This window comes from Arachis ipaensis, chromosome B8, assembly GCF_059453495.1.
Source record: "Arachis ipaensis isolate K30076 ecotype BB chromosome B8, ASM5945349v1, whole genome shotgun sequence".
Taxonomy (NCBI): Eukaryota; Viridiplantae; Streptophyta; class Magnoliopsida; order Fabales; family Fabaceae; genus Arachis; species Arachis ipaensis.
In genome coordinates, this window is record NC_142443.1 from 84,280,389 (window position 1) to 84,352,477 (window position 72,089).

At 34.2% G+C, this 72,089-nt stretch overlaps 1 protein-coding gene and 1 non-coding gene across 2 annotated transcripts; both read left to right on the forward strand.

Annotated features, from left to right (window-relative positions):
* Positions 1-3,882: 3,882 nt before the first annotated feature.
* LOC148548657 (small nucleolar RNA R71) lies at positions 3,883-3,990 on the forward strand. The gene has a single exon (XR_015897810.1). It is a non-coding gene; the product is annotated as a small nucleolar RNA R71 (small nucleolar RNA).
* Positions 3,991-39,534: 35,544 nt separating this feature from the next.
* Positions 39,535-41,104, forward strand: LOC107612340 (protein EPIDERMAL PATTERNING FACTOR 2-like). Its single transcript, XM_016314096.3, has 3 exons — positions 39,535-39,783; positions 40,180-40,229; positions 40,433-41,104. Exons 1-3 carry the CDS (start codon positions 39,684-39,686, stop codon positions 40,625-40,627), a joined length of 345 nt encoding a protein of 114 aa, XP_016169582.1. The 5' UTR covers positions 39,535-39,683; the 3' UTR covers positions 40,628-41,104.
* The last annotated feature ends 30,985 nt before the right edge of the window (positions 41,105-72,089 follow it).

Here is a 72,089-nt window from a genome sequence, read left to right on the forward strand (position 1 = left end):
GTGATTAAAAGCATTTTTCATTTAAGAGAGGTGATGGATTCATAGGATATTCATAGCTTTAAGACATAGACACTTAAACACTAATGATCATATAGGAAAAACACAAACATAAATAAAACATAAGGCTCAAAAACCGAAAAACAGGAAAATAAGAACAAGGAGATTAAGGAACGAGTCCACCTTAGTGAGGGTGGTGTCTCCCTCTTCCTGAAGAACCAATGGTGCTCTTGAGCTCCTCTATGTCTCTTCCTTGTCTTTTTTGCTCCTCCCTCATAGCTCTTTGATCTTCTCTAATCTCATGGAGAATGATGGAGTGCTCTTGGTGTTCCATCCTTAGTTGTCCCATGTTGGAACCTAATTCTCCTAGGGAGGTGTTGATTTGCTCCCAATAGTTTTGTGGAGGGAAGTGCATCCCTTGAGGCATCTCAGGGATTTCTTGGTGAGGAATTTCCTCATGCTCTTGTTGACGTCCATGATCTCTTGTTTGCTCCATTCTTTTCTTAGTGATGGGCTTGTCCTCATCAATGAGGATATCTCCCTCTATGTCAATTCCAGCCGAATTGCAGAGGTGGCAAATGAGGTGAAGAAAGGCTAACCTTGCCAAAGTGGAGGACTTGTCAGCCACCTTGTAGAGTTCTTGAGGTATAATCTCATGAACTTTCACTTCCTCCCCAATCATGATACTATGGATCATGATGGCCCGGTCTACAGTAACTTCAAACCGGTTGCTAGTAGGAATAATTGAGCATTGAATGAACTCCAACCATCTTCTAGCTACAGGCTTAAGGTCCGGTCTTCTCAATTGAACCGGCTTGCCTCTTGAGTCAACTTTCCATTGAGCTCCTTCCACACATATGTCCATGAGGACTTGGTCCAACCTTTGATCAAAGTTGACCCTTCTAGTGTAGGGGCGTGCATTTTCTTGCATCATTGGCAAGTTGAACGCCAACCTTACATTTTTCGGACTGAAATCTAAGTATTTCCCCCGAACCATTGTAAGCCAATTCTTTGGATTCGGGTTCCTACTTTGATCATGGTTCCTAGTGATCCATGCGTTTGCATAGAACTCTTGAACCATTAAGATCCCGACTTGTTGGATAGGATTAGAGAGAACTTCCCATCCTCTTCTTCTAATCTCTTGTCGGATCTCCAGATATTCGCTCTTTTTGAGCTTAAAAGGGACCTTAGGGATCACCTTTTTCTTGGCCACAACTTCATAGAAGTGGTCTTGATGGACCTTTGAGATGAATCTCTCCATTTTCCATGACTCAGAGGTGGAAGCAATTGCCTTCCCTTTCCTCTTTCTTGAGGTTTCTTTGGCCTTAGGTGCCATTGATTGTTTTGGAAAAACAAAAAGCAATGCTTTTACCACACCAAACTTAAAATGTTTGCTCGTCCTCGAGCAAAAAAAGAAAGAAAGTAGTAGAAGAAGAAGAAAATGGAGGAAATGGAGGGAGAGAGTGTATTTGGTCAAGGGGGAGAAATGGTGGTTGTAATGTGTGCAAATGGAGTAGTGTTGAGGGGTTTATATAGGGGTGGGTTGGAGGGTAGGTTTCGGCCATTAGGGTTGGGTTTGGGAGGGAAAATAATTTAAATTTTGGAGGTAGGTGGGGTTTATGGGGAAGAGTGGATGGATGTGAGTGGTTAAGTGTATTTAGGGAAGAGGTATGGAGGTGATTGGTGAAGGGTATTTGGGGAAGAGAGTTATGAAAAGGTGTGAAGAGTAGAAAAGAAGAGGTGGGGTAGGTGGGGATCCTGTGGGGTCCACAGATCCAGAGGGGTTAAGGACTTAACATCCCTGCTCTATTTAGGCATGTAAAACGTCCTTAGAATGCATGTCTGGCGTTAAACGCCAGCTTGCTGCTTGTTTTTGGCATTTATCGCCAATTCCATGCTCTGTTCTGGCGTTAAATGCCAGTCTGGTGCTTGTTTCTGGCGTTTAACGCCAGCTTGATGCTTCTTCCTGGCGTTAAATGCCAGTTTGATTCTTCTTACTGGCGTTTAAACGCCAGTAAGTTCTTCCTCCAGGGTGAGCTGTTTTTAATGCTGTTTTTCATTCTGTTTTTGATTTTTCAGTAGTTTTTGTGACTTCACATGATCATCAACCTAAAGAAAACATAAAATAGAAATGGAAAATAATTAAATATAATTAAATAACATTGGGTTGCCTCCCAACAAGCGCTTCTTTAATGTCAATAGCTTGACAGTGAGCTCTCATGGAGCCTCACAGATGTTCAGAGCATTGTTGGGACCTCCCAACACCAAACTTAGAGTTTGAATGTGGGGGTTCAACACCAAACTTAGAGTTTGACTATGGGGGCTTTGGTTGACTCTACAGTGAGAGAAGCTTTTCATGCTTCCTCTCCATGGTTACAGAAGGAGAACCTTGAGTCTTAAATACAAGGTAGTCCTCATTCAGTTGAAGGACCAACTCTTCTCTGTCTACATCAATCACAACTTTTGCTGTGGCTAGGAAGGGTCTTCCAAGGATGATGGATTCATCCTCATCCTTCCCATTGTCTAGAATTATGAAATCAGTAGGGATGTAAAGGCCTTCAACCTTTACTAACAAGTCCTCTACTAATCCATAAGCCTGTTTCATTGATTTGTCTGCCATCTCTAGTGAGATTCTTGTAGCTTATACCTCATAGATTCTCAGTTTCTCTATTACAGAGAGTTGCATGAGGTTTATCCCTGACCCAAGGTCACACAGAGCCTTCTCAAAGGTCATGGTGCCTATGGTACAAGGTATGAAGAACTTTCCGGGATCCGGTTTCTTCTGAGGCAATGTCTGCCTTATCAATGCACTTAGTTCATTGGTGAACAAGGGAGGTTCATCCTCCCAAGTATCATTACCAAATAAACTGGCATTCAACTTCATGATGGCTCCTAGATATTTAGCAACCTACTCTTCAATGATGACTTCATCCTCTTCAGAGGAAGAATAGTCATCAGAGCTCATGAATGGCAAAAGGAGGTTCAAAGGAATCTCTATGGTCTCTAGATGAGCCTCAATTTCTTTGGTTCCTCAAAAGTAAACTCCTTATTAGTCAGTGAACGTCCCAGGAGGTCTTCCTCACTAGGATTCATGTCCTTCTCCTCCTTTCTGGGTTCGGCCACACCAAGTAAGGTTATGGCCTTGCACTCTCTTTTTGGATTCTCTTCTGTATTGCTTGGGAGAGTACTAGGAGGAGTTTCAGTGACTCTTTTACTCAGTTGGCCCAGTTGTGCCTCCAAATTTCTAATGGAGGACCTTGTTTCATTCATGAAACTTAGAGTGGCTTTAGATAGTTCAGAGACTATATTTGCTAAGCTAGATAGATTCTGCTCAGAATTCTCTGTCTGTTGCTGAGAGGATGATGGAAAAGGCTTGCTATTGCTAAACCTGTTTCTTCCACCATTATTAAAGCCTTGTTGAGACTTTTGTTGATCCTTCCATGAGAAATTTGGATGATTTCTCCATGAGGGATTATAGGTATTTCCATAGGGTTCTCCCATGTAATTCACCTTTGCTATTGCAGGGTTCTCAGGATCATAAGCTTCTTCTTCAAAAGATGCCTCTTTAGTACTATTTGATGCAGCTTTCAATCCATTCAGACTCTGAGAAATCATATTGACTTGCTGAGTCAATATTTTATTCTGAGCCAATATGGCATTCAGAGTATCAATTTCAAGAACTCCCTTCCTCTGAGGCATCCCATTACTCACAGGATTCCTTTCAGAAGTGTACATGAACTGGTTATTTGCAACCATATCAATGAGTTCCTGAGCTTCTGCAGGTGTTTTCTTTAGGTGAATGGATCCACCTGCAGAATGGTCCAATGACATCTTTGATAATTCGGACAAACCATCATAGAATATATCCAGGATGGTCCATTCTGAAAGCATGTCAGAAGGATACTTTTTGGTCAGTTGCTTGTATCTCTCCCAAGCTTCATAGAGGGATTCACCTTCTTTCTGTTTAAAGGTTTGTACATCCACTCTAAGCTTGCTAAGCTTTTGAGGAGGAAAGAACTTGGCTAAGAAAGCCGTGACCAGCTTATCCCAAGAGTTCAGGCTATCTTTAGGTTGAGAGTCCAACCATATTCTAGCTCTGTCTCTTACAGTAAACGGGAAAAGCATAAGCCTATAGACCTCGGGATCAACCCCATTGGTCTTAACAATATCATAGATCTGCAAGAATTCAGTTAAGAACTGAAAAGGATCTTCTGATGGAAGTCCATGAAACTTGCAATTCTGTTGCATCAGAGAAACTAATTGAGGCTTTAGCTCAAGATTGTTTGCTCCAATGGCAGGGATTGAGATGCTTATTCCATGTAAATTGGAATTTGGTGCAGTGAAGTCACCAAGCATCTTTCTTACATTGTTGTTGGGTTCGGCCATGTCTCCTTCTTTTTCGAAAATTTCTGTCAGATTTTCTCCAGAGAGTTGTGCTTTAGCTTCCCTTAGCTTCCTCTTCAGAGTCCTTTCAGGTTCAGGATCAGCTTCAACAAGAATGTTCTTATCCTTGTTCCTGCTCAGATGAAAAAGAAGAGAACAGAAAAGAAAATATGAAATCCTCTATGTCACAATATAGAGATTCCTTATATGAGTATAAGAAGAGAAGAATGGAAGAAGGAAAAGATAAGAATTCGAACACAGAGGAGAAGCGTGGGTTCGAATTTTTGAGTGAAAGAGGGGTGTTAGTAGATAAATAAATAAATAAATAGAAGGGGATGAGAGTGGGAAGAATTTGGAAATTAAATAAAATAAAATAAAAATATTTTTGTTTTTAATTTAAAATTTGAAGTTAAAATTCGAAAGTTTTAAAAAGAAAAATTAAATTAAATTAAATTAGAATTTAAAACAAATAGTTAATTAAAAAGGAATTTTGAAAAAGAGGTTAGTGATTTTTGAAAATTAGAGAGAGAGAATTAGTTAGGTGGTTTTGAAAAAGATAAGAATCAAACAAGATAAGATTAATTGGAAAAAGATTTGCAAATCAATTTTGAAAAGATAAGAAGTTAGAAAAGATTCTGAAATTGATTTTGAAAAAGATGTGACTGAAATTTATTTTGAAAAAGATTTGAAAAAGAAATTTAAAAAGATTTGATTTTGAAAATTATAGTTGATTACTTAACTAACAAGAAACAAAAAGATATGATTTTAAAATTTAAAGATTGAACATTTCTTACTAGGCAAGTAACAAACTAAAATTTTTTAAATCAATCACATTAATTGTTAGCATTAATTTCGAAAATATGAAATAGAAATAAGAAAAAGATTTTGAAAATAAATTTTGAAAATTTCGAATTTATGAAAGAAAAAATAAAAAAGATTTGATTTTTGAAAAAGAATTGAAAAAGATAGAATTTTTAAATTGAAAATTTGATTTGACTCATAAGAAACAACTAAATTTTAAAAAATTTTGAAAAAGTCAACTCAAATTTTTGAAAATTTATGAGTGAAATAAGGAAAGTAATTTTTTTTATTTTTGAATTTTTAATGAAGAAAGAGAAAAAAGTTGTCATATTGTTGTTTTTCTCTTTTTTCTTTTTATTAAACAGTAAAAATGAAACAAAACATGAAAATCATGAATCAAAACAACTAATGCATGCAAGAACACTTTGAATGTTAAGATGAACATCAAGAACACTTTGAATGTCAAGATGAACACTAAGAACTTATTTTTGACAATTTTTTTAGAAAAGGCACACATGCAAGACACCAAACTTAAAAATTTTTAATGTTTAGACACTAATGATTCTAAAATGCATATGAAAAACAAGAAAAGACACCAAACAAGAAAAATTTAGAGATCAAACAAAGAAATTCATCAAGAACAACTTGAAGATCATGAAGAACAAATGCATGAGTTTTCGGAAATTCTAATGAAAAATTAAAAAGATGCAATTGACACCAAACTTAAAAATTGACACTAGACTCAAGCAAGAAACATCAAATTTTGGTTTTTATGATTTTATTAAATTTTTTTTGGTTTTTTCGAAAATTATTTGGAAAAAGAAAGTAAAGAAATTCAAAATTTTTAATAAGGATTCCAGGAATCATGCAATGTTAGTCTAAAACTCCGGTCCAGGAATTAGACATGGCTTACTAGCCAGCCAAGCTTTCAGTGAAAGTTCCGGTCCAAAACACTAGACATGGCCAATGGCCAGCCAAGCTTTAGCAGATCATTACATACAACAGCTAAATTGCTGAGAAAGACAAAGAAGCTCTTCTAAGGATAGTTGAAACCTCGGTCCAAAAGATTAGACATGGCTTAACAACCAGCCAGGTTCAACATATCTCATGAAACTCTAGAATTCATTCTTAAAAATTCTGAAGATCATAGAATAATTTATTTTTTATTTTTTGAAAACTTTTTGAAAATAAAAATAATAAAAACAAAAAGCTTAAAATTAAAATAAAATTACCTAATCTGAGCAACAAGATGAACCGTCAGTTGTCCAAACTCAAACAATCCCCAGCAACGGCACCAAAAACTTGGTGCACAAAATCGTGATCGTTCATTCCTTGGTAACAGCGGCAAAAACTTTATACGCACGTTCATAATCTTAGTTCTTTGTCACAACTTTGCACAACTAACCAGCAAGTGCACTGGGTCATCCAAGTAATAAACCTTACGTGAGTAAGGGTCGATCCCACGGAGATTGTCGGCTTGAAGTAAGCTATGGTCATCTTGCAAATCTCAGTCAGGCGGATTCAAATGGTTATGGTAAATTGATAGTAAAAATATAATTAAAATATAAAATAGGATAGAAATACTTATGTAATTCATTGGTGAGAATTTCAGATAAGCATATGGAGATGCTTTTGTTTCTTCTGAACCTCTGCTTTCCTACTGTCTTCATCCAATCCTTCATACTCCTTTCCATGGCAAGCTGTATATTGGGCATCACTGTTGTCAATGGCTACATCCCGTCCTTTCAGTGAAAATGGTCCAAATGCGCTGTTACCGTGCGGCTAATCATCTGTCGATTCTCGATCATGCTGGAATAGGATTCAGTAATCCTTTTGCGTCTGTCACTACGCCCAGCACTCGCGAGTTTGAAGCTCGTCACAGCCATCCCTTCCCAGATCATACTCGGAATACCACAGACAAGGTTTACACTTTTCGGATCTCAAGAATGGCCGCCAATAATTCTAGCCTATACCACGAAGACTCTGATCGTAAATCAGGAGGCTAAGAGATATGCATTCAAGCCTGCTTTCATGTAGAATGGAAGTGTTTATCAGGCACACGTTCATAAGTGAGAATGGTGATTAGCATCACATAATCATCACATTCATCATGTTCTTGTGTGCGAATGAATATCTTAGAGAAGAAATAGGCTTGAGTTGAATAGAAAAACAATAGTAACTTACATTAATTCATGAGGAACAGCAGAGCTCCACACCTTAATCTATGGTGTGTAGAAACTCTACCGTTGAAAATACATAAGTGAAAATAGGGTAGACATGGCTGAGTGGCCAGCCTCCCATGGAGGTCTCAGAACGTCAAAATTACATAATGTGTTCCAAAGATGTGAAATAAATCACTAAAAGTAGTTTTTATACTAAACTAGTAACTAGGGTTTACAGAAATGAGTAAATGATGCAGAAATCCACTTCCGGGCCCACTTGGTGTGTTCTTGGGATGAGCATTGAAACTTTCACGTGTAGAGGTCTTCCTTGGAGTTGAACGCCAGTTTGAAACTTGTTTCTGCCGTTTAACTCTACTTTGCAACTTGTTTCTGGCGTTTAACGCCAGAATAGGGCAGAAATCTGGCGTTGAACGCCAGTTTGCGTAATCTAAACTTAGGCAAAGTATGGACTATTATATATTGCTGGAAAGCCCTGGATGTCTACTTTCCAACTCAGTTGAGAGCGCGCCATTTGGACTTCTATAGCTCCAGAAAATCCACTTTGAGTGCAGGGAGGTCAGAATCCAACAACATCTGCAGTCCTTCTTCAGCCTCTAAATCAGATTTTTGCTCAAGTCCCTCAATTTCAGTCAGAAAATACCTGAAATCACAGAAAAACACACAAACTCCTAGTAAAGTCTAGAAATATGATTTTTAATTAAAAACTAATAAAAATATACTAAAAACTAATCAAATCATACTAAAAACTATGTAAAAACAATGCCAAAAAGCGTATAAATTATCCGCTCATCAGATAGCATTCTGGGCGTTTAACGCCAGAAATGGCAGCATTCTGGGTGTTCAGAAAAATGCCCAGTAAAGAAGGATTCCTGGCGTTTAACGCCAGCCAGGGTATCTGGCTGGGTGTTAAACTCCCAAAATGGCAATCAAGTGGGCGTTAAACGCCATAATAGATAGCATTCTGGGCGTTTAACACCAGGATGACACAAGGGAGGTAATTTTGTTTCCAATTCAATTTTTTTCAATTTTTCATGTTTTAATTCATAATTTTTTGCATCAAGCATATTTTAAATGTTCATCTTTCAATTTCTATTTTCAAATATTAATAACCTTTCCAAATCTTTTTAATTCTTTTTTCAATTCATTTCAATTCCTTCCAAAACATTTTCAAAACTTACATATCTTTTCAAAATTCTTTTCAACTCTTTTTAATTTTCTTATATACAGTAATAAATTTTCAAAATTAATTGCAACATTCTTCTTCTACTCCCTTCTATCTTATTTTGCTCGAGGATGAGCAACCCTTTTAAGTTTGGTGTGGAAAAAGCTCTGCTTTTTATTTTTCCATAACCATTAATGGCACCAAAAGACCATGAGAAAGGAGCAACAAAGGCAAGGAAGAGATATTGAGGTGTTCAAACACTCCATAGGATCTTCAAGAGGAAGAACTAGCCGCCGTCACTAAGATGGACCCGTTCTTTAATTTCCTTGTTCTTATTTTTCTGTTTTTCGGTTTCTATGCTTTATGTTTTGTCTATGCTTGTGTCTTTATTACATGATCATTAGTGTTTAGTGTCTATGTCTTAAAGCTAAGAATGTCCCAAAAATCCTTCACCTTTCTTAAATGAAAAATGTTTTCTGAAAAAGAAAAAGAAGTACATCAATTTCGAATTCTATCTTGAAAATAGTTTAATTATTTTGATGTGGTGGCAATACTTTTTATTTTCTGAATAAATGCTTGAACAGTGCATATTTTTTAATTTGTTGTTTATGAATGTTAAAATTATTGCCTCTAGAAAGAATAATGAAAAAAGAGAAATGTTATTAATAATCTGAAAAATCATGAAATTGATTCTTGAAGCAAGAAAAAGCAGTGAAAAGTAAAGCTTGCGAAAAAAATGCGAAAAATAAAGAAAAAAAGAAAAAAAAAGAAAAAGCAAGCAGAAAAAGCCAGTAACCCTTTAAACCAAAAGGCAAGGGTAAAAAGGATCCAAGGCTTTGAGCATCAGTGGATAGGAGGGCCCAAAGGAATAAAATCCTGGCCGAAGCGGCTAAATCAAGCTGTCCCTAACCATGTGCTTGTGGCGTGGTGTGACAAACCCCATTTGTAGGGTTTATCTTGTATTGATTTTTGGGGATTTTATCAACTTTTACCCACATTTATTCAATGAAATAGCATGGTTTTATAACTTCTCCCTTAATTGTGCTTAAGAGTGAAAACATGCTTTTTAGGACTTAAAATAGCTAAATTTAATTCACCTTGATTCTATTAGATGCCTCGATATGTTTGTTAAGTGATTTCAGATTTAGGAGGCAAAGATTGGATTAAGGGAATGAAGAAAAAGCATGTAAAGTTTGAGAACTCATGAAGAAATGATGGAACCAAAAAGCTGTCAAGCCTGACCTCTTCGCACTTAATTGACCATAACTTGAGCTACAGAGGTCCAAATGATGCGGTTCCAGTTGGGTTGGAAAGCTAACATCCGGGGCTTCGAAATGATATAAGATTTGCCATAGTTGCATCGCGCATAGGGACGCGCACGCGCACGGTACGCAGACGCGCCGATGGTGGCACATGACCCACTTAATGCAAACGTGGCCAGCGATTTTAGAAGCCTTGTGGGCCCAATCCAACTCATTTCTGATGCTATTTAAGCCAAGGATTGAAGGGGAATCAACATACTTTTCATACTTTACTTTTACTTTTAATCATTAGTCATAGTTTAGTTTTAGAAATAGTTAGAGTTAGAGAGAGAAGCTCTCCCTTCTCTCTAGAATTAGGATTAGGAATTAGGGTTAGATTAGGATCTCATAGTTCTAGGTTTAATTCAAGTCCCCTTCTACTTCTACCTTCAATTGATGATTGCTACACTTTGGTTCTTCTCTCTATCCCTATTCTCTTGTTGTAATTTCTCTTATTTTGTTTCTAGGTTTTGTAATTGAGATACTCTTGTTCTCTTTATTTTCTTTCAATAATGCAATTTGAGGTAATTCATGATAATTGTGATTTTCTTGATTGTTGTTGTTAATTCTTTACATTCAATTGTAGTTAGAATTCATTCTTGTTGTGATTGACTATACTTTTCTTTTGTGCCTTCCAAGTGTTTGATTAAATGCTTGGAAGAATGTTAGACTAGAATTTTATGTTCTTGGCTTGAGAAGGTAACTTAGGATTTCTTGAGTCACTAGTGTCCAATTGATTGATAGTTGATAGCCATTAACTCTAGCCTTCATTAATCCAATTAGTGGAAAGCTAGGACTTATGGACTAGGATTGATATAACTCACTTGACTTTCCTTTGTTAATCGATTTAAGGATGACTAAGTGGGATTAATCCTTGCAACTACCATACTTGTGGCTAGTGATAATGATGAAGACCCTTGACAACCAAACCTTGCCAAGACCATTTTGTGAATAAAGTTTTCCTACCATTTACTATTCACATTCCTCATCCAAAACCCCAAAATAAACAAGTCCATAACCAATAACAAGAACACTACCCTGCAAGTCCTTTGAGAGACGACCCGAGGTTTAAATGCTTCGGTTTATAGATTTTAGGGGTTTGTACTTGTGACAAACAAATTTTTGCATGAAAGGATTATTGTTGGTTTAGAGACTATACTTCAACGAGATTTTATTTGTGAAATTCTAAACCGTCAAAAATCCATTCGTCAAAATGGCGCCGTTGCCAGGGACTTGCAATGGTGTTATGTTATTGGTTATTGTACATATGTGAATAGTGTAAATAGTTTGTCTTTTGCTTGTTTACTAGATTTTGTTAGTTTTATTTTGTTTTTCCATAATGAATTCTCACTTTGGCTATGAGTTTGGCTCTAATTTTGTTGTAGGGAAGGTGAACTTCAATGCTAACATGTACCAAGGATGGAACACTCCAAGATGGGAGGAGCCTCAAGGAATTGATCACTCCTATTGGCATCAACCTCCGGACACTTATAGGTATAATTCTCATCCTAATGCATGTCAATTCAATGGCTATGTGGACTCCTTTTATGACAATCAACCACCACCATATGCCTATGAATCTTATCCTCAACATGATGCTCAACCATACTCACAAGCCCATTTCTACCAAGTACCTTTATGTGACCCTTATCCATCATATAACCAATCACCCATACCACATCCTTGTGATCATTATGAGCAAGAACCTTTAGAACCACCACAACCCTATCAAGATTACTACCATGAACCACCTCAACCCTCACCATCTCCATACCCTTACCAAGAAGAACTACCTTCCTACTATGAACCCTCTCTCCAAAATAATGAACCTTCCTATTCACTCCAAGCCCCAATAGACGATCATCTCACTTTGTTATTCCAAGGACAAGAAGCCATGAAGCGGGATACACTTGAGTTTGTGACCAATTTGACCAAGGTGGTGCACACTTTAGCCCACCAATGCTTGAATACTCAAGGTACTTCCGTGACCACATGTGAAAAGTCAAAAGAAGAGCAAAGTATGAAGGTGAAATTGGAAAATTCGGTGGAGAAAGAGGAGTCAAATTTTGTATTGGAGCAACTAGAGGAACCTACAATCATTGAAGAAAAGGAAGAAGTGGTTGAAGATTTAGGAGATGTTGAAAGTCCATGGGAATGTAGCATCATGGAGAACTCGTCCAAGAAGCTTGATATTGATGTTGAGGAGGGTGCGCAACCCCCAAGGCATATCATCGTTGGAGACTTGGAAGAGGCTTATCAAGAGATGGATTCAATCATGGATGAATTCCTCTCTACAATGGAATCCTCTCCCATTGGACATAGAGTTGAAATTATAGAAGAGTGTGCGCAACCTCCCAAGGAAGATGAGAAGGGCATGGTGTATATTGAAATTGAAGAATATGAAGAGGTTGACCAAGAAATGGATTTATTCATCAATGAATTTCTATCCAAAATTGAACCACCTCCCATTAGGCAAGAAATCAAAGTTCTTGAAGACAACACCAAGCTATGTGATAAAAGGGGAAAGGTTGAAATCAAGGAAGCTCGCAAAGAGGTGGAAATACACAAAGAAGAGCACAAGGAAGTAGACCTTGCATTATCTAAGTGTGGGGAGGTCTCCCTTCCCGAGTCACCATCCAACACAACATTCAAGTGGGTAAAATTCTTATCCATAAGCTTTACTTTCTCGCTTGAATATGGTTTGATTGAAACGGATGGACAACTTAGAGCTCTTTGTGGAATTAAAAGCAAGAATGAGTTGTGTAGTGGTTGCGAGTTAGGAATTAGGCTTATTAAGGTCAAAGCTTCAAGGTATAGGAACGATGATTGGAAGAATACCACTTTGCATGGGTCTCGACGGGAGGCTAGGTGTGCTAAAGAGAATTCTATATGTCAACCACCCGGAAAGAAAAAGTATGAAGATCAAATTGAAGAGGGGTGCGAAGATGAGATATGGGACCCCGGCTCGAAGAATGAAGACCAACTATGGGGACTCATATCTTGGGTTGAACTTTGCCCAAGCTTGGTGAAGACGGTTGGATATTCTGTCAACCAATTGAGAGGCAAAGATCCTTGGAGATTCAAGGATGAATACAAACATAAGCCACCATGACAATAAGCTCCTCAAAATGTCCAACTTAAGGACTTAAACTAAAAGTGCTAGGTGGGAGACACCCCACCATGGTAAACTCTTTCCTTCCTCTTTTAGTTTTGTTTAATAAGTGATTTGAGTTGCCATTGTAGGTAGATTTTCATTTCATATTGATTTGTTTGTAAATATTGGTTGTTAGTATGTTGTATTCATTAGTAGTAGATGAATAAATCCTAAAATCAAATTGCATTTTTGTGAATTGTTTGATATTTGATTGAATAAAGAAGAGTTTTGGACATTATAGGGAGCTCTTGGGCATTTTTTCTGCTTTTTGGGCAAAAAAAAAAAAAAAAGGGGCGTCGGCGCGCTAGCACGCTGTGCGCGCGCGCGCGGATTGCACTTCTGTAACTTCTGGTACAAAAACCAGAGAGTTGTGCGCGCGTTGTGCCAGCATTGTGCTGGGAGCACAACCTCATCCACGCGTAAGCGCGCTGTGCGCGCGCGCGCGGATTGTCCCTGCTGCATCCACGCGTAAGCGCACTGTGCGCGCGCGCGCGGATTGTCCCTGCTGCATCCACGCGTAAGCGCGCTGTGCGCGCGCGCGCGGATTTGCACCCTGCTTTTCTCCTCCCTCCTTTCTCCTTCTTTCCTCTTCTCTTCTTCTTTCTTTCTCATTTTTTTTTCTTCTTCCTCTCTTGAAAGATTTTTTTTCTTTTTTCTTTTAATATAAAAAAAAAAAAAGAAAAAAATTTTTTTAATAAAAAAAAAAAATATATATATATATATATATATATAATAAATAAATAAATAAAATACTAAAAAAAATTAAACTATAAAAAAAAAAAAAAAATTTTCTTCTTCCATTTCCTTTTGTCTATTACATTTGCATACTTTTATTCTTTGCATTTTAATTCTATTTGTTCTCATTTTATTTTCTAAATTTCTCATTTTAATAATGGTGTTGAATTCTCTCACTAAATTGTTGAGAATTTCTTGCATTTGTTTTGGTGCTTCATGACTTGTTACATTAATTGTAATATTTGTCAACACACAAGATTAGTGCTTTAGCCCTTCCTAATTCATTACCCTTTGTTTTTTTTCTTGTACCGCTTCATCATTGAGTTAGGATAGAATCAAATGCTTTCATGCGTATCACTAATCTTGTTTGTGTCAATTCTTATTTGATCTTGATGCTCAATATACTCTCCATGCCTTAACTTTACTCTTGCATCAAGTATCAGTTGATATGCTTTTTGCTTATATTGATTTCTCACTCACATGTTGTAGCTACCATGTAGTAGAGAATCATACTCTTATCTGGCATTAGCCCCCGCCTATGTTCTATTTACTTTGATATCTTTGTTGTAGGCTTAATTTTCTTTCTTTTTCTCTCCTTTTAGGCTGGCCACCAAGAAAGGAGAAAACGAAAAAGCTTTTAAATGGGGCAACGAACAAGTCATCCGCACAACCTTTCGAAGAAGCTCATCAATTGTAGCAACCCATCCACCTTGCTCTTCTTTACATGCACCGAGGACGGTGCAATCTTCAAGTGTGGGGAGGTCATTCGACCGATCTCTATGGGTAACAATTTTCTTTCAACACCAATTTTTAATTTTTGTCGTTGTTAGATTAGTTGTTGCATTGCATGATAGGTTGCATGATAGTTAAAATTTGTACATATTTGAGCATTTTTTTTTTATGTTAGGACTACTTGGTTATGGTGATGATTTCTTTTCCAAGAAAATCGTTTTTAGGGCACCCTACTACTAATTTGAAAATTTTTGTTGAACTTGCTTGAAAGAATTTATTTTGGAACATGGTTTTGAGCTAAGAACACAAGCTTGTGAGATTTGAGCCTAATGGTGTGGTTACATCTTATAACCACTTAATTTCCTTCTTGCGTGTAATTGTTCTCTTTCTATGATTGTAATCTTTGATTTGTTTGAATCTATATGTCCCATTATTCCTTGTATTCATGCATTTATATGATTGAGGCCATCATTTCATTAGCTCACTTATCCAAATAGCCTTACCTTTTACTCTCCTTTGTTAGCCGATTTTGAGCCTACGCTTAACCCACTTGTTCTTATTTTAGCACATTACAAGCCTTAAAGCGGAAAACAATGAATGTCCTTTATTTGGATCTTTGATTGGCTTAGGCTAGTGAGTGTGAGTGTCATCCAAGAGTGGGAAAACTTTGGGACATTGGTTGGGATAAAAGGATGTTTGTGTTTTGTATTTTCATATTGGGGAATTGGTACATACTCATGTATTGATTAAATGTATAGACCTTATGCATCGATGTTCCTGTGTATAGTTTGAAAGAAAAAGAAAAAAATGAAAAGAAAAAGAAATAAAAGTGAAAAAGAAAAAAAAAGAAAAGAAAAGAAAAAAATGTATATAGAAAAAGAAAGAAAAAAAAGAAGAGCAATAAAGGGGACAAAATGCTCCAAAATGAAGCTCAATAAGAATCAATGCATAAGTGTTGTGAAATAAAAAGAAAATGCATGAGTATGTGAAAAAGTGAGGAATGGGTAGTTAGATTAGTACTTAATTGTATAGGTCATTATATAGGATAGGTGGGAAAGTTTAAGTTAATCAAAGATTCAAATCCTTAAGTCCACTAGCCATATATGATCCTACCTTGACCCTAGCCCCATTACAACCTAAAGAAAAGACCTCATGATACATGTATGCATGCATTGAATAATTGTTGATTGTTAGAAGAAAAACAAATCTTGGAAAGCATGATTAGGGGAGAATTGAGAGAATCAACCCCAAACACCGAGCGACTAGAGTGCAAACACTTCCGGTGAGGGTTCGATGCTCGATTCCTTGATTCCCGGCTTTCATGAGCGTTCTTCTCGCAAGTCTACTTGAACTTCATTTTGATATTCGAATTGGTAGGATTCATGAATCGTTATATGATCTTGGCCCTACTTGTGCACGTATGACTTGGAGGATTGATTTATTTTTAACCAAGTAGGTAAAACTATTTCGCATTTAGTTGCATATAGTTTAGGTTGCATATAGTTCATTTACATGGAATAAATGTTGATACTCTTTGTTTCTCTCTTGGCTTAAGCATGAGGACATGCTTGGATTAAGTGTGGGGAGGTTGACAAACCCCATTTGTAGGGTTTATCTTGTATTGATTTTTGGGGATTTTATCAACTTTTACCCACATTTATTCAATGAAATAGCATGGTTTTATAACTTCTCCCTTAATTGTGCTTAAGAGTGAAAACATGCTTTTTAGGACTTAAAATAGCTAAATTTAATTCACCTTGATTCTATTAGATGCCTCGATATGTTTGTTAAGTGATTTCAGATTTAGGAGGCAAAGATTGGATTAAGGGAATGAAGAAAAAGCATGTAAAGTTTGAGAACTCATGAAGAAATGATGGAACCAAAAAGCTGTCAAGCCTGACCTCTTCGCACTTAATTGACCATAACTTGAGCTACAGAGGTCCAAATGATGCGGTTCCAGTTGGGTTGGAAAGCTAACATCCGGGGTTTCGAAATGATATAAGATTTGCCATAGTTGCATCGCGCATAGGGATGCGCACGCGCACGGTACACGGACGCGCCGATGGTGGCACATGACCCACTTAATGCAAACGTGGCCAGCGATTTTAGAAGCCTTGTGGGCCCAATCCAACTCATTTCTGATGCTATTTAAGCCAAGGATTGAAGGGGAATCAACATACTTTTCATACTTTACTTTTACTTTTAATCATTAGTCATAGTTTAGTTTTAGAAATAGTTAGAGTTAGAGAGAGAAGCTCTCCCTTCTCTCTAGAATTAGGATTAGGAATTAGGGTTAGATTAGGATCTCATAGTTCTAGGTTTAATTCAAGTCTCCTTCTACTTCTACCTTCAATTGATGATTGCTACACTTTGGTTCTTCTCTCTATCCCTATTCTCTTGTTGTAATTTCTCTTATTTTGTTTCTAGGTTTTGTAATTGAGATACTCTTGTTCTCTTTATTTTCTTTCAATAATGCAATTTGAGGTAATTCATGATAATTGTGATTTTCTTGATTGTTGTTGTTAATTCTTTACATTCAATTGTAGTTAGAATTCATTCTTGTTGTGATTGACTATACTTTTCTTTTGTGCCTTCCAAGTGTTTGATTAAATGCTTGGAAGAATGTTAGACTAGAATTTTATGTTCTTGGCTTGAGAAGGTAACTTAGGATTTCTTGAGTCACTAGTGTCCAATTGATTGATAGTTGATAGCCATTAACTCTAGCCTTCATTAATCCAATTAGTGGAAAGCTAGGACTTATGGACTAGGATTGATATAACTCACTTGACTTTCCTTTGTTAATCGATTTAAGGATGACTAAGTGGGATTAATCCTTGCAACTACCATACTTGTGGCTAGTGATAATGATGAAGACCCTTGACAACCAAACCTTGCCAAGACCATTTTGTGAATAAAGTTTTCCTACCATTTACTATTCACATTCCTCATCCAAAACCCCAAAATAAACAAGTCCATAACCAATAACAAGAACACTACCCTGCAAGTCCTTTGAGAGACGACCCGAGGTTTAAATGCTTCGGTTTATAGATTTTAGGGGTTTGTACTTGTGACAAACAAATTTTTGCATGAAAGGATTATTGTTGGTTTAGAGACTATACTTCAACGAGATTTTATTTGTGAAATTCTAAACCGTCAAAAATCCATTCGTCAAGGTGTCAAGTGAAAAGCTTGAGACTGAGCGGTTAAAGTCGTGGTCCAAAGCAAAAAGAGTGTGCTTTAGAGCTCTGGGCACCTCTAACTGGGGACTCTAGCAAAGCTAAGTCACAATCTAAAAAGATTCACCCAATTATGTGTCTGTGGCATTTATGTATCCGGTGGTAATACTGGAAAACAAAATGCTTAAGGTCACGGCCAAGACTCATAAAGTAGCTGTATTCAAGAATCAACATACTGAACTAGGAGAATCAATAACACTATCTGAATTCTAAGTTCCTATAGATACCAATCATTCTGAACTTCAAAGGATAAAGTGAGATGCCAAAACTGTTCAGAAGCAAAAGGCTACTAGCCCCGCTCATCAAATTAAAAATAATCTTCATTGATAATTTTGGAATTTATTTGTATTTTCTCTTCTTTTTATCCTATTTTGTTTTTAGTTGCTTGGGGACAAGCAACAATTTAAGTTTGGTGTTGTGATGAGCGGATAATTTATACCATTTTTGGCATTGTTTTTACATAGTTTTTTGTATGTTTTAATTACTTTTTATTATATTTTTATTAGTTTTTATGCAAAAATCACAATTCTGGACTTTACTATGAGTTTGTGTGTTTTTCTATAATTTCAGGTATTTTCTAGCTGAAATTGAGGGACCTGAGCAAAAATCTGATTCAGAGGCTGAGAAAGGACTGCAGATGCTGTTGGATTCTGACCCTCCTGCACTTGAAGTAAATTTTCTAGAGATACACAAGCCAAACTGGTGCGCTCTCAATTGCGTTGGAAAGTAGATAACTTGGGCTTTCCAGCAATATATAATAGTCCATACTTTGCCCGAGATTTGATGGCCCAAATTGGCGTTCAAATGCCCACCATAGACCCTTTTCTGGAGTAAAATGCCCAAACTGGCACCAGAACTAGAGTTAAACGCCCAAACTGGCACCCAAGCTGGCGTTTAACTCCAAGAATGGTCTATGCACGTGAAAGCTTCAATGCTCAGCCCAAGCACACACCAAGTGGGCCCCGGAAGTAGATTTATACAATATCTGCACTTAGTTACTTAATTTCTGTAATCCCTAGTAACTAGTTTAGTATAAATAGCACTTTTTACTATTGTATTCGCATAATATACTATCCTTGGACTTGGAGGCTGGCCATACGGCCATGTCTAGACCTTTTTCTCTTATGTATTTTCTACGGTGGAGTTTCTACACCTCATAGATTAAGGTGTGGAGCTCTGCTGTTCTTCATGAATTAATGCAAGTACTATTGTTTCTCTTTCAATTCATGCCTACTTCTTCTCCAAGATATACTCTCATACTTAATTCAGTTAAGTCAGAATGAAGGGGTGACCCGTGACAATCACCCACTATCTTCGTTACTCGCTTAGCCAAGATCCACGTGCCTGACAACCACAAGCGGTCTACATGATGTTCAACGTAGTCATTGGATGACAGCCGGAGTATATTATCTTGGGTCTCTAAGCCACAATTCGCATCGTCTCTCCTGACAATAGATCATCCGAATCCGTGATTAGAACCTTCGTGGTATAGGCTAGAACCATTGGCAGCATTCCTGAGATCCGGAAAGTCTAAACCTTGTCTGTAGTACTCCGAGTAGGATCTGGGAAGGGATGACTGTGATGAGCTTCAAACTTGCGAATGTTGGGCACAATGACAGTGTGCAAAAGGATAGAGAGATTCTATTCCGACGCTAGTGAGAACCGACAGAGGATTAGCCGTGCGGTAGCTGTACCTGGTATTTTTCATTCGAGACGAGAAATCCGACAGTTGATTAGCCGTGCAGAGATCGTACCTGGTATTTTTTATCCGAGAGGATCATACAACTTGCCATGGAAGGGAGCACGCATGGTTGGAAGAAGACAATAGGAAAGCAGAGGTTCAGAAGCAACAAAGCATCTCCAAACGCTTATCTGAAATTTCCACCAATGAATCACATAAGTATCTCTATCTTATTTTATGTTTTATTTATCTTTTAATTATCAAAAACTCATAACCATTTGAATCCGCCTGATTGAGATTTACAAGATGACCATAGCTTGCTTCAAGCCGACAATCTCCGTGGGATCGACCCTTACTCACGTAAGGTATTACTTGGACGACCCAGTGCACTTGGTGGTTAGTTGTGCGGAGTTGTGAAAAGTGTGAATCACAATTTTGTGCACCACATACCTTGCCAAGAGCTTTTCTAGTTGTTAGTTTATTTCTTTTGCAATTTACAATTCTTGTTTCTTATTCCAAAAACCCCAAAACATACTTCATAGCCAATAACAAGAACACTTTATTGCAATTCCTAGGGAGAACGACCCGATGTTTGAATACTTCGGTTATTAATTTTAGGAGTTTGTTACTTGTGACAAACAAATTTTTGTATGAAAGGATTATTGTTGGTTTAGAAACTATACTTGCAACAAAATTTCATTTGAGAATTCTAAACCACCATATGCCTATGAGTCATATCCACAACATAACCCTAAACCATACTCACAAGCCCCTTCCTACCAACCACCTTCATATGACCCTAATCCTTATCCATCATTTCAACAACCATATGAGCCATATGAACCACATATAGAGCCACCACCATTCCAACATCAATACTTTCAAGAGCCACCCTCTCCATACCATGACCAAGATGAACCACCTCTAATGTGTGCAAATTTTCAACCTCAAGATGAATTCTATCTCTCACCACAACCCTCCATGGAAGAAAATCAATGCCCATCTCTCACGGAAACCATGGATCGACTTCAAGCAACCGTCCGTCAAAAGTTAGAAGCATGGGACTCATACCACATGTCCATGGATGATTGTGGAAGAGCAACCGAAGAGGGTAGTTTGAAGGGGGTTGTAGAATCTCAACTTGAGAACAATAGATTGGAGTGTGTTGGGCACCAAGTAGAACAAATGGAGAACATAGAACTACCACATCCTTACTATGATGAACCACCTTTTTACTATGAACCCTTCCCCCAAGACAATGAGCCCTCTCATCCACCCCAACCTCCAATGGATGACATCCTTGGTGTTCTTCTTCAAGGGCAAGATGAGATGAAAAGGGATGTACAACAATTCACGGCCGCCTTGGACAAGGCGGTAAACCGGTTAGCATCCCAATGCTTGGGAACTCAAGGAACTCCCATGGCTACATATGAAGAACCCAAGGAAGAGCATAACATGAAGGAGAGATTGGATGATGAGAAATATTGCTTTGTGTTGGAACAATTTGAGGAAGCTATAATTGTTGAAGACAAGGAAGAAGTGGTTGAAGACTTAGGAGATGCGAAACCCCCATGGGAACATAGAGTTGAAGAACACCCTTCCAAGATGATTGAATTTTATGCTAAGGGGGAATGTGCACAACCTCCAAGGCATATTCCTTATGAAGAATTGGACGGGATAGAGCAAGAATTGAGTTCCCTTGGTGATGAAGATCAAGCATCAAGTCTTAGTGGTGAAGAATCCTTTGAGCACGAAGAACCTTCCCCCGATGAGATGGAAAGTAATATAGAGGTAAAATTCTCTCACCCTCTCATTTATGATTTGAGTAAGGGAAAAGGCTTAGATAAAATTGTTCAACAAAGGATTGAGATTAAGAGATCTTGTAAGGTGGTGGAGATCCTTAGAAAAAGGAGGATGGAAATTGAATACACTTTGTCAAGACCCTTGGAAGCTTCTTTACCTAGGTTGTCATCTATTCCTTCATTCGAGTGGGTGAAATTCATTTCTATTAGCTTTATTGTCCCACTTGAGTATGGTTTGCTTAAAACGGATGGTCAACTTAGGATGTTTTGTGGGATGAAGTGTAAGAGGAAGATGTTTCGTGGTTGGCATTGCAAATCAAGGCTCATTATGGTTGATACATCAAAGATGGAATATAAGGGTTGGAATAGTGCTCAACTAGATGGGTCTAGGAGGATTGTTGGGCACTTCATTGAGAATTCATCTTACTTGCCGCCCAGATGGATTAATAATGATCAACTTCAAGACGGGTGTGAAAATAAAGTGTGGGATCCCGAATTGTAACGACCCAATTTTCAGTATGTCTAGATCATACCGGAAACTGAGTGTTACCAACTTGTCTTCCTAATTATTATCTATTATTTATCATATGAGCCTGATTCGTTGTTAAAAACGTAGTTAATTTGTGGGGTACTTTTTTTTTTGAAAACGTTTGGATTAATAGATGGAATCATTTATAATCAATTCACAAATAATAACAGATAAAATAGTTATAAATAACCACACATACATACATCACAAGTAGTTGACAACATTTGGTGATTCAGCCTTTATTAGAGTATAGCCTTTTAGTTAGAACACCCCTAGATGTAGCTAGATAATAACTATATACATATATATACATACAACATCCCAGGCCCTGACCTGTTCAAGAAGTCCCTAAGCTGGCGCCCAAGCTAACCTAGATTCTATACTCACCTAGTCCCTCTAAACTACTAAAGCGAGGGAAAGTACGTTCTAAGTCTTCAAAACTCAAGTTAGGTGGAACGTCATCAAAAGGTAGAATATCATCTGCTACTCCTCTGCACGATCAGACATTGCCATATGACGTCTCTCTGGTACCTCATCAAGTAGCCACACAACAGGAGTCTTGTACACAGGATTTAGGTTAAAGTTCACGTACAAATGGGGTGCAGACATTAGCTGGTCTCACAGTATATACATGTAAACAGAGAACGAAATTCACCCTAGACTTAGAAGACTATCTAGAGCGGAATTCTTTTTGCAGAACCATCAGCAACAAACTACGATAAGGTACTCTTACTTCCATCTGAAGGGGAATGGAAGAGAGAAGGGGTTAGAACTGGGGAGTTCTTAGTAGGGTTAGGGTTATTAGTTAAGTTTATTAATTCTGTGTTGTTTGGCAGACGAATAACAGAATATAGAGAAGTAGTAAATAGAAGATAGATAAATAGAGAAAATAGAGAAAACAGAAAATAGATCACAAACAGAAGAATACCAGAAAGTAAAACACAGACACAAACACAGAGAATAGAATACAAACAAAGAAAGCATACATTCATACCACAATCATAACAAAGGAAATGCACAACCAAGTATGATGCATGTCTAGCCTTAATGCAGGTAATGAGCTCATCTGTCGGTTACTAACCCGCTCCCGACATTACCCAGTAACCTCTGTCTGGATAAGGCTTTCCTATTGGCAATACCCACTGCAAGCAACCTTTGTCTTGCAGGGCGGCACCTATTAGCTGATATAAGCCTATCACACTCGCTGTAAGCAACCTCTGTCTTACAGGAGCACAACACACTCATTGTAAGCAACCTCTGTCTTACATGAGTACAACACATTCACTGTAAGCAATCTCTGTCTTACAGGAGCAACAGCACACTTACTGTAAGCAACCTCTATCTTACAGTAAAGCATTATGGCAAGGTATCCCAGGAAAGCACTCTTAGTGGTTGTACCACCATCTATCTGACTGCCTCTCTGCAACAGATTCTTATATAATCATTCTCATTATCATCATTCATTATCATTCTCATTATTCATCATCACTTTCACATTCTTATGCAGTACCTCTTTCTTTCTCTGTTCAATCATACTATACAAACTTTACATCTTTCACTTTTACAATATATTGGCTCAAACAATTTCTCTTTATCATATTACTCTTTTCTCTTTGTATCTCTTTACTCTGATCTGATTACTCTTTTCCCTTGATCACTTTACTCTACTCTGGTTACTCTATTCTCGGTATCTCTTTACTCTGCTCTGGTTACTCTTTTCTCTGTAATCTCTTTACTCTGCTCTGATTTCTCTGCTTAACGTATGTATTTAAAGCTTATGTAAATTTCGGTATGAATAGTTAGCCTGTCCCAAGTATAGGTTCATTAAGTCTATACTGAAACAGTTTAACTTTTTATATGATAGATAACCCTAGTCGCAACTCAAGAACTAACTATGTTGCCCTAGTTCATTCACTAATCTCTGTCTGTTTTTCTGTCATTAAAACTTTATAGACTTTTTCTTTGTTTTTTATCTTTTCTTTAACTTCTTATCTTTCCTTTATCTTTGCCTCACTACCATGTTGTTACCACTCCCTAAGTATTTTATGAAGGTAATTATGAGATTCTACATTAAAGTTGTCTTTCTAAAGCTTTTACAGAAAACTACCTTTTCCGTATTATTTTATTATTTTTACTGAAATATTATTTTTAATTAAATATTATTATTTAATATTTTATTATTATTTATTATTTTATCATTAATTTTCGAAAATTAACTTACCTTTTACTTTTAACCTTTAAAATTCACTTTTTACCACCCGTAACTTTTAATATTTCTACTTTTACCACCCTAACTTTCAGAAATTACCAAATAACCCCTTAAACACCAAAACTTTTACTTCCTTGCCCTTTCTAAAATATAAAAGGTGTTCTTCAATGTACTTCATCACACTCAAAGTGTTCTTCATGTTCTTCATAAATTCTTCAAATTCTTTCTCTATTTTTACCCGTTTTTCAGTCTTTTCAGCAACCGAATTTTATTATAATTCATAATAAATTAGCAGCCACTAAAATCCCATCTTTTCTACATGATTTCAACACAAATTGAACCTCAATGTAATCCTAGGGTTTTATTTTTCCAGCTGCTCCAAGAACATGAACTTTAAAACTTGAATTTCATCAAATTTCATCAAAATTTCACCAAATTTTCACCAAGAATCAATCATATATGCAACCAATTTTTAGCACATCCAAATCATAAAACATTTAAACAACTCAAACACAAATAATCAAGATTAATTTCGTCAATCCCTACCTTGATTTGCTGCTCCAAATCTGGTTACTCTTTGAAGTATTCTTAAAGCACTTTTTCCTCCTAAAACACATCAAGAACAACTTTAAAACTCCAAACCATCAACATAACGAACTTCAGCAGCATCTTAGGAAGGTTATTCTCACCTTAAACGTGCAGGAAATCAAAGATCTTTGGCCCACAAGTCAAGCTAAGAAAGAGATCTAAGGAAGAACATCAAGAAAATACATGTTTAAGCATGTTTCCTTGAAAACCGAATTGAAGAGGGAGGGAGACAGCCATCTCACCTTATTTCCAGCCTTGATAAGTTACATGGTTATGTAGAGGAAGAAGAGAGGATCATTTTGGTGAAATCGGAATTTTGATTTGAGTTTTAGTTCAGAAGAAATCAAGCTTTGAAGATTAAGTGTTCATGAAAGTTTCTCTCTTTTCTCTCTTCTCATTTTCGTCCAAAGGGAGTAAATGACCAGCCTTGGAGTGTCTTGGAGATGTAGGGTGAGTTGTGATTGTTTGGCTTGGAGGTGGGTTAAAATAATATTAAAATATCTCAGGTGTATAACTACTAAAACTAGATGTATCGGAACACTTGTAAAAACATCTCTAAATATTCTTTTCTGAGCTACTAGCATAAATGACACTAGTAAAATATTTAATATGAGAATAGAAGATATATGATGAGGCATTAGCATTGCTAAAGTCATCAGAGAGTGCTGGTGCTAAGCTGCACTAGTAAACTGTTAACCCGGTTAAACCGATTTCCTGTTTTTAACTAAAACAGACCAAGTAACCTTATAATATCTTTCAAGCAACTTCTAATACTAATGTAATGATAATATCATCCTATTATCTCTCTTCTCTCATGAATCGAGTCTGGTTTGTCAAACTGAGACTATTTACAAAAAACCGAATCAAAATTCCTAACCGATACGGTTCAAAAACTAGGTTCTTCATTACTGCGTTATCAAGCTTGCCTCAAAAGGTTCTAGCTTAAAGATGACATAATGACAATGAGGATTGAGATTCTTGATGATACAGAAGAGGTGTTTCCTTTACTGATCTTCCGGAAAAATCCGTGTCTTCAGAAAAGATCTCGCGTACTCGAAAATTAGGGTTGTTACACGGATCACACAAGGAGAATCAGTTTTGGGAGCCCTTGGCTTAGGAAGAACTCCATCAAGGCTTGGAGGCATTACCTTTGAAGAATAGAGCTTATTGGAGACTCAAGCATTGGTGGATGTTCAAGGATGAATTCAAGCACAAGCCATCTTGATGAGGAGCTCCCCATAAGTCCAACTTAAGGATAATAAATAAAAGTGCTAGGTAGGAGACACCCCACCATGGTAAACTCTTTTCATTCTCTTGTATATATATACTTAATAAGTGATTTGAGTTGCTATTATAGGTAGTTTTCTTCTTTTCTATACTCTTATACATTTTGTTTTGATTGATAGGTTGTTTTAGTGAGTTTTGATTAGTTTAGATTGTTGTTAAAGTAGGTTGCTTGAAGTGCAAGTTTTGTTTGTTTTATCTTTGAAAATTTTTCAAAAAAAAAACTAAAACTTAAAGATTTTTGTTAAATTTGAATTTTGGTTTCTTTAGTATGTTTATAGTTAGGAGAGTATCAAATTCTATTTCTATGCTTCTAAAAAAAATCTAAAAAAAAAATTTATTCCACGCTTAAGCACGCGTCACGCTTACGCGTGGATTGCACTTCCGCAACTCCTACAAAAATCTGAGAGTTGTGCGAGATTTGTGCTGGGAGCACAATCTCAATCCAAGCGTAAGCATTCATGACGCTTACACGTGAATTGTCCCCGCTGCATCCATGCATAAGCACGCGTGACGCTTATGCGTGGATTGTCCCTGCTGCATCCATGCATAAGCACGTGTGACGCTTATGCATGGATTCGCACCCTGTTTTTCTCCTTTCTCCTTTCTTCTTTCTTCTTTTCTTCTTCCTTCTTTCTACCTTTCTTCTTCTTCCTCTCTTGAAAAAAAAATAATAAATAAATAAAATAAATAAATAAATAAAATACCAAAAAAATTTTTTTTCTTTTTTCTTTTCTTCTATTTTCTTTTATTGCATTTGCTTATTTTCATTCATTGCATTTTAATTTTGTTTTTATAGCTTGTTCTCATTTTCTTTTCTAAGTTTCTCATTTTAATAATGGTGTTGAATTCTCTTTACTTAATTATTGAGAATTTCTTGTATTATTTTGGTACTTCGTGACTTGTTTAGCATTAATGGTCATATTTGTTCCACACACAAGATTAGTGCTTTCGTCCTTCCTAATTCATTATTCTTTGTTTTTGTACTTCCTTATCATTGAGTTAGGATGGGACCAAATGCTTTCATGCTTATCACTAATCTTGTTCATGTCAATTCTTGTTTGAACTTGATGCTCAACATGCTCCTCATGCTTTGATTTTACTCTTGCATCAAGTATTAGTTGATATGTCCTTTGCCTATATTGCTTTCTCTCCTACATGCGTAGCTAACATGTAGTGAAAACCCTACTCTTATTTGGCATTAGCCCCGCCTATGTTCTATTTGCTTTTCTATCTTTGTTATAGGATTAATTTTCTTTCTTTTTCTCTTCTTTTAGGTTGGCCACCAAAGGAGGAAAGGAAAAAGCTTTGAAATGGTGCAACAAACAAGTCATCCACACAACCTTTTGAAGAAGCTCATCAGTTGCAGCAACCCGTCCACCTTGCTCTTCTTTGCATGCACCGAGGACGGTGCAATCTTCAAGTGTGGGGAGGTTCGGTCGATGACCGATCTCCACGGATAACAATTTTCTTTTTCAACACCAATGTTAGTTAGTGGTCGCATTGCATGATAGGTTACATGTTAGTTAGAATTTGTACATATTTTTACCACTTCTTTCTTATTAGGTCTACTTGGTTAGGGTGATGATTTATTTTCCAAGAAACTATTTTTAGGGCAACCTACCAATTTGAAATTTTTTTTTTTTTTGAACTTGCTTGGAAGAATGTATTTTGGAACATGATTTTTGAGCTAAGAACACAAGCATGTGAGTTTTGAGCCTAATTGCGTGGTTACATCTTATAACCACTTATTTTCCTTCTTGTGTGCATTATTCTCTTTCTAGGATTGTAATCTTTGATTTGTTTGATTCTTTATGTCCATTATTCCATGTATACATGCATTTATATGATTGAGGCCATAATTTTAATTAGCTCACCTACCCAAATAGCCTTACCTTTTATCCTCCATTGTTAACCAATTTGAGCCTACGATTAACCCATTTTGTTCTTAATTTTAGCACATTACAAGCCTTGAAGCGAAAAATAATAAATGTCCTTAATTTGGATCTTTGATTAGCTTAGGCTAGTGTGTGTGTCATTCAAGTGTGGGGAAACTTGGGACATTGGTTGAGAGAAAAAGGAGTTTTTGTTTTGTATTTCTATATTTAGGAATTGGGTACATACTCATGTGTTAATTAAATGTAAAACCATATGCATTGATGCTCTTGTATATATTTTAGTTTGAAAAAGAAAAAAAGAAAAAAATGAATGATAAAGAAAAAAGAAAATATATATATATGTGAAAAACAAAAGAAAAAAATAGAAAGAAAAGAAAACGAAAAAAAGAAAGAAATAAAAAGGGGGACAAAATGCCCCAAAGTAAAGTTCAATAAGAATCAATGCATATGTGTTGTGATCAAGAAAAAATGCATGAGTATGTGGAAAAGTGAAGAATGGGTAGTTAGGTTTGTTTAGAATTGTATAGGTTGCTATATAGATTAGGTGGGAAGTCTAAGCGTATCAAGGATTCAAATTTCAAACCTACTTGACCATATATGCATCCTTACCTTGACCCTAACCCCATTACAACCTATGAAAAGTCCTCATGATAGTTGTATGCATGCATAAAATAATTGTTGATTGTTAGATGAAAAATAAATCTTGGAAAGCATGATTAGGAAAGAATTGAGAGAATCGACCCTATACACTTGAGCGACTAGAGTGCAAACACTTCCGGTGAGGGTTCGATGCTCAATTCCTTGTTCCCGGCTTTCATGAGCTTTCTTCTTGCAAGTCTACTTGAACTTCATTTTTATACTTGAATTGGTAGGATTTATGAATCGTTATATGATCTTAGCCCTACTTGTGCATGTATGTCTTGGAGATTGATTTACTTTTAACCAAGTAGGTAGAATCATTTTGCATTTAGTTACATTCATTTAGATAGGATGCATATAGATAGATTGCATTGAATAAATGTTCATACCCCTTTTCTTGTCCTTCTTGGTTTAGCATGAGGACATGCTATTGTTTAAGTGTGGGGAGGTTGATAAACCCCATTTTTAGGGTTTATCTTGTGTTGAATTTAGAGGGATTTTATCATCTTTTCTCACATTTATTCAATGAAATAGCATGGTTTCGTAAATTCTCCTTTAATTGTGCTTAAGAGTGAAAACATGCTTTTTAGGTCTTAAAATAGCTAAATTTAATTCACCTTAATTCCATTAGATACCTTGATATGTTTGTTAAGTGATTTCAGGTTTAGGAGGCAAAGATTGGATTGAGGGAATGGAGAAAAAGCATGTAGAAATGGAGAACTCATGAAGAAATGAAGGAATCGCAAAGCTGTCAACCCTGACCTCTTCGCACTTAATCGATCATAAAATGAGCTATAGATGTCCAAATGAGGCGGTTCTAGTTGCGTTGAAAAGATAGCATCCGGAGCTTCAAAATGATATTAAATTTTCCATAGTTTCCTGGCGTATAGAGATGTGTACGTGTGATGTATGTGTACGTGTGGAATGTTGCACGTGACTCACTAAAAGCAACTCGTGGCCAGCGATTTCTGAAGTATTTTGTGTGAGTTAAGAGAGAAGGGAATAGTGAATCAAATAGCGCAATTCTTCAAGGCGTGTGTTACACACACTTTCTTTTAGGCTTAATTTGCTCCCACCAATATACAATGGTGTGCAAAATGGGTTACTGGCGAATTTTCTGTAGGATACAATGAAGAACACTTGACTTGTTTATGCACTCACACAGTCAAGCCTTACACTAAATGATAATTTACAGAATAATATTCTCTATTCTTCCTTTTGCGCATAAAGAAAGTGTTGAGATGGATTCCCTAGCAATAATGAAATGAGGAAAATTTATAGAGACGGAGTACATGCAGCTACGTACTCAACAGACACAACTTTTTAAATAGTTACAACCTTTCAACAGATATAACTATTCAAATAGTTGCAACCTTTTAACAGGCATAACTTTTGATTAAGTCACAACTCTATGAAGAGATGTAACTCTTCAAAATAGCTTTTCACATATTTTGAAAATATATCTCACAATCCCCCACCATTTTCAAAATTTCTTTTCAATCCTATTATTCTGGAAGTTTTATGCTTTCAGTAGAGGTATCTTGCGATTTGAACCTTTACCTAGTAACCAGTGGTATTCACTCATCCGAATTTAAAATGGTAGACAAGTTTTGAACCATTTAACTCATATGAACAAGTGTGCACTGATGACACATAAAATTTCGGTATCATTTAAATGTTATATTTAATATGACACATTTAGTAGGCCTTGTGTCTTGTATCCTTTCGTGAGTGCTTTAAGAGTAAAATCTTAACTCTAAGAACCGGCCTCAGTTCACACTCATATAGGTAGACTCTATCAAAGTATCCCATAATTAAATACTTCATCAATAATATACTTGTTATAGGACTATTAAGAGCAAAGCTCATCCTGTTCCTTTATACCATTATGGTTCCAAGTACTTTTTACCTTGGAATGAAAGAAATTACTATGAGTACTTGCAATTACTCTTATAGTGTACTTTACCGCATTGAACTCAACACTTGATGTTACTCAAGTGTGAGTTGGGTTTCCACCATTGGTAATTATTTAAAATACGGATTTTAGTCCCATCCCTTTTGATGTTTTAAACACCAAATCCCTTGTCAATCCTTTCGTCAAAGGATCTGCAAGATTTTGTTCTGACCTTATAAAATTTATAGATATGACTCCATTACCAATAAAGTTTTTAACATAGCTATGTCTTACTCCAATGTGCCTAGATTTTTCATTATAGACTTGGCTATAAGCCTTTGATAATGTTGCTTGGCTATCACAATGTATAGAGATTGGTGCCATTGGTTTTAGCCAAACTGAAATTTCATGTAATAAATCTTTAAGCCATTCAGCTTCCTTGCTTGCTGCTGCCAAAGCAACAAATTCTGCAGCCATTGTAGAGTCCGTTATGCAAGTTTGTTTCTTAGATCCCCAAGAAACAGCACCCCCACTAAGAGTAAAGATCCAACCACTTGTTGATGCGTGATCCTCTGTATAGCTTATCTAACTGGCATCTGTATATCCTTCTAAAACAGAAGGTTCACCACTATACAACAAAGTATAGTTTATTGTTCCTTTCAAATATTTTAATATTCTTCGGACAGCATGCCAATGGTCTTTACTTGGATTGCTTGTATACCGACTTAAGCGACATACAGCATATGCTATATCTGGTCTAGTACAAGTCATAGCATACATTAAGCATCCAATTATTTTTGCATACTCAATTTGTGAAACAGACGAACCTATATTGGGTACTAATTTAATACTTGGATCAAAAGGAGTACTCACCGAATATCCTTCAAACTCATCAAACCTTTTTAATATTTTTTCTATATAATGAGATTGAGATAATCCTAAATTATGACCATCTCTAATAATTTTAATTCCTAAAATTATATCTGCAGCTCCCATATCTTTCATATCAAAATTACTAGACAAAAAATGTTTAGTTTTTTCTACCTCTTCTAAATCAGTACCAAAAATAAGCATATCATCAACATATAAACAAATCATAATACCTTTACCATTTTTAACTTTACTATACACACATTTATTAGATTTATTTATTTTATATCCATTAGCATGAATAGTTTCATCAAATTTTTTATGCCATTGCTTAGGGGCTTGTTTCAGTCCATATAAAGACTTAACTAATTTGCACACTTTATTTTCTTGACCAGCAACTATAAATCCTTCAGGTCGCTTCATATACACCTCTTCGTCTAGTTCACCATTTAAGAAAGCTGTTTTAACATCTATTTGGTGAATGACAAAATTAAAGATTGAAGCAAGTGCTATAAGCACTCTAATTGTAGCAATTCTTGCTACTGGTGCATATGTATCAAAGTAATCAATTCCTTCTTTTTGTGCAAAACCCCTTAGCAACTAACCGTGCTTTGCACTTATCAACAGTTCCATATACTTTCATTTTCTTTTTGAAAATCCATTTAGAACCAATGGCTTTTGACCCACGAGGAAGATCCACTAATTTCCAAGTGTTATTTCTCATTATTGAGTCCATCTCATCTTGTATTGCTTCTTTCCAAAAATCTGAATCTCGAGACCTTATAGCCTCTTCATAGGTCTCATGATCACCTTCCATATGAAGGCATATAGGTGCAATGCTATCTATTGATTCTCCTGTCCCTTCCACAAGGAACATAAAGAAATCTGGTCCATAAGTCTTTGCTTTTCTTATTCTTTTACTTTTTCTAGGTTCAATATTTTCAACGGGCTTATTTTCTACATTTTCTTCTATTTCTAAGTGAATTTTACTTTCAGGTCTTGGAGTTGAATTAAATCTATCCTCTAAGAAAATTGCATCTCTTGATTCAATAACTGTATTAGCAGAGTATGATTCATTAGATTCAATAACTACAAAACTATAAGTTTTACTGTTCTCAGCATATCCTAAGAAAATACATTCTATACCTCTTTCTCCTAATTTCTTTCTTTTAGGTTCAGGAACTTTTACTATTGCTCTACAGCCCCAAACTTTAAGATATTTAAGATTAGGCTTTTTATTCTTCCAAAGTTCATATGGAGTTATTTTATTCCTTTTATTAGGAATTCTATTTAAAATATAATAGGCAGTTAACATAGCCTCACCCCAATAACCTTTTGCTAGACCAAAATAAGATAGCATAGCATTAACCATTTCTTCTAGCACCTTATTTTTTCTTTCAACAATACCATTCTGTTGTGGAGAATATGGTGCAGTAGTTTGATGAATAATACCAGTGGACTCAAAATAACTAGGATTATAATATTCTCCTCCACGGTCAGACCTTAAGCACTTAATAAAGGTTTCATGTTGTAATTCAACTTCAGTTTTAAAAATCTTAAATTTATCCAAGACTTCATCTTTAGAATGCATCAAATATATGTAACAATATCTACTGAAATCATCAATAAAAGTTACAAAATATTTCTTTCCACCTATAGTAGGCCAACCATGCAAATCACATACATCAGAATTTATTAATTCTAATAACTTTGAATTTCTTTGTACTCTTTGAAAAGGAAGTCTTGTTATCTTGGTTAACATACAAGTTGTACATACATCTGAATTTCTAATTAATTTTGGAATAAGATCATATTTTATCATATCATTTAATTTATGAAAATTAACATGTCCTAAATGATTATGCCATAAATCAAAGGACTCAGCAATATAAACAGAAACATTATTATTATTAATAGTATTTACAATATTCAATTTAAATATATTCTCACATAGATATCCTTTACCCACAAACACTCCACCCTTAGACAGAATAAATTTGTCTCCTTCAAATACAGACTTAAACCCATACTTGTTAAGTAGAGGAACAGAAACTAAATTTTTTCTGACTTCGGGTACATAATATACATTAGTAAGAGTCAGTACTCTTCCAGAAGTGAATTCAAGTTCCACCGTTCCTTTGCCCATTACTTGAACAGTTGATGCATTTCCCATGGACAGAATAGTCCCATTCTCTTCTTTGAATGTCTTGAAAAAATCTCTATTCTCGCATACATGTCGAGTTGCACCAGAATCTATCCACCATGATCCAGTGTCTTCAATTATGTTGATCTCAGAAATTACAGCAATAAGATTATCTTTTATTGCTGTGTCATTCTTTTCTTTCTTTTTCTTAAGAAACGACATTCTTTCTTAAAATGTCCTAGTTTTTCACAATGAAAACAATTTCCTTTCTTTTTATTTTTTCTGAAATCACCATTGTTACTTTGAGATTTATTAAAATCTCGGTATCTCTTCTTGTTGGGCTTGTTGGATTTTTCATCTTCCATTACATGAAGATTAGCATGAGCACTTTGCTCTTTAATATCGTCTTGTTTACGATACTCTTCTTCAAGACGAAGGTGATTACTTAGTTGCTCAAGAGAAACATCATCCTTTCTATGTTTCATAGTTTTTTTGAATTCTTTCCATGATGGAGGGAGTTTGTCAATAATTAAAGATACAATGATGGTATCATCCATATGCATGTTATGTTGCTTAAAATTATTTAAAATATGCTCAATTTCATGCAGTTGTTCCATGACAGATCTACCATCAACCATCTTATAATTATTAAAGCGAGTGACAAGATATTTCTTATTTGTTGCGTCCTCGACCATATATTTTGCCTCTAATTTGTCCCATAATTCTTTTGCGCTCGCAATATTTTGGTAGACATCAAATAGTGCATCAGCCATGCCATTGAGTATGTGCCCGGTGCATATATAGTCATCGTTGTCCCATTTTTGCCTGGCTCGTATTTCTGCAATGGCCTCCCCTTCAACTTCTGGTGGTCTTGGTACGGTAAGAACATATGCCACTTTTAATATTGTGAGAAGGAACTGCATCTTCTTTTGCCATCGTATGAAATTTCCACCATCAAATCTTTCTAACTTAACAAAATTCGACGTCATCTCCTTAATTGATGCGGTGACCATTTTTGTTTTATTGGTGAATAATTAAGCCTAAAGATTGTGAGTTAAGAGAGAAGGGGATAGTGAATCAAATAGCGCAATTCTTCAAGGCGTGTGTTACACACACTTTTCTTTAGGCTTAATTCGCCCCTACCAATATACAATGGTGTGCAAAATAGGTTACTGGCTAATTTTCTGTAGGATACAATGAAGAACACTTGACTTGTTTATGCACTCACATAGTCAAGCCTTACACTAAATGATAATTTATAGAATAATATTCTCTATTCTTCCTTTTGCGCATAAAGAAAGTGTTGAGATGGATTCCCTAGCAATAATGAAATGAGAGAAATTTATAGAGATGGAGTACATGCAGCTACGTGCTCAACAGACACAACTTTTCAAATAGTTACAACCTTTCAACAGACATAACTATTCAAATAGTTGCAACCTTTTAACAGGCATAACTTTTGATTAAGTCACAACTCTATGAAGAGATGTAACTCTTCAACATAGCTTTTCACATATTTTGAAAATATATCTCACATTTTGGGCCCAATCCAACTCATTTCTGATGCTATTTAACCCAAAAATTGAAGAAGGATGGACCAATTAGTGACCAATTAGTTTAGTTTAGTTTAGTTTTGGAGGGAAAGTTAGTTTCTAGAGAAAGAAGCTCTCACTTCTCTCTAGAATTAGGATTAGGTTAGATCTAGATTAGAATTTCTTAGATCTAGGTTAATTTCATGCCTTGATTTACTTTTTCTTTGCAATTTCTTCTTCTTCTACCTTTTCTCTCTCTAGTTTAGCATTTAATTCTTGTAATTCTCTACTTTTATGTTGATGCACTTTTGTTCTTCTATTTTCCTTTAATGCAATTTATGATTCATGTTCCTTTATTATTGAATTGCTTTGTTATTGTTTAATTCCTTGCAATTAGTAGTTGTAGATTTATAATTCTTGCAATTTGATTTACTTTCCTTTTATGCATCCCAAGTGTTTGATAAAATGCTTGGTTGGATTACAGAGTAGATTTTTCTCCTCTTGGCCTAAGTAGAATAATTAGTGACTCTTGAGTTATCTAATTCCTTTGTTGATTGATAATTGGAAGTTGCTAATTGACTTGAATACCACTAAAGCTAGTCTTTCATCTAGATTAAGATAGGACTTGTGGAATCAAGTTAGTTCATCCACTTGACTTTCCTTCATAGTTAGAGGTTAACTAAGTGGGAGCAATGGACAATTCTCATCACAATTGATAAGGATAGCTAGGATAGGACTTCTCGCTCTCATACCTTGCCAAGAGCTTTTCTAGTTGTTAGTTTATTTCTTTTGCAATTTACAATTCTTATTTCTTATTCCAAAAATCCCAAAACATACTTCATAGCCAATAACAAGAACACTTTATTGCAATTCCTAGGGAAAACGAACCGAGGTTTGAATACTTTGATTATTAATTTTAGGGGTTTGTTACTTGTGACAAATAAATTTTTGTATGAAAGGATTATTGTTGGTTTAGAAACTATACTTGCAACAAGATTTCATTTGAGAATTCTAAACCGTCAAAAATCCGTTCATCACGCATACCATTGTCGCACCACTTTCTCCCGCCACTGGTTGCCGCGGTGCCTCCACTACAAACGCTGCAAAGCCACACGCATTTAGGCGCAAAAGAAGATCATGGATCACACCACGGCGACGCACCGCACACCATCAAGTGAGGCTCGCCGCTCGTCTGCCACCAACGACGCTGTGGTCCGCGTAGTGGATGACAAAGAAGGATTCATTCTTCTTTTTGGATGATTCATTTTACCAGTTTTGGATATTTCTTTTGTCCTAGGTTTTGAATGTTTCTTCTTTTCTCCTTTTTTTATTCTTTTTTATGTTTTTTTTCTTAGTTTTTGGATATTCTTTTTTTAATAATTTTGGATGTCTGATTTTGTTAGGTTTTTAATTTTTAAAATAATTTTGGATATCTCATTTTTGTTAGGTTTTGGATATTTCTTTTTGTTGTCTTTCGGATGTTTCTTTTAATTAGGTTTTGGATATTCTTTCTACAATGGCGTTCTTCTTCTTGTAGGTTTTGGATGATTCTTGTTACTTGTTTTGGATGTTTCTTTCTCCTAGGTTTCGGATGTGTCTTTTTTATATGTTTTGGATGTTTTTATATGTGTCTTCTCTTTAGGATTGGATTCTTTTAATAGTTTTAGATATTTCTTTTCTTAGTTTTTGGATGTTCTTTTTTCAATATTTTTGGATATCTCATTTTGTTAGGCTTTGGATTTTTTTAAACCGATTTTGTATATCTCATTTTGTTAGGTTTGGATATTTCTTTTTGTGATATTTTAGATTTTTTTTATTAGGTTTTGGATATTATTTTTACAATGATTTTGAATGTTTATTTTTATTTGTTTAAATTTTTTTCTTAGACATTGGATTTTTTTTTTCCGTTAGATTTTAGATGTTTCTCATGATAATTTAAATTCACATTCCCTCTAAAAAGAAAATAAAAAAAAAGTTGCTAGTTGGATATATTTAACTGCACCCCTTATTGATTATCTAATAAAGTTGTTTTATTTCCTAACATCTCTGCTAAATTCTAATCTCATTTTGAACATTTAAAACGTCCTACTAGTTTTGTCTTAAACATTTTATTTTGTACTATCTTTTTTCTCTAATTAAAATTAAAATTTTCTTTCAAAAATATATTTTTTTTCTCTATTTTTATTTTTTTTATCAAATTAAACTGCTATTTTTATTCTCAAATCATTACAATTACTAGGACTATGACTATTAAAATTTTTTTTGTTCTGTTATTGAAAAGAAAATTCTAATGGCGGAAGGGTGTTTTTGTTTTTGTGAAAAAAATTTTAATTTTCATCGTAGAATTAAAATAAGGCAAAATAAGTGAGATAAAAAAATATTTCAAACATTAGAAAACAAAATTAAAGTTTAACTCAAATATTAAGGACTCAAATAATAGTGTTTTATCCACAAATTTATTTTTTCCTCGAACACATGCTGATCAATATTTGAATTGGCGGACAATAAGCGAAAATCAAACTTGTACTTATGGTTCGGTTCATGATAAAAGTTCGTTTGATCGAATTAACCAGAAATTGACCACGAAATTAATTCAGTTTATGGTAGAAATCAATTATGAATAAGTTAATAAAAAATAATAAATTAATTGAACTAGTATTTTTTAGTAGTTAATTAATTTAAATTATAAAATATAAAAAAATATTTTAAAAAAATATACTTATATATAAATATATAAATTAGTTCGATTTCTTCATAAATTCGATAATCAGTTCGATTTTTGAAATATTACTTGAACCCAAAATATTTTAAAAAAATCTAGCTTATATTTGGCCTGAACATTCAGGTTATGTGTAGTTTCATCAATCTTTTTTATTTTAATTTAATTTACCATCTTCATTTGTTTTCACTTCTCAAACAATCAAAAGTGTGTCTCAATTAATGCCATCATTCAAACCAACATTTTCTGCTCCCTTTCCTCTGATAGGTGAGCCCTACTAGTGATGCCTGCTGAGTCCCCAATCTGTTCTGCCTCAAAAAGTGTGGAATTTATTATTCAAAATTCATAAATGCTCTTCTTTTTTTTTTTTTTTTGACTAAATGCTCTTCTTTTAATACAGGAGTCATGTTATCACTCTTGGATTTAAATTGTCATTTTCTAATGTGATTTTTTTAAATTACTCTTCAGCTTGATTATTCTTTTTATGATGATCGGAAAAAAAATTTCATTGCAAGAATAATTTCAAATAGCATGGTATTATTAATTATGCATGACGATATGTATTAAAATACTTTTACTCGCATGACTAAATTTCGAGAGTGATCTTTTAAATTTACGATTTTTACTATTTTAGTCTTTTAAATCTAAAATTTACTATACTGATATCAAAATCTAACTCCAAATATGATATTGGTCCCCAAATTTTTTCTGAAGTTGAGTCGACGAATAAAATGCTGAGATAGTTCTAATTTGTCATGTTAGATACAGGGCTAAATATCATTTAATTTTAGCACTTAAACAAGAAAAACGAGGTCATTTTAAAGAATAAGCAAAGATAAAAACTTTACACATTATATAAACTCTTCTTCGTCTTCTCGTTTTTTTTTTTTTCTTTTTTTAATAGCAAAATAAAACGATGCCGTTAATCCTGTATTTAGAATGACAAATCAAATCTAACATGATATCTTTTCACTTGATCAATGTTAAAAAAGATCTAAAAATTATTATAGTATCTAAACTCTATTGCTGCATCTTGGGAACGTGCATTTTGAATCTAAAACATTAAAATAATAAAAAAACATAAATCATAAAAATTACTATAAGGATTTAGTCCAATCATATTGTAGCATGTAATCAAATTCAATTACAAAAAACATGACTTATTTGGTTTGATATTTATGATTGTTTTTTATTTTATTATTTTATTCTATAAAATACAGGCTGATCACCAATCAAAGCAATTAATTTTTAAATAATTTTTTAATTGATGTAATTCACCAAAATACGTAATTGTAGTGATGTGTAAGTATATAACTTGGTCTGCTTTTTGTAAAGTTCGAAAGCAGCTATGGTATGCAGGAGAAAATGTATAATACTTTTCATAAGCTTCTGAAAAAAAAAAAAAATTACTTTGCTCAACATGTGAAAAGCTGAGAGAGACAATATGTGTAACAGATTTTCTTTACAATATCCGAAATCCTTTTCAAGAGCAAATAAGGTTGTGAAGGTGTGTGGTATATATATTTACACTACAAAAATATTATTTGTATATTAAAATTAGCCAAATACACTTTGAAGGTCCATTTTGATAAAATTCTCTAATTTAAATCTATATTCAAATTTTTTAGCTCACCAATCACTCTATTAACCATTTAACCTACTTGTTAAGGCTAGTAAATTAAGGTTAGTAAAGTAGTAATTTGTTACAAAAAAATAAATATTTAAAATTTTAAAATTTAATATATTAGATACTTGCTTTTTTTAGTAACCTTAACAAATATTGTCAGGATAGTTATTAGTAAAATTCTAATAGTTAGTAACAAACAAATGTTCATTTATTAAAAGAATTAAAAAAACAAAAAACAAGGGAAAACAAAATTGGAGGACTCAACAAAAACCTGTGAAACCTTTAATTAAAGTAGGCCGTGTATCATGTGAAATGGAGCAGATGTACCACATTGCTCATTTAATAGGATAACTTTGCATCTTCATCATTATTTCTCTCTATATATATGTATATGTGTAACACAAATCCTATTAACTCATCAACAAATCAATTCCTTCTCAAAAGTACACCCTATCCTATGCTTTTTGCTTCTCACTTTCTCACTAGACTCCATATCCTCTAGTAATGAAAAATTGAAAAATAAAAGAATAAAAAAATTTCCAAGTCATTGTTAAGTTAGGAGATTATTAGTAGTTGCTGACATTATGAGCACTTTGTCACTTGGAACCCACAAGTTTTTCCTAGTTGTGATCTTCTTGATGTTGGTTTCCATTGGTTGGAGCCTTAGGGTGATTCCAAATAATGGTAAGTCAAATGCTCCTTTCCTAATTACCAATTTACTATCATTTTTTCCCCGCAGTTGACAGTTAATTGTGATTTTTTACCATATATTATTTATGTAAAATTAATATATATAAAAGAGAAAATTAGATAGTCAGAGATAACATAGTCCATTCCATCTATAAATCATAAAATAGTAAAATCATGAATATTTTTCAAGCTAGTTGAACAAATTTCAAAATTTAAATATAGTTTAAAATTGAAATTCCAACTTTGAATTATCATTTCAAGGATCATATTATTTAAGAATTACAAAACTAATAACCTTTTATCGTTGTCACAATGTTCTTATTAAAAGGGTCGTAGTGCTACAATTTATTTTTAATTTTCTTATATGCAACTTTTTCTCTGGTTTTGCAGTTAAGTTGAATAACTTGCAAGAAGAGGTAGCAGCAATTAGAAATAAAAAGGTTCAATTCAATAGTTTTATTACTCTCTGTATTCCTTTTTATTTGTTATTATAGTAATCTATTACCAAATTTAAAATAAAATAAAATAAATGAAGCGCATAATGTTATGTTAACTCACTTGTCTGCTTTCAAGACATATGGGATAGGATGGGATTATTTAATGGGTTCTGTATAATTTACCAAACAACCTGTGACTTATGTAGGAAGAAGCAAAGGAAGATGTTGTATTGGAACAGAGTTCAACTGGATCCTCCATACCAGATTGTTCCCATGCATGTGGACCATGTTTTCCTTGCAAGAGGGTTATGGTTAGTTTCAAGTGCTCAATTGCAGAGTCATGCCCTATAGTTTATAGATGCATTTGTAAAGGGAAATACTACCATGTACCTTCAAATTGATTGTCCATATTAGTCACTCCCTCCATTTTATAGGATCTGGTCAGTTTAGAAAATCTTGTATATTCATAATCTAATGTATCTAGATACACAAAGTTATGAATATAACAAATTCTAAATGTAACGATTATTTTAAAATGTTGGGAGTTAGAATAATATTGTGAGACGGTTTCGTGCCGATTAGATATAGATTAGTAATACAATTAACTAACTCGTTCAAATATTATTAATTCTATCACTTACTTTTTGGCGAAAATTCTAAGCTCTGCAATTTTTTTTCGGTTATTTTAAATTAAGTCTAGGGTTATTGTTGTAATTTTCAAGTAGAGGATGTGGGTTTTGAAATTTCACCATTTTGGGCAGATTAAATAGGTTAGGGAGGTTGGTAATGTGCATGAGGAAGAATAGAAGAGTGAGTAGCCAGGACAAAATTTGAGGAGAGTTTGTATAGTAGGATGAAGCTTTGGCTATATATTAGATTATAAGGCTTGTTCAATCTATTTTCTTGATTAATACTATAGTGAATTAGTTAGCATCATTGGCACCTCCAGTACTCCATGGTACATCCATCGGATTTTTTATCTTTACAAATTAAATAAATGTAATAATTATCGAAATATATAATTTAAAAAATATTTATCAAATTAAATACTCCTCTCTTATCTGTAAACGAGATAAGAGAAGGAAATGCGATATGTATATATCTCATTTACAGTCTCGTTTACACTGTAAACGATATATGTACATATTTTGTTTACACTATAAACGAGATATTATGTATTTAAAAAAAATTAAAAATAATAAAAAATATTAATAATATCAATAATCCAAACTTTTATCATGTAATTTTTTTTAAAAGATAGGTTTATATCTCGTTTACACTATAAATGGAATATATACATGTCGTATCCACCAGTCTTATCTCGTTTATACTGTAAACGAGATACATGCAAAATTATCTCGTTTACACTGCAAACAAGATAAGAGAGGAGTATTTATTTCGATAAATATTTTTTAAATTATTTATTTCGCTAATTATTATATTCATTTAATTTTTTTTTGGTTGCCCACGATATCCCCCAACCCGACCGGCCAAGGACTAATCCGTCGCGGATCTATATTTATTTAATTTATAAAAATAAAAAAACCTACATCCTTTTGAATTTGTAATTGAAAAAAAAAGTGAGCTATCAAAATTCAAAACACCAATAAATATATCACTTCCCTTTGTATACGTCCATGAAATTAATTCTTCAGGCCCATCAGCATTTCCTGAAAATTATGAGTACCTCGTAAAAATGGGCCATATAAAATTCTGTAATACGAACAAATGGGCGAGAATGGGCCCAATTATTCTAGTTGGACTTATTACGAGCTTCAAAATTTTTCTAGCTTTTCTTAGCCGTAAACAAAGGTTACATTCCAATTTTAGACCAAAATTGTTGTTCCAATTCGGCTAAAGAATCGCGTGAAACTCGTTCTAATATATACTTTGGACCGGAAAACATCACTTTTGGACCATAACCGAGTTAAGATAAAAAAAAATTACAAGGACAATAATTGACTCAGATATGAACCCGAAAAGACCACAAAAAAATAAAACTATTGGACCTTAATTTTGGGACCTAAGAAAGTAATGATCCAAACAAGTCCTTAAATATTTTTTTTATGACCCAGATAAGAGTACAAAACTAAACCAAACATATGTTTGAGAGCCTGAACAAATAAAACCCATATGTTTTTTAGTTTTTTGGTCAGAAAAAGAAAACACATGTTAGAGAGGCCACTTATGATCAAGGTTGCGTTGTTTTCCACCTTAAGTTATTGATTCCAAAATCAGAGGAAATAAGAGCACAAACCCAAACTTAAAATGATAAAAATATCAAAAGAAGGCGAGCTATGAATAGCTTAGTGGGTACCACAATTGTGGTTCGATTTCCCCAGACTGGGGTTCGAATCTCCTCGAGTCCTTGTAGTACCAAAAAAATAAATTTAAAGAAAACCTAAAGAATTATATGCAGCTGAGGCTTTAACTTACTGGTCCATCATCATATCTCAAATGTGCTGTTTCTGGGTTTCTAGATAATCCCTTGTGTTGAGTGTAAATGTGTCTGTGAGTTGTATGACAAAAAAAAAAAAAAAAAAAAAAAAAACCTCTAATATATTAATAGAATGCTTTTGAAACTATACTAAAAAAAAAAAGAAATTTTTTTAAATGAATTAAAATAATTCTTTTTTTATCAAAAGAAATCTTTATATAATTTTTTTTGGACTGGAATACAGATCGCATAGCCTTAACTAATCTGCATGCGAGAATGATAAAAGATGATTTTTTTTTAATACCATGTTTACTTTTATTCCTTTTTTATGTCATATTTAAATATTTTAATATAATTTAATATTTTCATTTATTATAATTTAATTTTGTATTCATAATAATATTATCTAAATTAAAGTTATACTAATTTAACTAAAATTTAAAATATCCTGAATACAATATTACATTACAATAATATACTCATATACTAATTATTTTAATTGGTGTGGTATAATATAATTAAAAGATTTAAATTTGTTAAAATTTAAGTTTGTATTTAGGATATTTTAAACTCTACTTTAGTTAGTATAATTTTAGTTTAGGTGATGTTGTTATGATTACAAGATTTTTTTTTCAAAAGCAAAAACTCAAGACAATAATGTGAAAATTATTACAAGAAATCAATATTCTTTAAAGAAAGAGTAAAGGTAAATATTGTATAGAAGTAAGGAAAGATTGTCTTTTTTTTCGTGACCACATGCAGATTGTCTAGGCCTTGGACAATTTGCGTTGCAGCAAAACAAAAAAAAAAATTGAATTTATGTATATAAAGATATTTTTTTCTGTTTTGGAAAATAAAGAATTAATTTAATTCTATTTCTAATAAAAAATTTAATTTAAATTTTTAAAAATTTTTGTTTATTGGATATTAATGAAATTTTTTATTTTTCTACTTTTAGTTAAAATTGTTTGTTTTAATTTAAAAATTTAAAAATTAAAAAACAAATACAAATTTTTTTTATTGGATATTGCTTGACTTTATTTTATTTTTCTACTTTTAGTAAAAAAATTATTTTTTAATTTAGAAATTAAAAATATACAAAAATAAGTTTTATAAAATTTTAACAAACATTTTTATTTTTTTTATTTACCGGATAATGATGCATCTGGAGCATGACGTTAGTATCCTTGACTTTTTTATTGTTGAACATCTTCAAAAAATTTAGAACAAATTAAATTTAAAAATTTAAAGTTTTAAATGTTTTTTGTTTATTGAATATTGTTAGAATTTTTTATCTTTATACTTTTACTAAAAAGATTATTTTTTTAATTTAGAAATTTAAAAGTTAAAAAAAAATAATTTTACAAATTTTTAATTTACGAGATATTGCTAGACTTTATTTTATTTTTAGTTTATAAAATTTTAAATTTTTAAATATATTTTTTGATTTTTTATTCACCGAATAATGCTGCACCCGAACCACGACATTCGGATCCTTGAATTTTTTATTGTTTGACATTTTCAAAAATTTAAAATAAATTAAACTTTTGAAGTTTTTTATTTTTCTACTTTTTGTAAAAAAATAATTTTTTTAAGAGTAAAGTATCGTTTTTGTCCCCAACGTTTGGGATAAATCATATTCGTGTCCCTAACGTTTAAATCGTCTTATTTGTATTCATAACGTTTGTAAAAGTGATTTAATGTTATCGTACCGTCAATTACACATCATGAGCGCTTTAGTTTGAGTTTTAAAAATCTCTTCTTGAAGTTAAAATACAAATGTCCGGGATAGAGTCGATGATCAACTTCGAAAAATAGCTCATCAAATGTTGAAACTAATTCCTACAACATTTACATAATTCACTTTTCTAGGGACATAATTGAATCTAAACACAAATAGTGGGTATAATATTAAAATCGAACACATCCAAGTGAGACCTAATTGAGAATGAATACATCCAACTGAGAATAATTGAAAAATATAATCTGATTTGTTAGTATAATTGATAGCAGGATAACATTGAATCACTTTTATAAACGTTAAGGATACAAATAGGACGATTTAAACGTTAGGGATACAAATAGGACTTATCCCAAACGTTGAGGACAAAAACGATACTTTACTCTTTTTTTTTTAATTTAAAAAATTAAAAATAAAAAAAATAATTTTACAAATTTTTTGTTAATGGATATTGCAGGACTTTATTTTATTTTTCTACTTCTAATGAAAGATCTAATTTATTAATTTAAAATTCAAAATTTTTTTTTATTTTTTTATTCACAGAATAATGTCTCACCTGGACATCGACACTCAGATGGTTGACTTTTTTTTTGCTAAACATTTTTAAAAAATTTTTGTTTATTGAATATTGTTGGAATTTTTTATTTTTTTACTTTTAGTTAAAATTGTTAGTTTTAATTTAGAAATTCAAAAATTAAAAAGAAAATAATTTTACAAATTTTTTTATTGGACATTGTTGGATTTTATTCTATTTTTTTACTTTTAGTAAAAAATTATTTTTTAGTTTAAAATTTTAAAAGACAGAAAAATAACTTTTATAAAATTTTAAAAAATATTTTTTATTTTTTTATTCACCGGATAATGGATAATGCTGCTTCCGGAGCATGATGCTTGGACCCTTGACTTTTTTATTGTTGAACTTCTTCAAAAAAATTAAGAATAAATTAGATTTAAAAATATAAATTCTTAATTTTTTTTTGTTTATATTAGATATTTTTGAAATTTTTTATTTTTCTACTTTCACTAAAAAAATTCTTATTTTTAATTTAGAAATTTGAAAATAAAAAAATAATTTACAAATATTTTATTTATTAGATATTGCCAGACTTTATTTTGTTTTCTACTTTTATTAAAAGGTTTAATTTTTAATTTAAAAATAAAAAATAAAAAATTTAGTTTATAAAATTTTAAATTTTTTTAAATATATTTTTTGTTTTTTATTCACTAAATAATGCTGCACCCAAACCAAGACGTCTGGACCCTTGACTTTTTTATCGTTTGACATTTTAAAAAAATTAAAATAAATTAATTTTAAAAGATTAAAATTTTTAAATTTTTTATTTTTCTACTTTTTGTAAAAAAATTATTTTTTTTAATTTAGAAATTTAAAAATTAAAAAATAATAATTTTACAAATTTTTTGTTAATGGATATTGCAGGACGTTATTTTATTTTTCTACTTCTAATAAAAGATTTAATTTATTAATTTAAAAATTCAAAAATATTTTTTATTTTTTTATTCACGAAATAATGTTGCACCCGGACAATGATACCCAGATCATTGACTTTTTTATTGTTGAACATTTTAAAATAATTTATATTAAATTAAATTTAAAATTTAAATTTTTTAAAATTTTGTATATTGGATATTGTTGAAATTTTTTATTTTTCTACTTTTATTAAAAATTGTTTGTTTTAATTTAGAAATTCAAAAATTAAAAAAACTAGTAATTTTACAATTTTTTTGTTTATTGGATATTACTGGACTTTATTTATTTTTCCACTTTTAGTTAAAAAAATTATTTTTTAAATTAAAAATTTAGAAAATAAAAAATAATTTTTATAAAATTTTAAAAATATTTTTTATTTTTTTCACCGGATAATGCTGCAACCGGACCATGACACTTGATAGGTTGGAATCGAAATTCCAACACCTAAAACTCACCGACAAGTGTACCGGGTCGCATCAAGTAGTAAAACTCACATAGAGTGAGGTCAATCCCACAGGGATTGATGGATCAAGCAACTTTAGTGGGTGATTAGTTTAGTCAAGCTAACATTGGAGTGAAATTGGGTGAAACTTGAAGCAACAGAATGTAAATGACAAGGAATTGTAAATTGCAGAAAGTAAATGAGCCGAAGCTTATAGAGCAAGAAAAGTAAATTGGCAAAATCTTAAATGACAAGAAATGTAAATTTCATGAAATGTAAAAGGGTGCTTGAGTGTTGGAAATTAAAAGAAGCAATAATTCAAGCAACTAGAAATTTAAATGAAAGTAGTAAATAGAACTTAGAACAATTGCCTAAGAGTTAAATTGCATGGAAAGTAAAAGGAATTGGGTGCTGGGAATTAAAATTCAACAAGAAAATGTAGAGAGTAATCAATCAGAGAAGTGTAAAATGAAGTGAATCTGCAAAATATCTAAACAGCAAGGTAAAATTGCTTGAAGACAAAACAGGAAGTGAAATGTAGCTCAATTTTAATAACTAAAAGAAAGTTGAAGATCTCAGGGGTGGAGGAGACTAGAAAACAAGTCTAGATCTCAATTCCTTCCTTGATCCAACAAGAACAATTGCAAAAGAAGTAGAAGAAAAAATTTCATAAGAAGTAAAGATGAAAACAGTAAAGAGAATTTAAATCCCAAATCACAATTTCTTGAATTATGCAGACAAATAGACAGAGAGAGATCTCAAGGTGAGATTGAAACATAATTTCTTCAATTCTCCACCCAAGATCCAATACAAAAATGAAAACTAAGAGAGAGCTCTCAAATCCCACTCCTACTACTCCGTAATGGAGCCAGCCTCCCTAACAAAGATGAAAATGATGCCTTATATAGGCTTTACAAAATAAAAATGAAAATAAAATTGAAATTAAAAATAAATTACAATTAAATGAAATTCCTATTTTAACTATCTCTTGTGCCTTTGAGTGATGGTAATAGGCTTAGCTTGCTTTGGATTTGAGGAAGAATGGATCTGGATGGCCTTGATGGAATTGGGATCATTACCGTTTGAGTCAACGTTTGGGGTCAAACGTTGACTCAAACGTCTTCGTGTAAGGACGTTCTGTAGACCAGCCAACCATCAGTCACTGGCGTTTGACCTCAAGTTTGAGGTCAAACATGAACGCAAACGTTAGGCATCCAACTTCAATTCTGGCTGAACTTTGCTGGCGTTGGAGGTGGCGTTTGAGGCCAACTTGAACGCAAACGTTGGGCAGGCGTGGGCTTCCTCCAGGGCATTCATCTAGCAACGTTTGGCCTCACGTTTGCCTCAAACGTTAGTGCAAATGTGAGGCTTCTCCCAGGCAGCCATTCAAGCAACGTTTCAAGCAACGTTTGACCTCACATTTGAGGCAAACGTGGAAGCAAACGTTGACACCCTTGTTGCACATCAAGTCTTGGGACGCTACTTTGTCCTCTTGTCATCGATGCCAATTTCATGTCCACTATAAACTATTATATATGGTTGGAAAGCTCTGAATGTCAGCTTTCTAACCCAACTAGAATCACCTCAATTGGACGTCTACAACTCAAGTTATGCCCCCCTTTGAAGGGGACAGGGTCGCTGGTGGCGATGTGCAACGTTTGAGGCGACATTAGCACTCAAACGTGGACGAAAATGCCAGATTCTGGAGGCTCAAATAGATTGTCCACCCCATACTATTATATATTATTAGAAAGCCATGAATGTCTACTTTCCAATGCCATTGGGAGCGCATAGTTTGGAGCTTCAGAACTCGAGTTATACTCCATCGAAGGTGCAGAGGTCAGCTGGCCTTACTACAGGTTGACATCATGTTCATTTATGCACTTTTCAGGGCAGTTTTCTCCCTCAATTTTAGTATCCACCATGTAGTGCCATATATGCTTGAAAAGCTCTCGATCCCTACTTTCCATTGCTTTTTGAATCATCTCATTTAGAGCTCTGTAACTCAAGTTATTCTTGTTGGAAGTATACCCCTTCAGGCTGTGGGGAGCAACGTTTCCAGCAACGTTGGAGCACCAACTTTGGCTCCAACGTTGCTTCCCTTTGCTTCCTTTCATGGCCTTCTTGTTGCCTCTTTGCCTTTATTTTTCTTAGCTTACTTTCCACCTATCATCAACCAAACAAAATGCATGAAAGCTTTGCTAATCTCACAAGAAATTGCATCATTCATAATCAACAAGTAATCATAGCAAAATTCTTATGAAAATACATCAGAATAACAATGTTTGATTAAATAAAGGCATGCATGAATTTCTCATTCAAATATTTACTTATTGCCTGAGAATACATGAAAATCAAGTAAAAACTAATGAAAAAGACTTGTGAAACTAGCCTAAGATGACTTGTCATCACAACACCAAACTTAAACCTTTCTTGTCCCCAAGCAAGAAAAGAATCATGCAATAAAGATTGACAAACCAAGGTGAGAAGAATAGCAACTCAATGTTCATGGTAAGCTAGTTTTCTAAGCAAGCTACAATCACAAAAGAAATGTAAATGATTGATGCTTCTATCTAGCTCAATTTATGAAATCTTTTTCTTATATTTCTTCCTTGAAGCAAGCTTTTGATTTTCTTATTTGCTTTTCCTTTTGGGTGCTTTGCCCCATGAGTTGATAACAAAGCTACGACTTCTAAATGCTTTGTTTTCAAGTATTACCACTTGATACATAAGCACCACAAGCATTTGAATTAGAGGACTTCATTAAGCTCATTTGTTTCTTTTCTTAACTCTCTAATAATTGATGCTCAGAGCCTTGAGCTTTGAGGGAGTACTTTTTTTTTGCACTTTTGAGCCTAACCTTGACTTCTAAGTGTTTTGTTTTCAAGCTTTTTGCTTGATACATAAACACCACAAGTACTTAACATATTGTCATTGGTACTCAGAGCCTTCAGCTTTCTCATTCTTTCCCTTTTTCTTTTCTTGCCTTTAATTGCATTTGCTTCTTCAAGGTTTTCATGATTTCAAAAGATTTCACAAAATGTGCTAGATGAAAACTTCAATTAAATAAAATCCAATGTAATTGAGCAACAATTAATCATACTAGCTTTCCAAAACTTGTATGCACATGCTAAGTTCTTCTTTTAATGCCTTGTTTGTTTATGATCATGATACTTTACTGCTTTGAACTTTACAAAACTCAAGTTGGTAGTCATAATGGCATGGCAACATGTTACAGATCATAATTCAGGCTATGCTCATTCATACCACACATTCATACAGAGAACATAAAGACAATCATGCAATTTAAAGTGCTGGAAACAAAGGAGAGGAAAAGGAACTTTACATCCTTGTAATTCATCTTCTCTATTGTTGTCATTTTCCTCCCATTCTTCCGTTTCCCTTGCCAAATTCAGAATGCTTGTTCATCCTCAAGTAACAATTAGAACAATGGCTATGGGGCTAAGATGGATCATGAATGTCTTATACAATGAAATGTTAGTAGCACATGTGTTTTAAGCAAGCAATAATTAAAGATAACAATCAAGGCACAAGAGACAGAGACATTTTGATTGCATAGATAAGAAGGTGTGCACAATACATTGCATAAAAGATAAGTGGCACACCAAACTTAGTGTGACACTTTCACTTGGAATTAATGCAAGTATCTTGTAAGAATTGGGACCAAATTTTGTTGCATAGCAACACCAAACTTAGAATGCAATCATATGTCAATTTATTTGAATTAAAACTAAGCAAATGAAACTGTTATTTGTTAAGTACAATCACCAAGCCAAGAATCTGTCATGAATAAGGATCTCTTGGTGATGTACTAACAAAGACAGTTAACAAGCAAACTAGAGGAAAGCATTAAAAAAAAAAACAGAAAAATAACTAAAGCATGAAAAAGTGTTAAATCAAAAGAGAAAAATAAAACTGCAGAGGCATTGTGATTATACAAACAAGTGGTGCTGCTGGATGACTTGTATAGAAAATTAAGTGGCACACCAAACTTAGAATCTTAGTGTGACACTTCCATGTAAAATCGATGCAATCATCCATGAAGATGGAAAACAGTTTGTAGCAGGGCAACACCAAACTTAGAATGTAACCATATGCCAATTTATTGAATGTAAACAAAGCACAGAAAGAAAACAAAGCAGAGAAGAAATGTTACCTACGGTTGGGTTACCTCCCAACAAGTGCTCTTTTAGTGTCATTAGCTTGACATGTTGTTCTTCGCTTTCTTCCTCTTCTTCCAGTTTGTTAAGAGGAATGACCTCAAAGAAGGGGAAAGTTTCATCTAGTATCCCTTGTCTTGGCCTTTTCTCAGCAAACTTCCTTTTATAAATAGCTTGATTGAGCTTGCTTGCTGGATTAGGGACAGAATTGGTGTTATTGCTAGTTGCCTTCACTTCTTTGGATTCAAGACTTGGTTGCTGTGTGATTATTGGAGTTTTGTATTCATCCAGAGCCTTTTGAATTGGTGGTTCCATGAGCTCTTCCTCTGTGCACTTCTCTACTTCACTTGAGTGTGAATTCTCTTGAGTATCTTCCTCCATTTCTTCTTCATGATTTTTCATTAATTCTTTTGGGAGGGAATCTTTATGTTTCATTGTCACCTCAAGTAGCTTTTGTGAATATGAAGCCACAGGTTCAAAAACTTCCACAACCTCCTTTTTCCATTGAACTTTTACTTGACACAGAGGCTTCCTCATCTTGTTTTTCCACTTTCTTCGTTGCACTCAACAATTGATCTAACATCACTTCCATGTTTTTGAGGGAGTTCTCTTGTTCTTTCCAAACTTTTGTTGTCTTTTCCTCATATCTTTTGAGCATGGACTCAAGCTTTGAGAATCTTGAGTGGTTCATGGAAGTTTGTCTGGGTGGTGAGTTTTGAAAGGGGCTTTCTGTTGAAGCATGGTCAAGTGATGATATCTTTGGATGAATATCATATGGAGCATTAGAATTTCCTTCCCAGCCACCACTAGAATCATGACTTGCATCATTTTGTGGTGGAGGAAAATATCCCATATGGTTTTCTTGCTCATCTTGTGTCTCTAAAGAAACTCTCCATGGATTGGAGTGCTTAAAATTTGTATTTTCTTGGTGATATTTCTAGCCACCATTAGAGATTGATGATGGTGGATAACATCCCATAAAATTTTGTTTGACCATAAGATGAGTTGAACTCCATTTGTATTTTGTAAAATGCAACATCAATGAAAATTGAAATTCATGTTATAGAGAAAGAATTTCTTAGTGAGGCAATAGCTCAAACACCTTGCTATCAACTTAAAATAGAGAACAAAAACAAAGAAAATGCTTGATCTAGACTGCTCACCCACTTAATCATTGTTGATCTAATCAATCCCCGGAAACGGCGCCAAAAACTTGATGGGTTGGAACCGAAATTCCAACACCTAAAACTCACCGGCAAGTGTACCGATTCACATCAAGTAGTAAAACTCACTTAGAGTGAGGTCGATCCCACAGGGATTGATGGATCAAGCAACTTTAGTGGGTGATTAGTTTAGTCAAGCTAACATTGGAGTGAAATTGGGTGAAACTTGAAGCAACAGAATGTAAATGACAAGGAATTATAAATTGCAGAAAGTAAATGAGCCGAAGCTTATAGAGCAAGAAAAGTAAATTGGCAAAATCTTAAATGACAAGAAATGTAAATTGCATGAAATGTAAAAGGGTGCTTGAGTGCTGGAAATTAAAAGAAGCAATAATTCAAGCAACTGAAAATTTAAATGAAAGCAGTAAACAGAACATAGAACAATTGCCTAAGAGTTAAATTGCATGGAAAGTAAAAGGAATTGGGAGCTGGAAATTAAAAGTCAACAAGAAAATGTAGAGAGTAATCAATCAGAGAAGTGTAAAATGAAGTGAATCTGCAAAATATCTAAACAGCAAGGTAAAATTGCTTGAAGACAAAACAGGAAGTGAAATGTAGCTCAATTTTAATAACTAAAAGAAAGTTTAAGATCTCAGGGGTAGAGGAGACTAGAAAACAAGTCTAGATCTCAATTCCTTCCTTGATCCAACAAGAACAATTGCAAAAGAAGTAGAAGAACAAATTTCAGAAGAAGTAAAGATGAAAACAGTAAAGAGAATTTAAATCCCAAATCACAATTTCTTGAATTATGCAGACAAATAGACAGAGAGAGATCTCAAGGTGAGATTGAAACAGAATTTCTTCAATTCTCCACCCAAGATCCAAAACAAAAATGAAAACTAAGAGAGAGCTCTGAAATCCCACTCCTACTACTCCGTAATGGAGCCAGCCTCCCTAACAAAGATGAAAATGATGCCTTATATAAGCTTTACAAAATGAAATTGAAATTAAAAACAAATTACAATTAAATGAAATTCCTATTTTAACTATCTCTTGTGCCTTTGAGTGATGGTAATGGGCTTAGCTTGCTTTGGATTTGAGGAAGAATGGATCCGGATGGCCTTGATGGAATTGGGATCATTCACATTTGAGTCAACGTTTGGGGTCAAACGTTGACTCAAACGTCTTCGTGTAAGGACGTTCTGTAGACCAGCCAACCATCTGTCACTGGTGTTTGACCTCAAGTTTGAGGTGAAACGAGAACGCAAACGTTGGGCATCCAACTTCAATTCTGGCTGAACTTTGCTGGCGTTGGAGGTGGCATTTGAGGCCAACTTGAACGCAAACGTTGGGCAGGCGTGGGCTTCCTCCAGGGCATTCATCTAGCAATGTTTGGCCTCACGTTTGCCTCAAACATTGGTGCAAACGTGAGGCTCCTCCCAGGAAACCATTCAAGCAACGTTTCAAGCAATGTTTGACCTCACATTTGAGGCAAACGTGGAAGCAAACGTTGACACCCTTGTTGCACATCAAGTCTTGGGACGCTAGTTTGTCCTCTTGTCATCGATGCCAATTTTATGCCCACTATAGACTATTATATATGGTTGGAAAGCTCTGAATGTTAGCTTTCTAACCCAACTAGAATCACCTCAATTGGACATCTACAACTCAAGTTATACCCCTTTGAAGGGGACAGGGTCGCTGGTGGCGGTGTGCAACGTTTGAGGCGACGTTAGCACTCAAACGTGGACGAAAACGCCAGATTCTGGAGGCTCAAACACATTGTCCACTGATAAATCACTATTTTATGGTTTATTTTGTACTCAATTTAGTGGTTTTTATCTACTCTTTACCCACTTATTCATACTATTTGCATGGTTTTACATTTGCCTTCCTAATTATGTGCTATGATTGAAAATATGCTTCTTTGATCTTAAATTTGCTGATATTAATCCTCTCTTATTACCATTAGATGCCTTGATATGTGTGTTAAGTGTTTTCAGATATTATAGGGCAGGAATGGCTCAGAGGATGGAAAGGAAGCATGCAAAAGTAGAAGGAATACAAGAAGTTGGAGAAACTGCTAACCTGTCCATCCTGACCTCTTCTCACTCAAACGGCTATAACTTTAGCTACAGAGGTCCAAACAACACGGTTTCAGTTGCGTTGGAAAGCTAACGTCCGGGGCTTCGATTTCATATATAATATCCCATAGTTGCTTTGACGCTAGATGACACGAACGCATGATCCACGCGGACGCGTTGCATCTGCGAACTTCAATCCGCGCGGCCGCGTGGACGACGCCTCCGCGTCACTTGTCCGCGACCTGAACGTACCAGAATACGCAAGGGGTGATTTTTGGGATATTTTTGACCAAGTTTTCGGCCCAGAAAACACAGATTAGAGGCTATAAAGTGGGGGAATGCATCCATTCAAAAAGAGCTTGCCAATTTTCACTTTCCATGATTTAGATTTAGTTTTGAGAGAGGTTCTCTCCTCTCTCTCTTAGGATTAGGATTAGGATTTAGGACTTCTCTTAGTTTTTAAGAGTGACTCTCGATCCAGGTTTAATATTTACTTTAATTTATGTTTCTATGCTACTTTTACTTTAATGCTTTTATTCGTATCTATAAATGTTACCAACTTGACTTATGAACCCTTTCCATGTTATGATTTGAATTAATGATTATTTGAGGTATTTCAGTTATTGATTGCTTTCTCTTTAATTTGTGTTACCATTGCTTTCCATCTAAGGACATTTTTATTCCAACAATTTTACTTTTTCCCTTTTTGGTCTTGGTTAAGAAATCAGTAACTCAACATTATTAAACTCAGCATAATTGATAATCATTATCTTGCTAATTGAACTGAACTTCAATAATCCCAACTTTTTCTTAGGAAATAAATAGGATTCGAAGGTCAAACTAATTAGTCCCTTGACTTTCCTTTACTTTAGTAAAGGTTAACTAAGTGGAATTAAGATTCAACTTTCACTATTGTTGAGAGGAATAACTAAGTTGGACTTCCAATTTCTCTTACCTTGCCAAAAGTTTGCTTTATAGTATTTATTTATTTTAAGTGCCAATTAAATTTTTTGTCATATCTACTCTTCACTCTCAACCCCGATTTTACAACCTCCATAACCAATAATAAGAACATACTTCCCTGCAGTTCCTTGAGAAGACGACCCGAGGTTTGAATACTCGGTTAACAATTTTTAAGGGGTTTGTTACTTGTGACAACCAAAACGTTTGCACGAAGGGATTTTTGTTGGTTTAGAGACTATATCCACAACGTGACTGTTTTTATGAACTTCTTTACTGGCAAAAATCCCAACGTCAAAATGGTGCCGTTGCCGGGGAACTGCTAACGTGTGCCTTATTATTGGTTATTGTAAATATTTTTCTTTTGCTTGTTTATTTATTTTTGTTTTTCCTTTTTATCTTTATTTGCTACCATGAACTGTCACCCCTCTCGCTTTGAGTTTGGTTCTAACTTTGTTGAAGGAAATAGAAGTTACAGCAGGAATATGCATCAAGGTCAGGCCAATCAAGGATGGATGGAGTCAAGAGGATCTAATCAACCCTTTAGGCAGCATCACCCTCCGAGATATCCTGGACAAAGACCATTCTACCGTGCATACCCAGCTGAAAGATATGGTGGACGACCTTGTAACTACCAACAAGCCCCACCCCGTGCATATAAACCATCCTTTCAACATAACCTCGAACCACCACACTCACAAGTTTCTCTTCACCATTCGCCACCATATGATCCTTCCTTACCCCAGTACCAATCCAATCACTCCCAATCACCGCCACTTTCCTATGTATCATGTCCAAGTCCGGCAACACGAGAAGCAGAGGTTCGCCTAAAGGAAACAGTAAATAAACTTCAAACAACCATTCGACAACTAGAGCAAACAATAATTCAATGGGTTTCTAGGCGCTCAAATACACAAGGATCAGCCACAGCCCCATGTGAATAGTCTAACGAAGAGCGTAGCATGAAGGAGATATTAGAAACTCCAGTGGACAAGACAGAACATGAATTCGTACTCGAACAAGTAGAAGAAGCTGTCATCGTACAAGAAGAAGAGTTGGTTGAAGATCTAGGAGACGCTGAACCTCCATGGGAATCCAGAGCTGAGGAGAACTCCGTTAAGGACCTTACAGTTAATGCTAAGGATGATATTGCACAATCCCCAAGGCAAGTCGTTTATGAAGAACTAGACGGAATAACCCAGCACACAAATTCCCTTGATGATGATAGTCACAAGTCAAGTTCTCTTAGTAATGAACTTGCATCCGCAAGTGAATTCTCTGAGATCGAAGAATCTTCCCCAAGTGAATACGAAGATGATGCGGAGGTAAATTTCTCTCAACCTCCAGTCTATGACCTAAGTGATGAGGAAGACATGGGAGACTTTGATCAGGACACAGATGCATTTGAAGATCCTTGCAAAGAAGTGGAGAAATTCATAGAAGATTACAAGGGAGCAGAACTTACAGAACAACTGAAAACACCTATCCCAAGGCCATTACCACCTAATACAAGCTTCAAGTGGGTACAATCCGTAGCTTTAATCTTTACTTTTCCACTTGAATATGGTTTGCTTGAAACAGATGGCCAGCTTAGAGCTCTCTGCGGCTTTAAGAGTAAGTGGGAAATGGCTCGTACTCAGAGCTGGTGCACAAGGTTCAATAAGGTTCCATGCTTCGACTCGAAGTGCACGGATTGGTCTCATGCTCAATCGAATGGATCACAGAGAACGTTTGGTTATCTGGGTGAGAATCTAATTTCCAAACCACCTGGATGGAAAAGTATAGATCAAAACGAAGGCGGATTTAGAACCAAAGTTTGGGATCCTGGAAAATATTCTGATATTCATCACCCCGGGAGCCTGAAAATCTGTTTGAAGCTGCTCAGAAGCTTCACATGCCTAGTTTGGGACCCCGGAGGCTGTTGGCATTCCAAACATTGGTGGAAATTTCTGGATTAATTTAAACACAAGCCACCATAATAGGAAGCTCCTCCCATGTCCAACTTAAGGATTTTAACTAAAAGTGCTAGGTGGGAGACAACCCACCATGGTATGATCGTCCCTTTTCATTTTTGTTTAGTTTTATTTGTTTTCGAGTTTTATTTTATTTTATTTTATTGAACCTGGAATCATGCATAGCATTCACATTAAGCACTGCATTCTGCATAAAAAAAAAGCCACGCGACGCGACCGCATCAGCGACGCGTTCGCGTCACAAGGAGAGAGGGAGAAAATAAAAACGAACAGAGAGTCACGCTGGAGCGTGGCTGGAGGCGTGCCCGTGGCACAAATCGTCCCACGCGAACGCGTCGCTGACGCGTCCGCGTCGAGTGAGAATACTGGCCTCCCACGCGACCGCGTGCCCCACGCGGCCGCGTGACCAGGATTTCGACGTAATAATGGTGCACAGCCAAAAGTTGTGCTAGAGTGGTGCTGGACTGGCGCTGGACGCACAGTCCATCTCACGCGACCGCGTGCCCCACGCGGCCGCGTCACATCCTACTAAGTGCCCACTCACGCGATCGCGTGCCCCACGCGATCGCGTCACCCAATATTTGGCAATTAATGATTTTTGAACAGAGAGTTGTGCGAGAGCAAGGCTGCCCTCGCGCCAGTAGCATAAAACGGGTCACGCGACCGCGTGACCGACGCGACCGCGTCAATCAGTTTAAGCGCAAGCCGCGCGACCGCGTCGCTTGCGCCGCACAGCTTATCCTTATTTGCCAAATATCTTATCTTTTCTTCCCCAATCCTAATTTTTCCTCCCCCCTTTCTTACTTACTTCTTCTTCCCTTCTTTCCCTTCTCATTCTTCTTATCTTTTATTTTATTTTATTTAATTTATTTGCATACTTTCATTCATTGCATATTTTTATTTTTCTATTGGTGTTCAAATGTTCTTATTCAACTGTTATATCTTTTCTGGTATTATCTTGGTGCTTATGACTTGTTTTATTCTAGTTAGGTAATATTATTCAAATCAACGTCAATCTTTTATACCTGTATTACTTTTTGCATTGACATGAATTTATATTATCTCTCTTTCCCCACTCTCTTCTCCATTGTTGCAATTTTGCACCACTGGTATACCATGGCTTCTATTGTTTTCTCACTTACATGTTGAAGCTTCCATGTAAATGAGACCCTTATCATTTGGCATTAACCCATCCATACTTCTTTTATTTTCTTATCTCTATTTCTGGGTTACTCTTCTTCCCTTTTTTCTTTCAGGATGGCCACCCGGAAGGGAACCGGAAGACGTTTACATGGGGAGAGAAACAAGTTCATCAGCACAATCCTTGAAGAAAAGCATCAGTTGGAACAGCCCGTCCACCTGCACATCTCAGCATGCACCGAGGACGGTACAATCTTTAAGTGTGGGGAGGTCGATACCGACTTCCATGGGTTAGTCACTTCATATTTTAGCACCAATGTTTAATTTTCTTTGTTAAATTAGTTGTTGCATTTGCATATTTGTTTGATTTTATGCATCTAGTTACTACTTGGTTAAAGTAATAAAATTCTTCTAAAGACCCTATTTTTGAAAATTTTCACTAATTTAAATTGAAAAATTTTTTTTTGTTAAATTTGTTTGAAGTTGTATTTGGAACATGGTTTTTGAGCCAAAGAACACACAACCTGTAAGATTTTGAGCTTATTTACATGGTTACATTATTTAACCATAAATATTTTATTCTTGTGTGTTTACTTATCTATAATTGTGATCTTTACTTTGTTTTAGTTTATATGTCCAATATTTAGTGTATTTACATGCTTGCATATGATTGAGGCCATTATTTTGATTTTAGCTCACTTATCCCAAATAAGCCTACCCTTTAAATCACCCTTGTCAGCCACTTTGAGCCTTGAAATCCCATTTGTTCTATATCTTACCACATCACTAGCCTTAAGCGGAAAACAAATTAATTATTCCAATTGAATCCTTGGTTAGCTTAAGATAGATATTGTGTATAATTTAAGTGTGGTGAACCTTATGGGAACATGGATGATAAAAACAAAGGTAGAAAGTTAAAAAGAATAAAGACATTTCAAAATAAAAGTTTTGGGAAGCATGCTCATGTGAAATCAAAATAATTAAATTACCATGTGCATTTATATATATATATATATATATATATATATATATATATATATATTAAGTAATTAAATAAGGGGATACAAAAAAAAAGAAAAGAGAAGAAAAATAATATTTCTCCAAATGTAAAACAAAAAGGATCAATGCACATGGGACAAAAAAAATTCAAAAAAAAAATAAGTTTGATACATGAGCATGTAATACAAAAAGTGGAAAAATTTGGGTAGCTAGGTAAAGCATTTTAAATTTTATAAAGTATGTATGTGTTAGGTGAGATCTTGGATTAATCAAGGATTCACTTTACTAGCTCACTTAGCCTTATATATATACCCTTACCTTTACCTCAGCCCCATTACAACCCTGCAAAGACCTCATGATGTTTGCATTGGTATACTAAATTTTGTTGATTGGTTAGATGAAGAACAAAGTTTAGAAAGCATGACTAGAGAAGAGTAGAGTGATTAACCCTAGACACTTGAGAGATTAGAGTGATATATACTACCAGTGAGGTAGAATTTATTTACTTTTAAACCAAGTAGGTAGAAACATTTTTGCATGTAGTTGCATTCATATAGATAGGTTGCATTTCATACATCCTACCATTCCTCTTCATCTTTATAGTTTCTCTTGAGCTTAGCATGAGGACATGCTATTGTTTAAGTGTGGGGAGGTTGATAAATCACTATTTTATGGTTTATCTTGTGCTCAATTGAGTGGTTTTTATCTACTCTTTACCCACTTATTCATACTATTTGCATGGTTTTACATTTGCCTTCCTAATTATGTGCTATGATTGAAAACATGCTTCTTTGATCTTAAATTTGCTAATATTAATCCTCTCTTATTACCATTAGATGCCTTGATATGTGTGTTAAGTGTTTTCAGATATTATAGGGTAGGAATGGCTCAGAGGATGGAAAGGAAGCATGCAAAAGTGGAAGGAATACAAGAAGTTGGAGAAACTGCTAAGCTGTCCAGCCTGACCTCTTCGCACTCAAACGGCTATAACTTTAGCTACAGAGATCCAAACGACGCGGTTCTAGTTGCGTTGGAAAGCTAACGTTTGGGGCTTCGATTTGATATATAATATACCATGGTTGCCATGACGCTAGGCGACGCGAACGCGTGATCCACGCAGACGCATTGCATCTGCGAACTTCAATCCGCGCGGCCGCGTGGACGATGCCTCTGCGTCACTTGTCCGCGACCTGAACGTACCAGAATATGCAAGGGGCAATTTCTGGGCTGTTTTTGACCCAATTTTCGGACCAGAAAACACAGATTAGAGGTTATAAAGTGGGGGAATGCATCCATTCAAAAGGAGCTCGCCAATTTTCACTTTTCATGATTTAGATTTAGTTTTGAGAGAGGTTCTCTCCTCTCTCTCTTAGGATTAGGATTAGGATTAGGATTTAGGACTTCTCTTAGTTTTTAAGAGTGACTCTCGATCCAGGTTTAATATTTACTTTAATTTATATTTCTATGCTACATTTACTTTAATGCTTTTATTCGTATCTATAAATGTTGCCAACTTGACTTATGAACCCTTTCCATGTTATGATTTGAATTAATGATTATTTGAGGTATTTCAGTTATTGATTGCTTTCTCTTTAATTTGTGTTACCTTTGCTTTCCATCTAAGAACATTTTTATTCCAACAATTTTACTTTTTTCCTTTTTGGTCTTGGTTAAGAAATCAGTAACTCAACATTATTAAACTCAGCATAATTGATAATCGTTATCTTGCTAATTGTACTGAACTTCAATAATCCCAACTTTTTCTTAGGAAATAAATAGGATTCGAAGGTCAAACTAATTAGTCCCTTGACTTTCCTTTACTTTAGTAAAGGTTAACTAAGTGGAATTAAGATTCAACTTTCACTATTGTTGAGAGGAATAACTAAGTTGGACTTCCAATTTCTCTTACCTTGGCAAAAGTTTGCTTTACAGTATTTATTTATTTTAATTGCCAATTAAATTATTTGTCATATCTACTCTTCACTCTCAACCCCGATTTTACAACCTCCATAACCAATAATAAGAACATACTTCCCTGCAGTTCCTTGAGAAGACGACCCGAGGTTTGAATACTCGGTTAACAATTTTTAAGGGGTTTGTTACTTGTGACAACCAAAACGTTTGTACGAAGGGATTTTTGTTAGTTTAGAGACTATATCCACAACGAGACTATTTTTATTAACTTCTTTACTGGCAAAAATCCCAACGTCATCCACCCCATACTATTATATATTTTTGGAAAGCCCTGAATGTCTACTTTCCAATGCCATTGGGAGCGCGTAGTTTGGAGCTTCAGAGCTTGATTTATACTCCATCGAAGGTGCAGAGATCAGCTGGCCTTACTACAGGTTGACACCTTGTTCGTTTATGCACTTTTTGGGGCAGTTTTCTCCCTCAATTTTAGTGTTCACCATGTAGTGCCATATATGCTTGGAAAGCTCTCGATCCCTACTTTCCATTGCTTTTTGAATCATCTCATTTAGAGCTCTGTAGCTCAAGTTATTCTTGTTGGAAGTATACCCCTTCAGGCTGTGGGGAGCAACGTTTCCAGCAACGTTGGAGCACCAACTTTGGCTCCAACGTTGCTTCCCTTTGCTTCCTTTCATGGCCTTCTTGTTGCCTCTTTGCCTTTCATTTTCTTAGCTTACTTTTCACCTATCATCAACCAAACAAAATGCATGAAAGCTTTGCTAATCTCACAAGAAATTGCATAATTCATAATCAACAAGTAATCATAGCAAAATTCTTATGAAAATGCATCAGAATAACAATGTTTGATTAAATAAAGGCATGCATGAATTTCTCATCCAAATATTTACTTATTGCCTGAGAATGCATGAAAATCAAGTAAAAACTAATGAAAAAGGCTTGTGAAACTAGCCTAAGATGACTTGTCATCAACGCTCGGACCATTGACTTTTTTATTGTTCAACTTCTTCAAAAAATTTAGAATAAATTAGATTTAAAAACTTAAACTTTTAAATATTTTTTGTTTATTGGATATTGCTGGAATTTTTTATCTTTCTACTTTTACTAAATAGATTATTAGTTTTAATATAGAAATTTAATAATTAAAAAATAATAGTTTTACAAATTTTTTGTTAATGGATATTGCAGGTGATGACAAGTCATCTTAGCCTAGTTTCACTAGCCTTTTTCTTTGATTTTATTTGGTTTTATGCACTTTCTTGTATTCTAAGTAAGTGATTTGGAATGGAAATGCATGGTTTCTTTGAATCAATCAACCACCCTTTAATTGATGCAAAATCATGAAGTTTAAACAAAAATTAATTGGTTTTAAATGAATTTTAAGCTTTGTGAATTTTGTGATACTTTGATTGGTTGTTTTGATTACTTGTAGGTGAAGAAAAGAAAAAAAAATAAGAAAAGCGTAGCCTAAGGAGCATGATCTAAGCAAAGAAAGAAAGCGTGGCACAAGAAAAGGAAGCGTGGCTTAAGGAAGGAAAAGCATAAGTGCATTCAAGAATCAAGAGCCAAGCTCTTGGCAAAGAGCTTTGAAACTCTTGTGGAGAGCTTTCCTTCAAGGAATCAAGAGCCAAGCTCTTGGCAAAGAGCTTTGAAGCTCTTGCCAAAGAGCTTTTTCGTGCATGCCATGAAGAAAATCAAGGAAGAAAAGCTCACTAATGCACTCACCAAGACTTGAACCCATGACCAAGAGGGAGGGGGGGGGCAGCGCTACTTCACAAGGAAAACAAGCCAAAATTGGCTTGTTTTCACTCACCAAGGTTCAAACCAAGTCCCTCAAGGAAGCAAGGCCTTGTGCGCCACTTATTTGCCAAGGAAAATTAGCTTGTTTCCTTCACCAAGGCTTGAACCAGGGACCTCAAAGAAGCAAGACTTTGGGGGCTTCTCTTGTGCCAAGAAAATTTGCTCCACAAGTGCTCCACCCAAGATTTGAACCAAGGAGCTCAAGGACAAGTAAAGCTCTTGCCAAGAGCTTTGAAGCTCTTGCAAAGAGCTTTGTTCTCTTGTCACAAGGGAAGGACCGTGCGCACTAAAACAAGGAAGGGAAGCAAAGCTCTTGGCCAAAGCTCTTGCCAAGAGCCGAACCTTTCCCTGGGAGATGCATTTTGGGCCAAAATTCACTAAAAATTCAATTTAATTCTTCACCAAATCAAAAGCCCATCCAAAATCTAAAATCCAAGAATAGAAAGTGTATAAATATGAGCTAGTTTGATGTAATTAGGACCTCTTTTGAACCTTTTGAACTTTTACCTTTTTCACACTTGGAGATTTTACTTTGAATTTTCATTTTGAGCTTTTATTTTGAATTTAGATCTTAGAGAATTGAGAAGGAGAATTGATCTCTCTTCTTCTTGGTTCTTGCTTGAGCACTCTTTGATTTTCTTGCTTTTGATCTTGGGTGGAGAATTGAAGAACTTCTGTTTCAATATCACCTTGAGATCTCTTGTTTAATTTTACTGCATAATTAAATTCCAATTCTGTTTACTGCATCTTCTTCTACTCTCTGCACTTTAATTCTACAATTTACTTTTCTTTATTTCTTTTGCAATTAATCTTGTTGGATCAAGGAAGGAGTTGAGATCTAGACTTGTTATCTAGTCTCTTCCACCCCTGAGATCTTCAACCATCTTTTATTTTGCTGCAAATTAAGCACCCTTTCTGTTCACTTCTCAAAGCATTTTACCTCTCTGTTTGAGATCTGTTTTAATTCAATTCATCTTTTGCTCTTCTGTTTTGTTGCAATTTACTTCCTCTTGTTTAAATTCTGCAAATCCCAACTCCCAATCCCTTTTATAATTCAAGTCATTTACATTTCTTGCACTTTAAGATTTAGCCATTTACATTTCTTGCAATCTAAGTTTCTGCAATTTACATTACTTGTTCTTTAAGATTCAGCTTATTTACTTCCTTTGCTCTTTAATTTCCTGCAATTTACCCCTCTCCCTTTACATTTCAAGCAATTTAGTTTCTGTCAAAAACAAACCACTTAACCAATACTTGATTCGCTTGACTAAATCAACCACTAAACTAAAATTGCTCAATCCTTCAATCCCTGTGGGATCGACCTCACTCATGTGAGTTATTATTACTTGATGCGACCCGGTACACTTGCCGGTTAGTTTTGTGTTGGATCGTTTTCCACACATCAAGTTTTTGGCGCCGTTGCCGGGGATTGATTAGATTGACAATGATTAAGTGAAGTGGAGATATAGATCAAGCACTTTTTATTTTCTGTTTCCTTAATTTTTGACTAACCCACTAACTGTTTGAATTTTTGCTTGAACTAACTGAAACTTCACTTTAGCAATAGGGTGAAGTTTTCTTGGTTTCTCTGGCTCTGTATGATTCTCATGCTTTAGCTTGTTGAATATACAAGAGAAGCAATTTTCTCCCATTAATCTTTCAAGTTTATCAACTGTTTGACACATTGTGTCAACTAATCCTCTAATCATATCCTGGCATGAATATACTCTATCCTCATTTGGACCGTTTGTGATTGTGCAGATCATGGAAGGGAACTCAATGAATTCCAGTAAGCAGGGGAGTAATATCCCCACCTTAGATGACAAGCAACCACTCATCACCATGAACGACATTGCTCAGTGGTTTGAAGCTTTCCCACAAGGAAACATCATCGGATGGGAAGAACTAATGAGTGAACTCCTAGTCAAGCTGAAGCCACCTCAAAGAACTGTTAAACCAGAGGCAGGAGTGCAATCATTCGCACAAGAGAAGGAAATTGAAGGTATTTATGCAATCATGGCCCAAAGCGAGCAGATACATCAACAGCTTAAGCAACAATTGGAGCTGATTAACAGAAAAGTAGATGAACTGCAACATGCTGTGGCAAATGCACAGAACTCACCTCAAAATCCCCATTGTTGGAATCAACCTGAAAACGGTTCTAGAGTAATTAACTATGAGCAACCAAGTCATGAGCGATCACACTCTCCAAATAGCTCCTCAAGCATGTCCCAACGTAGGACTCAGAATGATGTGTACAACCCACCCTGGAGAACTCAATCCAACTGGAGGGGGGTTGAAAACCAAAATCAAAGACCAAGGGACTTCAACTGCAACAACCCCAATTTCAAAAACCAGCATAAAAACCACCCCCACAACAACAACCATCACGCACCACCCCAATGCACACACTTCCAACCCCATCCTACCTCACAACTTGCCCAAAATGACTCTCATCAACCATCACAGTTGACACAACCATAACCAATTCCAAACTCTCAAAGACTCTATGTTCTAGAAATGATGATGGAAAGATTCATGAAAGTTCAAGAAATGATAACAATAGAGCAGGAAGAAATAAGGAAAAATCAAGAGATGATAAGCAGGAACCAAGAGGCCTCACTCAGAAGAGTTGAAAGGCAAATGGAACAACTGGTTTAAAACCTTGCTGAATTGGGCGAGAGAGAGGCAAATATATCCCTAAGGGCCACTGAAGATGACCCAAAGAACAGTGAAAAAGCTGTTGGGTTGAAAGGGAAAGCAGTTATGGAAAAAAGTGAGAAGGCTACGGGAAAAGAAACAATCATCAAGGAAAAGCCCACGGTGAGAGGGGGAAACCAAAGGCAACAGAAGCCTCAACTTCCATGATCAGAGGATGAAGGATGTCAAGCTAATGACAATAAAAGAGCGCTTGTTGGGAGGTAACCCAACCTGAGGTAGTTTTCTTTCCATAGTTATTTTAATAAAAAGGTTAATTAACTTCATCTATATTGCAAGAAGCTAAGTTTGGTGTTGCACACCAAAACAATCTAAGGGAGAATGAAGGATTCTAAGTTTGGTGTTCCACCAAAATCCCATCATAACATATGTTCTCGCCTTCTGCATAATGCTAGCTTCAAGCACTTAGATGGACTAGTTAACTATTCTGTTGTTTCCTAGTTTTCAGTTTTATTGCTTTTGAAAAAAAAAAAAAAGAGTTTCACACATGGTTAATCTGATGCATGAGAACCATTGGCAAGGTACTAAGTTTGGTGTTCCCACACCAAAGTAAGTTCAAAGGCCACAAATAAATCATGCATGCTAACCATTTTTCAAGTGCTTGGGGAACAAGCAACTTTCAATATCACTGCAGAGCACCATACAAACTTTTGGAAAGATCAAGCATCATCAATCAAAGAGATGAATGAATGTGAAGACCAGTAATGATGATGATGAGGAGGAGGACAGCAAGTAAATTCCAAAAGGTTGTATTGATTATTTTACATTAGACACTGCTACGATTGAAAGTGATATAATACCCCTGCCTATCTGCATAATATAGTTGTTCTATAATTCAATAATTAAGATTTCTTGATTATTCACAACACTACACTTTTCAAACTTGCATGCACTCAAGATTTCAAAAAAAAAAAAAGGGCACCACATGATAGTTCTTTGAAAAGAAGGATTGAGGAATTAAACAATTTTGAGGCAAGCAAAAGATTAGGAGAAGTGGTGGTTCTGGTTGTGTGATTATGCATTGAGGTTGCATGCTTATGAAAACTTGCATGGGAGCTCATAGGCAGAACATAGAGTTCAAAAGAGTATTGTGGAGATTTTCAAACATTTATTGATCCAAGAAGCAGCAAACAAAAGAAAATAAAGAAGATATAAAAACAAAGAGAACATGGCCCAAGGCTCTGAGCATCAATTACTAGGCAGAAAAGAAGAAAGAAACAAGAACTCAAAGAGTTATTATCCTAGTAAATGCTTGTGGTCGAACTGTGTCAAAGAGAGAGGCTTGAGCAAGTAAATCCTAAGGGGTGCTTCAACACCTAATACCTTAAAACCAACTGGTTTAGGAGTATTGATTGAAAGCTTATCTAAAGAGCCGCTTTGAGACATGACACTTAGAGTCAAGGCCAAAGCACAGAAACTATAAGCTGCTTCAAGGTGATTACCTATAGAGAGATCTCCATGATATTATTTGGATGAAAGTTCTAAGACCTAAGACTCCCAAGATGTAGGGACTAGTAAGCACTGAAGCCCTTGCATGAGCATATAATTTAGAGTTCACCCCACTGTCACTTGATCACTTCACTCACAGGATAGTACATGTAATTCTTCAAATCCATTCTAATTGAAAGAACCTTTGAGCATAATCCTTTTCTTGCTTGGGGACAAGCAAGTTTTAAGTTTGGTGTTAAGGAAGGAAAAGCATAAGTGCATTCAAGAATCAAGAGCCAAGCTCTTGGCAAAGAGCTTTGAAGCTCTTGCCAAAGAGCTTTTTCGTGCATGCCATGAAGAAAATCAAGGAAGAAAAGCTCACTAATGCACTCACCAAGACTTGAACCCATGACCAAGAGGAGGGGGGGCCAGCGCTACTTCACAAGGAAAACAAGCCAAAATTGGCTTGTTTTCACTCACCAAGGTTCGAACCAAGTCCCTCAAGGAAGCAAGGCCTTGTGCGCCACTTATTTGCCAAGGAAAATTAGCTTGTTTTCCTTCACCAAGGCTTGAACCAGGGACCTCAAAGAAGCAAGACTTTGGGGGCTTCTCTTGTGCCAAGAAAATTTGCTCCACAAGTACTCCACCCAAAATTTGAACCAAAGAGCTCAAGGACAAGTAAAGCTCTTGCCAAGAGCTTTGAAGCTCTTGCAAAGAGCTTTGTTCTCTTGTCACAAGGGAAGGACCGTGCGCACTAAAACAAGGAAGGGAAGCAAAGCTCTTGGCCAAAGCTCTTGCCAAGAGCCGAACCTTTCCCTGGGAGATGCATTTTGGGCCAAAATTCACTAAAAATTCAATTTAATTCTTCACCAAATCAAAAGCCCATCCAAAATCTAAAATCCAAGAATAGAAAGTGTATAAATAGGAGCTAGTTTGATGTAATTAGGACCTCTTTTGAACCTTTTGAACTTTTACCTTTTTCACACTTGGAGATTTTACTTTGAATTTTCATTTTGAGATTTTATTTTGAATTTAGATCTTAGAGAATTGAGAAGGAGAATTGATCTCTCTTCTTCTTGGTTCTTGCTTGAGCACTCTTTGATTTTCTTGCTTTTGATCTTGGGTGGAGAATTGAAGAACTTCTGTTTCAATCTCACCTTGAGATCTCTTGTTTAATTTTACTGCATAATTGAATTCCAATTCTGTTTACTGCATCTTCTTCTACTCTCTGCACTTTAATTCTACAATTTACTTTTCTTTATTTCTTTTGCAATTAATCTTGTTGGATCAAGGAAGGAGTTGAGATCTAGACTTGTTATCTAGTCTCTTCCACCCCTGAGATCTTCAACCATCTTTTATTTTGCTACAAATTAAGCACCCTTTCTGTTCACTTCTCAAAGCATTTTACCTCTCTGTTTGAGATCTGTTTTAATTCAATTCATCTTTTGCTCTTCTGTTTTGTTGCAATTTACTTCCTCTTGTTTAAATTCTGCAAATCCCAACTCCCAATCCCTTTTATAATTCAAGTCATTTACATTTCTTGCACTTTAAGATTCAGCCATTTACATTTCTTGCAATCTAAGTTTCTGCAATTTACATTACTTGTTCTTTAAGATTCAGCTTATTTACTTTCTTTGCTCTTTAATTTCCTGCAATTTACCCCTCTCCCTTTACATTTCAAGCAATTTAGTTTCTGTAAAAAACAAACCACTTAACCAATACTTGATTCGCTTGACTAAATCAACCACTAAACTAAAATTGCTCAATCCTTCAATCCCTGTGGGATCGACCTCACTCATGTGAGTTATTATTACTTGATGCGACCCGGTACACTTGCCGGTTAGTTTTGTGTTGGATCGTTTTCCACACATCAGCAGGACTTTATTTTATTTTTCTACTTCTAATAAAAGATTTAAGTTATTAATTTAAAAATTTAAAAATAATTTTTTTAGTTTTTTATTCATTGAATAATGTCTCATTCGGACAACGACGTCCAGATCCTTGAATTTTTTATTGCTGAACATTTTCAAAAAATTTAGATTAAATTAAATTTAAAAGTTTAAATTTTTAAAAATTTTTGTTTATTGGATATTATTGGAATTTTTTTAATTTTATAATTTTACTTAAAATTGTTTGTTTAATTTAAAATTTAAAAGTTAAAAAACAAAAAAATCTTACAAAGTTTTTTTATTAGATATTGCTTGACTTTATTTTATTTTTCTTCTTTAAGTAAAAAAAATTATTTTTTAATTTAAAAATTAGAAAAACAGAAAAATAAGTTTTATAAAATTTTAAAAAATATTATTATTTTTTTATTCACCAGATAATGATGCATCCGGAGCATCATGCTCGTACCTTTGATTGTTGAACATCTTCAAAAAATTTAGAACAAATTTGATTTAAAAATTTAAATTTTAAATGCTTTTTGTTTATTGAATATTGTTATAATTTTTTATCTTTCTACTTTCAATAAAAAGATTATTTTTTTAATTTAGAAATTTAAAAGTTAAAAGAAATAATTTTACAAATTATTAATTTACAAGATATTGCTAGACTTTATTTTAATTTTCAACTTTAATAAAAAATTTAATTTTTTATTTTAAAAATAAAAAATAAAAAATTTAGTTTATAAAGTTTTAAAATTTTAAATATAATTTTTGGTTTTTTATTCACCGAATAATGCTGCACTTGAACCACGACGTTCGGAACCTTGACTTTTCTATTGTTTGACATTTTCAAAAATTTAAAATAAATTAATTTTAAATTTTTGAGATTTTTTATTTTTACATGTTTTGTAAAAAAAATTATTTTTTTTAAAGTAGAAATTTAAAAATTCAAAAAATAATAATTTTACAAATTTTTTGTTAATGGATATTGCAGGACTTTATTTTATTTTTTTACTTCTAATAAAAGATTTAATTTATTAATTTAAAAATTCAAAAATATTTTTTTATATTCATGGAATAATGTCTCATCCGGACAACGACGTTTTGGCCCTTGACTTTTTTTTATTGCTGAATGTAAGGCCCACATCGGTTGGAGAGGGGAACGAAGCATGCCTTATAAGGGTGTGGATACCTCTCCCTAACATGACGCGTTTTGACGAGTGAGTGTGGGGGGCTTCGGCTAGCATCCCTATCGTCAAAGGCAAAACCGTGAGGCCTTGTGTGCCAAAGCGGACAATATCGTGCTAGCGGGTGGTCTGGGCTGTTACAGATGGTATCAGAGCCAGAACCCAGATCGATGTGCCAGCGAGGGCGCTGGACTCCCTTAGGGGGGTGGATTGTAAGGCCCACATCGGTTGGAGAGGGGAACGAAGCATGCCTTATAAGGGTGTGGATACCTCTCCCTAACATGACGCGTTTTGACAAGTGAGTGTGGGGGCTTCGGCTAGCATCCCTATCGTCAAAGGCAAAACCGTGAGGCCTTGTGTGCCAAAGCGGACAATATCGTGCTAGCGGGTGGTCTGGGCTGTTACACTGAACATTTTCAAAAAATTTAAATTAAATTTAAATATTTAAATTTTTAAAATTTGTTGTTTATTGGATATTGTTGAAATTTTTTATTTTTCTAATTTTAGTCAAAATTGTTTTTTTTTTAATTTTGAAATTTAAAAATTAAAAAACAAATAAATTCACAAATTTTTTTATTGGATATTGCTTGACTTTATTTTATTTTTCTCCTTTTAGTAAAAAAATTATTTTTTAATTTAAAATTTAAAAAAATAAAAAAATAAGTTTTATAAAATTTTAAAAAATATTTTTATTTTTTTATTCACCGGATAATGATGCATTCCGAGCATGATGCTCGTACCCTCGATTTTTTTTATTGTCGAACATCTTAAAAAAATTTAGAACAAATTAGATTTAAAAATTTAAATTTTTAAATGTTTTTTGTTTATTGAATATCGTTAGAATTTTTTATCTTTCTACTTTTACTAAACAGATTATTTTTTAATTTAGAAATTTAAAAATAAAAAAAAATAATTTTGCAAATTTTTAATTTACGAGATATTGCTAGACTTTATTTTATTTTTCAACTTTTAATAAAAAATTTAATTTTTTATTTTATAAAATCAAACATAAAAAATTTAGTTTATAAAATTTTAAATATTTTTTTTATTCCCCGAATAATGCTGCACCCGAACCACGACGTTCGGATCCTTGACTTTCTTATTGTTTGACATTTTTCAAAATGTAAAATAAATTAATTTTAAACTTTTGAAATTTTTTATTTTTTACTTTTTGTAAAAAAAAATTTTAATTTAGAAATTTAAAAATTAAAAAATAATAATTTTACAAATTTTTTGTTAATGGATATTGTAGGACTTTATTTTATTTTTCTACTTTTAATAAAAGATTTAAGTTATTAATTTAAAAATTAAAAAATAATTTTTTTATTTTTTTATTCAATGAATAATGTCTCATCCGGACAACGACGTCCAGACCCTTGAATTTTTTATTGCTGAACATTCTCAAAAAATTTAGATTAAATTAAATTTAAATGTTTAAATTTTTAAAAAATTTTGTTTATTAGATATTATTGGAATTTTTTTAATTTTATAATTTTACTTAAAATTGTTTGTTTAATTTAAAATTTAAAAGTTAAAAAACAAAATAATCATACAAAATTTTTTTTATTAGATATTGCTTGACTTTATTTTATTTTTCTTTTTTAAGTAAAAAAAATTATTTTTTAATTTAAAAATTAGAAAAATACAAAAATAAGTTTTATAAAATTTTAAAAAATATTTTTATCTTTTTATTCTCCGGATAATGAGCATCTGGAGCATGACGCTCGTACCCTTGATTGTTGAACATCTTCAAAAAATTTAGAACAAATATGATTTAAAAATTTAAATTTTAAATTCTTTTTGTTTATTGAATATTGTTATAATTTTTTATCTTTCTACTTTCACTAAAAATATTATTTTTTAATTTAGAAATTTAAAAGTTAAAAGAAATAATTTTACAAATTTTTAATTTACGAGATATTGCTAGACCTTATTTTAATTTTCTACTTTTAATAAAAATTTAAATTTTTATTTTAAAAATAAAAAAATAAAAAATTTAGTTTATAAAGTTTTAAATTTTTAAATATAATTTTTGGTTTTTTATTCACCGAATAATGCTGCACCTGAACCACGATGTTCGGAACCTTGACTTTTCTATTGTTTGACATTTTCAAAAATTTAAAATAAATTAATTTTAAATTTTTGAGATTTTTTATTTTTACACTTTTTGAAAAAAAAATTATTTTTTTAAAGTAGAAATTTAAAAATTCAAAAAACATTAATTTTACAAATTTTTTGTTAATGGATATTGCAGGACTTTATTTTATTTTTTTACTTCTAATAAAAGATTTAATTTATTAATTTAA

Bases quoted from the DNA above. Each gene is read 5' to 3' on its own strand.
- LOC107612340 (XM_016314096.3), top strand. From the start codon at position 39,684: ATGAGCACTTTGTCACTTGGAACCCACAAGTTTTTCCTAGTTGTGATC. The intron at 39,784-40,179 runs GTAAGTCAAATG...CTGGTTTTGCAG, and splicing joins TAGGGTGATTCCAAATAATG to TTAAGTTGAATAACTTGCAA. The intron at 40,230-40,432 runs GTTCAATTCAAT...TGACTTATGTAG, and splicing joins CAGCAATTAGAAATAAAAAG to GAAGAAGCAAAGGAAGATGT.